Source organism: Pinus tabuliformis, chromosome 8, assembly GCF_031772625.1.
Source record: "Pinus tabuliformis cultivar Carrire ecotype Pingquan chromosome 8, CPIR1, whole genome shotgun sequence".
NCBI classification, from domain to species: Eukaryota; Viridiplantae; Streptophyta; class Pinopsida; order Pinales; family Pinaceae; genus Pinus; species Pinus tabuliformis.
This window is the reverse complement of record NC_142294.1, coordinates 1,669,045,487-1,669,117,575: the sequence shown is the minus strand read 5'-3', so window position 1 is coordinate 1,669,117,575 and position 72,089 is coordinate 1,669,045,487.

The following is a 72,089-nucleotide window of genomic DNA, read 5'->3' as shown; positions in this document are numbered from 1 at the left end:
GGATATTTTGCAGCAGAATCAAGATCAGCAGGTTGAAGATGGTCATATGGTTGTAATTGATGAAAGAGAAGAGCTTGTTTCACATCTGCCCACAGAAGAATACAGCGTGCAAGATAGCCAAGATTCAATTTTAGAATGTAATGCAGTCAACTCAGCTATTTCAGATAAAAATTTAGATCATGGTGACCAAGAATACCTTGTGTTGAATCCTATAAAGAAGAACTCGACTGTTGAGATCAGCTGGCATGAAGAAAACGAAGTTACAAATCTAAGTGCTCCCACCTCACCGGAACTAGATCTTCATGAGGAGGTCATTCAGTCAGCTCATGAACATCAAGATGAGATCTTTGTTCAAGTAAGTGAAAACTCTTCTTTCAATCATAATTTGGATAGTTTGATTGCCATGTCATATGAAGATGATCAACAATGTTTCCAAGTTTCAGAAGATCAGGACTGTCATTCAGATTTTTCATGTTTTGAAATGTTATTTCAAGAAGACAAGACTTGTTTGAGCAAAGGGAAACAGAAAGTCTTATCTCCTTTGTCTGAAGAGGAGATAGATCAGCTTTTGAAAGGTCTTGTTACAGCCCAAGCTACAGCAGATTTGCAATGCACACATAGTCAGGAAAGTGTTGGGGAAACTTCTTCCTCTGTTGAAGAAGATGATTGTCTTGTAGATCAGCAAACAGATAATGATAATCCGGCTGTCATATCATATGAAGATCACCCACCATATTGTCTGACTATCGAAGATCATAGCATACAGGATTACCTTTCAGATGCTTCATATGTTTGTTGAAAGTGTGCAACAAGAAATGCTTGTTGAGAGTGCAACAAGATGATGGAGCTTAGTGAAAAGAGTCGCCTTCACTAAGTGGGCCCGCAGGCTATTTTTGGCGCAAGTCTATTTTTAGACTATGTCTATTTTTAGACATATGGATCATGTCTATGGATGATTGATCAAGTTGGGAAAAATAGATGGACTTCTATTTTTTATGAAAGTGTGAGTGATCACAGTGTGAGTGATTACAGTGTGAGTGATCACAGTGTGAGTGATCAAAGTCAAAAATAGAAAAGTCAAATATTATTATCTCACAATAATATTTGGACTATAAACTTAATCTTATTCTCTTGGAGCACTTCAGTTTGAGCTACGGAAGTGGCACATGCAGCTGTCAGAAGGAAATTCGTTTTTCTTATGAGTCAGTTGAGTTGTTGCATGCATGACTTCAGTTAGAACTCAAGTGAGTTGAGTTTAGTGGACTGGAGGTACAGTTGATGGAGTTGTGTTCAGTTTAGCTTTGTTAAACTGGTTGTATTTAGTCTAACTGATCAATAGACTAAAGATGAGTTGGGTGAATTAGTTATTAATTAATTCACAAGTTATTAACTCATAATGCAACTATAGAATACATCAGTTAACTCAGTTGCATGTCAGTGCATGTTCAGTTCAGCAGGGATAGGTGTTAGAGGATCAGATTGCTATCAGTTGTGACTATAGCTGTGCATGATGATTTGCACAATCAAAGGATTGAGTATGCCAATGAGTTTGCTCACGTATCTTCATGATATTATAGCTGTTGCTCACGTCCAACATAGTGTGGGTGACTATTTTGCAGTGTAAAATCGAGTTTGGGAAGTAATTCTCATCAGTTCTTGAGCAGGTATTGAGCAGTGGAGGCAGGCAAGCAGCGGGGGAGATTTGGAGATCAAATCTGAGCTGTATTGTGTGTAACAGGTGGAGATACTTGTGAGAAGTATTATGCTTTGTATTGTTACATGATTCAATCAATATAATATACAGATAGTGTGGGGTTTTTAGCGAGATGCTTTCCCCGGGATACATACTGTGTTTATGAGTTTGATTGATGCTTCTATGTGTGCCTGTGGATGTTTCTGCTTCTGTAATTTGATGATCAACGTAGAGGAGATTATGTATTATACATGTTCCGCTTAAATTGTATGATCAGGATAATCTCTGTTGAATATGTGTCATATTATTCAAAATTTCTACATGGTATCAGAGCTAGATAATTGTAGAAAAAGTTTCTACATGGTATCAGAGCAGCTTGATTTGTAGAAGAGATTTTTACAGGATATCAAGCGAGGATTGATCATCAGATCTACTATTCAGTCACGAATTCTAGATCGGAAGCAGTTGAGTTGGTTGCTGGTGGAATTCGAATTTGCAGCAGTGTTTTCTTGGTGACAACGCAGCAATGTCTTTCAACGGATTGCGATTGGAGTATGCTCTTGAGGGCAGCTCAAACTATATTGCATGGAAGGACAGGATGGAGGCAGTATTGGATGATAACGGGCTGAAGGAGTTCATAGATACGGATATCCCAAAGCCTACTGATGCTACTCAAGCTGATGCTTGGCAAAAGAATATCGTAAAATGTCGAAGAATTCTGTTGGAGGGCATGAAGGATCACATTGTGTCCAGCCTCCATGGAAAGGCTACTCCATATTTGATGTGGAAATCACTAACAGAATTATTCCAAAGCAAGAGCGATCAGAGGAAGCTGGCGCTCAAAGATAAACTCAGAAACATCAAATGCGAGAAGGGAGACAGTATTCCCCAGTATCTCACGAAGTTCACCCAATTCTGGGATGAGCTGGGAAGTGTGGGGGTGACTGTCGGATGAGGATGGTGAGTCTAGCACTCCTTGACCTTCCTAAGAGTTGGCATAGCTACCAGGACTCGGTGAATGGAAGGGAGAAACTGCCAAATTGGGAACGACCATGGTCGGATTTGATGGAGGAGGAGATTAGACGGAGCACCAGAGATGGTTCTTCATCCATGCAGGATGAGGAGAACTGTGCCTTAGCGAGTAAGGCGAGGAAGGGGAAGGGGAAGGTTTCTCTTTCCGAATCCAGTTCTTCCAGTGATGGGAAGAAGGTTGACAAATCGAAGGTGATATGCTTTCGTTGTCATGAGATTGGTTCATGGGTCAGGAACCTATATGCTCTTGAGGTTCAAGATGCATGCAAAGCCTTGAGCAGCAAGGCAACTGATGGAGACTTGGTGGTTGAGAGGGAGCGTATATTACCTCTCAACATGCAGAGCCAGAAGAAGTCTCAGACGATTGTGGAGGAGCCACGATTGGTGCAGCAGCTTCAGGAGGTTGTGGAGCAGCCACAACAAGGGAAGCTGAGAGGAGATCGAGTAGAGACATCTACTCATCCAGAGACCTCCAGTAGGGGGAAACTTCAAGCCAGGTGGGCTGAGGGATCGCATGCATCCATACCTCCAGGTAGGAGGTGGGGTGATGTGGATTGATTGTCCCAAGGAGGAGGGGCAAGATCCTTGAGGTACCCAACCTCTTGGATGAGACCTTGCTACGGGAGCCCCGATGTGTAGTAGCAGGAACTGACTGATTGGGTAGAGACAGATGCGGATGGAGCGGCAGAGAGAGTGACAGTGCAGGGAATCCCAGGACAGCGCATAGCTAGCAGGCTGTAGCAATGCGAGAGGCACAAGTGTTTTGCACAGTGCTAGGTGGCACAGAGAGGTGTGCAATGGTGCGAGATGCATGGAGATGTTGCAGTAGCGCAGATGTCAGAGAGGGAGCACTTGTCAACAGCAGGTAGAGCTTCAGCATCAGAGGATGTTTCTATCCCAACAGGGAGGTCAGTTGGGAGGTGCAGTGCGGATGCAATGCTGGGAGATAGAATCAGTAGCAGCACGGATGCAGTCAGAGATCAAAGTGACAGAGGCTAGAGCAGTCAGATACTGAAGAGCACAGAGATGCAGAGTTTCAGTTGACAGAGGCAATAGCAGTCAGAGACTTTGATGACAGAGCAAGTGGACCGGCCAAATGTGTTGCATGGAGAACATTCCAGAGTTACAGGATCGGGTTTGAGAGGAAGCCTTTCTTGTTGAGAGGGAGTGTTGAAAAGTGTGCAACAAGAAATGCTTGTTGAGAGTGCAACAAGATGATGGAGCTTAGTGAAAAGAGACGCCTTCACTAAGTGGGCCCGCAGGCTATTTTTGGCGCAAGTCTATTTTTAGACTATGTCTATTTTTAGACATATGGATCATGTCTATGGATGATTGATCAAGTTGGGAAAAATAGATGGACTTCTATTTTTTATGAAAGTGTGAGTGATCACAGTGTGAGTGATTACAGTGTGAGTGATCACAGTGTGAGTGATCAAAGTCAAAAATAGAAAAGTCAAATATTATTATCTCACAATAATATTTGGACTATAAACTTAATCTTATTCTCTTGGAGCACTTCAGTTTGAGCTACGGAAGTGGCACATGCAGCTGTCAGAAGGAAATTCGTTTTTCTTATGAGTCAGTTGAGTTGTTGCATGCATGACTTCAGTTAGAACTCAAGTGAGTTGAGTTTAGTGGACTGGAGGTATAGTTGATGGAGTTGTGTTCAGTTTAGCTTTGTTAAACTGGTTGTATTTAGTCTAACTGATCAATAGACTAAAGATGAGTTGGGTGAATTAGTTATTAATTAATTCACAAGTTATTAACTCATAATGCAACTATAGAATACATCAGTTAACTCAGTTGCATGTCAGTGCATGTTCAGTTCAGCAGGGACAGGTGTTAGAGGATCAGATTGCTATCAGTTGTGACTATAGCTGTGCATGATGATTTGCACAATCAAAGGATTGAGTATGCCAATGAGTTTGCTCACGTATCTTCATGATATTATAGCTGTTGCTCACGTCCAACATAGTGTGGGTGACTATTTTGCAGTGTAAAATCGAGTTTGGGAAGCTATTCTCATCAGTTCTTGAGCAGGTATTGAGCAGTGGAGGCAGGCAAGCAGCGGGGGAGATTTGGAGATCAAATCTGAGCTGTATTGTGTGTAACAGGTGGAGATACTTGTGAGAAGTATTATGCTTTGTATTGTTACATGATTCAATCAATATAATATACAGATAGTGTGGGGTTTTTAGCGAGATGCTTTCCCCGGGATACATACTGTGTTTATGAGTTTGATTGATGCTTCTATGTGTGCCTGTGGATGTTTCTGCTTCTGTAATTTGATGATCAACGTAGAGGAGATTATGTATTATACATGTTCCGCTTAAATTGTATGATCAGGATAATCTCTGTTGAATATGTGTCATATTATTCAAAATTCATATGTTTCATGTGCTGAAATGTTTTTCCAAGAAGAGATCTGCTCATCCATTTGTTCAGATATTTTTGAAGCCCATGAGCATACTTTTACTGAAGCACATGATGAAGGTAGATCAGAATTTGAAGCAAAGGAAACCTTGTTCTTTCAGCAAGAGGTGGCAATGGCAAATCTTCATGTTTTTCACGATCCTCTAGCAAGTTTGTTGCAACCAACAGTGATAGTGTTTATTGCAGTGTTCAGTGATGAAGGAGATCATGGTCAGCTATGTTTTTGGATGCCCAGTGATAGGTTTTTACTGTTGACCAGAAGATCTAATCAGGAGAATCAATCAAGAAGGCATCTGCTTGATTGGTTGCATTGGCATTTTGATATAGTTTGATGTATATAGTCTTGTAAGAAACACCGGTGGTTGTCATCATGATTTCACATCTTGATGGACTGCTGCCCTTCTCTTGTTTTAGTTAAGTCAGTCATGAGTCATTTGTGTTTGGTCTATTGAGTGAATTTTTTTCAAGTTATTTCAGTTTCCATCGAGTCGGTTTGAGTCAAGCTTCAGTTAAGTTTCAGTCAAGTTTTCATTCAATAAATGTGTCAAAGTTTTGTGTCAAAGGTGTAAATAATGACTCCATTGCCCAATAAATAAGGCACTGGTCTGCTCTCCCAGAGGTCTAAGGTTCTTGGCACCTCCAAGGAGCTACCATCCCCATTGGAGCCAATGTTAGTGTCGGTCATGATGCCCTCCATCAGTGATCAAAAAACTCTTTGCATATGCATAAGTAGGTGTCTCATCGATGTCAGTTTTGCATTCCATTAGGCATGCCATAAAACTGATGGAGGAGCTGGTCCTTGTTCCCTTCTTGGCTTTTCTGGATCAGGTCATATCAGATAATGAACTTGTGTCACGCTTGTTTTGTTTTGTCTTGAAGTCCAAAGTCTTAGGTCTAGGGTTTCGGTCAAATGTCATTGCAAGATCATGAGTCAGAGGTCCATGGGTCCCCAGCAAGCCGGAAGGAGGTATGTAAATATGTTTCATGGATATTTTCATCAGGTACAGCTCATTTATACCTTGGATTTAAAAACCATGTTTTTAAAGGCAAGGTCATGTCAATTTTGCAAAAAATAAGGAAATTTTCAAAATTCTTCAAAATGCCGGCAATAACCCTGGTCTCCTCATTAGAGTCCATCAGATGTTCAACCTGCAAAAAGAACGGAGTTAAAGTACCCAAAAAGTCAAATTCAGGACAAAGCAAACTCAAAACAGTGTTAAAGAGAATGTCAAAACAAAACATTAGAAATTGGGTTTGGTAAGTAAATTTTTTCAAATTGGGCTTATAAAGAGTCAAATTCCCTCTAAAACACCCTCATTGTGCATCTAAGAGCTTGCAAAGAAGAGTGAGAGGGCAAAGAAGGCGAAAGGAGGCGAATTGCAGAGAATTTGGGTCATTTTCAGGTGCGCGACCACTCAGGATCTGTGCGCGACCAGTTGGGAAGTACGCGACCAGTCAGCAGCTCCTCCGCAGTGTTAATTCCTAACGGGCGCGACCAGTCAGGCTGTGCGCGACCAGTCAAAGCCCGTGCGTGACTAGTCAAACTGTCTTCCACAAAACCACTTCACAAAAATAATGTTGTTGTGTCTCCCAAAACTAAACCCTGTTTTCCCTTTTCCCTTCTATCCCCTAATATCCTTGTTTCAATACAACTCTTTTCCCTTTTGAAGTTGTCAATGAAATCCCTTTTCCCCTTTTGACAAAAATGTAAATAAAGCCCTCCTTCCCCTATGACAAATGTAAAAGAATCCCTTGTTTCCCTTAGCAACAAATGTACATGAATCCCTTGAAAAACAGAGTATGCCTTATAATGTACAGTCAAAAGACAAAATCAAAGAGCAAGTTGTTGATGCTAGTGATCTATGCTGCCCCATAACCCTGTTATACATGCTGTCCCTTACCCCCTGTTGAGCATGTATATCCTTTCCCTTGGTTATTATCATCCATGTTTCCCTAATAAAAACATTTCTTTGCAAATGATTTCCCGGTGATTAAGATGAGATTGTATGTTTGACAGTTTGTGAATTGTCCCTTAGAAATTCCCTATTTTTATATGTTTCTCTTTCCTTATGAAAAATCCCATCCCCTAACATTTCCTTCATGATTTTGTTCCCCTTGAAAACAGCATACAACTCAGTATTTTTGCAGGCAAGGGCAGCAGTTTACTTTATCTATTCTCTCCACTTTGCGCAAAAGCACCATGTCAACCACTGAAACCTATGAGCAAGGTGATGACCGGTCTTCTTCCACAGAGGTTGAGGTACAGCAGAGGCCTCGTAGGGGTGGCAAAGGTGGTCATCATAAGAGAGAAGAGCCCACATCTTTAGCAGAATTACAGGCCTGCCCTTTGGCAGTGAATTGTTTCCGTTATATGTCATGTTTTCAGTTCTGTGAGAGGCTTGCCCAGATTCAACATCACAGGGAGTTGGCCCGCTTATTTGTTTTGCACCTTCATGATGGGCAGGTCACTCTTGCAGGGGTGAATTTTGTGCTATCTCCGGAGGTGATTTCAGAGGCTACCGGGATACCAAATGTGGGTGAGGTGTGGCCCAAGCGCAAAATGCTGGATTATGTTTATTTTGAGCCATATGTCAGGCCAGCATTCATGAGCCACTTGTCGGGGTTCTTTCTTTTCAGATTCCTCCAGGGGGAGTATGCTCCGATCATGCGGCTTATCATGCATTACTTCACATGTGAGGGGAGATTTTCACAGGTCTTCTCTTATCACATTCGCCTGTTGATGCACTTTACCCGAGTGAGGATGATGAACATCCCGGTTTTCTTCTTCCAGGACATTCAGAGGATGGTGTCCGTGTTTCAGAGGCGGTCCCCAGCTCAGCAGTATAGGAGTTTGTGCCATCATGGTCTCATCCAGCTCATTGTTTCCCATCAGTTGAGTCAGCAGGGCATTCCATGGGCAGACTTCATTTCTCATGAGTTCTTTACAGTGCCATCACAGCCACACCCAGAGCCAGAGGTCATTTATGAGGAGGGAGGTCCATCTCACCAGCCCGAGATCATTGTTTCGAGACAGGTTGCTTCCTCACCTCAGGTCACCTACCAGAGAGGTCACAGGACCTTGTTTGCAGCAGCCCGACGAGTACTTTCTCCACAACAGGTGGAAGGGGTCTCGCCATCATCATCTACAGGTCAGCGAGTGTTATCTCCACACCAGGTGGAAGGGGCCTCGCGTTCTCCATCAGCAGTACGGGAGGGCAAACAGCCCATGACAGAGGAGGAGAGAGCCGGTGACACACAGGTTGACATCATTAATCTTGATGCTCGCTCCCCCACTTCAGATTTGCATGAGATCATCCGACAAAGAGAGGCGGAAAACCGCTTGTTACAGCAGAAGCTCGACATGGCCCAATGGACAATAAACTATCTTGAGCAGCGCAACAAGCAACTTGAGGATGAGAAAGAGTTGGATGAGCTGTGGAGGATTCGAAGTGACCGAGTCATCAACCGTAGGAGGCCCGGTGACTTGCTGCCCAAGGAGAGGGAATCCATGCTTATCCGTGTAAATGCACACTTGCAGAGGCTGTTAGAGAAGGCAAACGAGGACAAGAGGTTTCTACGGAACATGAAGAATCACTATTGGGCGAGGATTCATGTTTTCAAGGCGAAAATGAAGATGTTCCAAGGAGTTTGGCCAAGGCACAAAAGAGGAAGAAGAAGACCAACCCGCTCCGTATCTTGGCTGAGGCCTCTCTCACTCACCATGATACTAATTAGCATCCTCCTAGCAGCAAACCCAAGAAATTTTGAGAGTTTTGAAGCATTTTTGGGAATTTTACAGGTTTTGGCCATTTGACTGGTCTCACCCTGCGCGCGACCATACATGGGGGCAACTCAGAACGGGGAAAACTTTGCATTTTTTGAATTTTCATGCAAAAATACACTTGCCTATGGATGGGTTTCAGATTTTATGGAGATTTGGGCTTCCAAAAGCTCAAAATACATGCAATTTTTGACTTTCTGCCCCTATTTTGAGTTGCAGAAAGCTGTCTTGGGAGAAATGACTTTTGAGGGGTCAAATCAACTCCAAATTCAGAAATGCCGGTGGGGTTGGAAAGTAGACTCGTAGTCCTTTCCAACGAGCTATCTTGCACCTGATTTGGACACCGGGAATGCCCTCAAACAGAGCTCCAAAGGGGCGCGACTAGTCAGGCAGGGGGGCGCGACCAGTCAGACAGTTTTTTGCCAGATTGCACTGTACAGCCCAGAAAACGCAGATTTGACTTAGTTTGACTTTTTGGGGTGGAAGATGATTATCTTTGATGTAATTATTGTAACTCTAAGACACTTTTACTCTTGTTTAACACTTCTAGAAGATTCATTCATGTAAAGGGTAAATATTTAATGAATGGATTGGTTTCCTAGCTTATAGAGGCAAGTTGTTTTGTCTGCCTAGATTTTAGTGCTCAGTTTAGAATTGGTTGAAACAGCTCCTAGAAGGATGAGTTCGACCCCTAGAGGCAAGGGAAGAGGTTGGATTGCCTATATTATGTATTTTCTCAATCATTTTCAGGAGTTGGAAGGTTGGACTTTTGAGGGAGAAGCTCCTATTGTATATTTTACTTATATCTCTGCAATTTGAGGAAAAGGAAGACCAGGGTTTTGCGGACATCATTGGGATTCTTGTGGACTCTTGTGTTGATGGTGTGTTCTCTTATTGTAATTGTAAGTGTGTTTATTTGTTCCATCTCTTTCTTTACTGCAGCTTATTAAACAAATGAAGTGATAAAGTTTGAATTCATGCTTGCCATGCTCAGCTTTCAAATTTGTTTAATGTTTATGTTTTCCACTGTCTAGAGAGGATTCAAAGTCATTGTTTGCCCTCTTTAGCCTTCTTATCATTCTTCCTTGATCATCCATCTCAGCTAAAGGCATCACCACAAACTCCTACCTTTCCCCAAAGACCCACCTGCAGAAACTGTGTCAAATCCCCGCACCCTAAAATTGCAGATCCTCAATTTGCCACCAAAAAAACCCCAAAAACCCCCAAATCAACCTTTTAATCGGTTTACTAGCCTAATATCAGTGTCACTGTATTGGTCATCTCTGTCCATTGAATATTTTACTGAGATTGACCGGAGAGAGCCTTCTCATACCCCGTAGGGCTAGCTACGAGGTGAAATGGTTTGATGTTGCCTTGAAGGTTTACCTTCCTCAGCCTAGGGTGAAATCTCAAGCATCAACATAGTGGCGACCATACAGGGGTGAACAAACTTGTTTATGGATTGATGTGTTTGTTTCATAAGTCTTAGACGGAGCCTGAAGTTACGCCAGGTAGCCTTCGAAAACACTCTTGTTTTACATCAGCGCAAGTAGATAAACGCTGCTTCAGTCAATCTCCGTGAGCTTGTGAATACGACCACTTCATTTGCATTTTACCCCAGTACATGTATCAAGTTCATATCTGATTGTTGATGGTGAACAACGATCAGACACTTGAAAGGCTGAATCATTCACTTGGCGACTCCTTTCACTGAAGAATCCAGCAACCTATGCTTCATGGTGACTTCACTGCAGGAAGATCAGTAGCTGTGAGATTTTCATGATGGACCTAATCGCAAGAAGATATGCTCCCTTGAGCCGAGATCACATCCCAGGTTTTCCAAATAAAATTCCGAAGGTAGATTGGTCAAGGAATTTTCCTACATTTAATGATGATGGTAAGAAGGACGCTGCTCTACATCTAGTTAGATTTCATATGCATATTCGCAAGTTGAAGGTGGATTTTCCTGAAGATTGCTTGATGAAGATATTCCTGGCCACTCTGGAGGGTAAAGCTCAATCATGGTATGAAAGTTTGCCACCTGCTTGTATTTACTGCTTAAAAGATTTTCATGCCTTGTTTATTGAAAGATATAAGGACTCTTATCCATCATTGAATTTAGTTCAAGACTGTTGCAAGCATGCCTATAGTTTTATTGAAATCCTTGAGAAGTTTTGTGAAGATGATAATTTCATGGATGAAGAGATCATGGAAGCCCTGTATGAAAAGTCGTTTCAGCAGCATAAATAAAACTTAGAGGATACTTGTCCAGATGATCAGGATATTTTGCAGCAGAATCAAGATCAGCAGGTTGAAGATGGTCTTATGGTTGTAATTGATGAAAGAGAAGAGCTTGTTTCACATCTGCCCACAGAAGAATACAACGTGCAAGATAGCCAAGATTCAATTTTAGAATGTAATGCAGTCAACTCAGCTATTTCAGATAAAAATTCAGATCATGGTGACCAAGAATACCTTGTGTTGAATCCTATAAAGAAGAACTCGACTGTTGAGATCAGCTGGCATGAAGAAAACGAAGTTACAAATCTAAGTGCTCCCACCTCACCGAACTAGATCTTCATGAGGAGGTCATTCAGTCAGCTCATGAACATCAAGATGAGATCTTTGTTCAAGTAAGTGAAAACTCTTCTTTCAATCATAATTTGGATAGTTTGATTGCCATGTCATATGAAGATGATCAACAATGTTTCCAAGTTTCAGAAGATCAGGACTGTCATTCAGATTTTTCATGTTTTGAAATGTTATTTCAAGAAGACAAGACTTGTTTGAGCAAAGGGAAACAGAAAGTCTTATCTCCTTTGTCTGAAGAGGAGATAGATCAGCTTTTGAAAGGTCTTGTTACAGCCCAAGATACAGCAGATTTGCAATGCACACATAGTCAGGAAAGTGTTGGGGAAACTTCTTCCTCTGTTAAAGAAGATGATTGTCTTGTAGATCAACAAACAGATAATGATAATCCGGCTGTCATATCATATGAAGATCACCCACCATATTGTCTGACTATCGAAGATCATAGCATATAGGATTACCTTTCAGATGCTTCATATGTTTCATGTGCTGAAATGTTTTTCCAAGAAGAGATCTGCTCATCCATTTGTTCAGATATTTTTGAAGCCCATGAGCATACTTTTACTGAAGCACATGATGAAGGTAGATCAGAATTTGAAGCAAAGGAAACCTTGTTCTTTTAGCAGGAGGTGGCAATGGCAAATCTTCATGTTTTTCACGATCCTCTAGTAAGTTTGTTGCAACCAACAGTGATAGTGTTTATTGCAGTGTTCAGTGATGAAGGAGATCATGGTCAGCTATGTTTTTGGATGCCCAGTGATAGGTTTTTACTGTTGACCAGAAGATCTAATCAGGAGAATCAATCAAGAAGGCATCTGCTTGATTGGTTGCATTGGCATTTTGATATAGTTTGATGTATATAGTCTTGTAAGAAACACCGTGGTTGTCATCATGATTTCACATCTTGATGGACTGCTGCCCTTCTCTTGTTTTAGTTAAGTCAGTCATGAGTCATTTGTGTTTGGTCTATTGAGTGAATTTTTTTCAAGTTATTTCAGTTTTCCATCGAGTCGGTTTGAGTCAAGCTTCAGTTAAGTTTCAGTCAAGTTTTCATTCAATAAATGTGTCAAAGTTTTGTGTCAAAGGTGTAAATAATGACTCCATTTCCCAATAAATAAGGCACTGGTCTGCTCTCCCAGAGGTCTAAGGTTCTTGGCACCTCCAAGGAGCTACCATCCCCATTGGAGCCAATGTTAGTGTCGGTCATGATGCCCTCCATCAGTGATCAAAAAACTCTTTGCATATGCATAAGTAGGTGTCTCATCGATGTCAGTTTTGCATTCCATTAGGCATGCCATAAAACTGATGGAGGAGCTGGTCCTTGTTCCCTTCTTGGCTTTGCTGGATCAGGTCATATCAGTTAATGAACTTGTGTCACGCTTGTTTTGTTTTGTCTTGAAGTCCAAAGTCTTAGGTCTAGGGTTTCGGTCAAATGTCATTGCAAGATCATGAGTCAGAGGTCCATGGGTCCCCAGCAAGCCGGAAGGAGGTATGTAAATATGTTTCATGGATATTTTCATCAGGTACAGCTCATTTATACCTTGGATTTAAAAACCATGTTTTTAAAGGCAAGGTCATGTCAATTTTGCAAAAAATAAGGAAATTTTCAAAATTCTTCAAAATGCCGGCAATAACCCTGGTCTCCTCATTATAGTCCATCAGATGTTCAACCTGCAAAAAGAACGGAGTTAAAGTACCCAAAAAGTCAAATTCAGGACAAAGCAAACTCAAAACAGTGCTAAAGAGAATGTCAAAACAAAACATTAGAAAGTGGGTTTGGTAAGTAAATTTTTTCAAATTGGGCTTATAAAGAGTCAAATTCCCTCTAAAACACCCTCATTGTGCATCTAAGAGCTTGCAAAGAAGAGTGAGAGGGCGAAGAAGGCGAAAGGAGGCGAATTGCAGAGAATTTGGGTCATTTTCAGGTGCGCGACCACTCAGGAGCTGTGCGCGACCAGTTGGGCAGTGCGCGACCAGTCAGCAGCTCCTCCGCAGTGTTAATTCCTAACGGGCGCGACCAGTCAGGCTGTGCGCGACCAGTCAAAGCCCGTGCGCGACTAGTCAAACTGTCTTCCACAAAACCACTTCACAAAAATAATGTTGCTGTGTCTCCCAAAACTAAACCCTGTTTTCCCTTTTCCCTTCTATCCCCTTCTATCCTTGTTTCAATACAACTCTTTTCCCTTTTGAAGTTGTTAATGAAATCCCTTTTCCCTTTTGACAAAAATGTAAATAAAGCCCTCCTTCCCCTATGACAAATGTAAAAGAATCCCTTGTTTCCCTTAGCAACAAATGTACATGAACCCCTTGAAAAACAGAGTATGCCTTATAATGTACAGTCAAAAGACAAAATCAAAGAGCAAGTTGTTGATGCTAGTGATCTATGCTGCCCCATACCCCTGTTATACATGCTGTCCCTTACCCCCTGTTGAGCATGTATATCCTTTCCCTTGGTTATTATCATCCATGTTTCCCTAATAAAAACATTTCTTTGCAAATGATTTCCCGGTGATTAAGATGAGATTGTATGTTTGACAGTTTGTGAATTGTCCCTTAGAAATTCCCTATTTTTATATGTTTCTCTTTCCTTATGAAAAATCCCCTCCCCTAACATTTCCTTCATGATTTTGTTCCCCTTGAAAACAGCATACAACTCAGTATTTTTGCAGGCAAGGGCATCAGTTTACTTTATCTATTCTCTCCACTTTGCTCAAAAGCACCATGTCAACCACTGAAACCTACGAGCAAGGTGATGACCGGTCTTCTTCCACAGAGGTTGAGGTACAGCAGAGGCCTCGTAGGGGTGGCAAAGGTGGTCATCATAAGAGAGAAGAGCCCACATCTTTAGCAGAATTACAGGCCTGCCCTTTGGCAGTGAATTGTTTCCGTTATATGTCATGTTTTCAGTTCTGTGAGAGGCTTGCCCAGATTCAACATCATAGGGAGTTGGCCCGCTTATTTGTTTTGCACCTTGATGATGGGCAGGTCACTCTTGCAGGGGTGAATTTTGTGCTATCTCCAGAGGTGATTTCAGAGGCTACCGGGATACCAAATGTGGGTGAGGTGTGGCCCAAGCGCAAAATGCTGGATTATGTTTATTTTGAGCCATATGTCAGGCCAGCATTCATGAGCCACTTGTCGGCGTTCTTTCCTTTCAGATTCTTCCGGGGGGAGTATGCTCCAATCATGCGGCTTATCATGCATTACTTCACATGTGAGGGGAGATTTTCACAGGTCTTCTCTTAACACATTCGCCTGTTGATGCACTTTACCCGAGTGATGATGATGAACATCCCGGTTTTCTTCTTCCAGGACATTCAGAGGATGGTGCCCGTGTTTCAGAGGCCGTCCCCAGCTCAACAGTATAGGAGTTTGTGCCATCATGGTCTCATCCAGCTCATTGTTTCCCATCAGTTGAGTCAGCAGGGCATTCCATGGGCAGACTTCATTTCTCATGAGTTCTTTACAGTGCCATCACAGCCACACCCAGAGCCAGAGGTCATTTATGAGGAGGGAGGTCCATCTCACCAGCCCGAGATCATTGTTCCGAGACAGGTTGCTTCCTCACCTCAGGTCACCTACCAGAGAGGTCACAGGACCTTGTTTGCAACAGCCCGACGAGTACTTTCTCCGTAGCAGATGGAAGGGGTCTCGCCATCATCATCTACAGGTCAGCGAGTGTTATCTCCACACCAGGTGGGAGGGGCCTCGCATTCTCCATCAATAGTACGGGAGGGAAAACAACCCATGACAGAGGAGGAGAGAGCCGGTGACACACAGGTTGACATCATTAATCTTGATGCTCGCTCCCCCACTTCAGATTTGCATGAGATCATCCGACAAAGAGAGGCGGAAAACTGCTTGTTACAGCAGAAGCTCGACATGGCCCAATGGACAATAAACTATCTTGAGCAGCGCAACAAGCAACTTGAGGATGAGAAAGAGTTGGATGAGCTGTGGAGGATTCGAAGTGACCGAGTCATCAACCGTAGGAGGCCCGGTGACTTGCTGCCCAAGGAGAGGGAATCCATGCTTATCCGTGTAAATGCACACTTGCAGAGGCTGTTAGAGAAGGCAAACGAGGACAAGAGGTTGCTACGGAACATGAAGAATCACTATTGGGCGAGGATGCATGTTTGCAAGGCGAAAATGAAGATGTTCCAAGGAGTTTGGCCAAGGCACAAAAGAGGAAGAAGAAGACCAACCCGCTCCGTATCTTGGCTGAGGCCTCTCTCACTCACCATGATACTCATTAGCATCCTCCTAGCAGCAAACCCAAGAAATTTTGAGAGTTTTGAAGCATTTTTGGCATTTTTGGGAATTTTACAGGTTTTGGCCATTTGACTGGTCTCACCCCGCGCGCGACCATACATGGGGGCAACTCAGAACGGGGAAAACTTTGCATTTTTGGAATTTTCATGCAAAAATACACTTGCCTATGGATGGGTTTCATATTTTATGGAGATTTGGGCTTCCAAAAGCTCAAAATACATGCAATTTTTGACTTTCTGCCCCTATTTTGAGTTGCAGAAATCTGTCTTGGGAGAAATGACTTTTGAGGGGTCAAATCAACTCCAAATTCAGAAATTCTAGTGGGGTTGGAAAGTAGACTCGTAGTCCTTTCCAACGAGCTATCTTGCACCTGATTTGGACACCGGGAAGGCCCTCAAACAGAGCTCCAAAGGGGCGCGACCAGTCAGGCAGTTTTTTGCCAGATTGCACTGTACAGCCCAGAAAACGCAGATTTGACTCAGTTTGACTTTTTGGGGTGGAAGATGATTATCTTTGATGTAATTATTGTAACTCTAAGACACTTTTACTCTTGTTTAAAACTTCTAGAAGATTCATTCATGTAAAGGGTAAATATTTAATGAATGGATTGGTTTCCTAGCTTATAGAGGCAAGTTGTTTTGACTGCCTAGATTTTAGTGCTCAGTTTAGAATTGGTTGAAACAGCTCCTAGAAGGATGAGTTTGACCCCTAGAGGCAAGGGAAGAGGTTGGATTGCCTATATTATGTATTTTCTCAATCATTTTCAGGGGTTGGAAGGTTGGACTTTTGAGGGAGAAGCTCCTATTGTATATTTTACTTGTATCTCTGCAATTTGAGGAAAAGGAAGACCAGGGTTTTGCAGACATCATTGGGATTCTTGTGGACTCTTGTGTTGATGGTGTGTTCTCTTATTGTAATTGTAAGTGTGTTTATGTGTTCCATCTCTTTCTTTACTGCAGCTTATTAAACAAATGAAGTGATAAAGTTTGAATTCATGCTTGCCATGCTCAGCTTTCAAATTTGTTTAATGTTTATGTTTTCCACTGTCTAGAGAGGATTCAAAGTCATTGTTTGCCCTCTTTAGCCTTCTTATCATTCTTCCTTGATCATCCATCTCAGCTAAAGGCATCAGCACAAACTCCTACCTTGCCCCAAAGACCCACCTGCAGAAACTGTGTCAAATCCCCGCACCCTAAAATTGCAGATCCTCAATTTGCCACCAAAAAAACCCCAAAAACCCCCATATCAACCTTTTAATCGGTTTACTAGCCTAATATTAGTGTCACTGTATTGGTCATCTCTGTCCATTGAATATTTTACTGAGATTGACCGGAGAGAGCCTTCTCATACCCCGTAGGGCTAGCTACGAGGTGAAATGGTTTGATGTTGCCTTGAAGGTTTACCTTCCTCACCCTAGGGTGAAATCTCAAGCGCTAACAGATGCTAGGCCTACTTCCACTGCCACTGTTGCATTTGTATGGCAAGTCCCTCTGCATTCGTGCTGCTGCCCCTGGCCCTGCCACTACCACTGCTACATCTGCACTGCAACGCCTCTCATCATGTTGCGTCGTGTTGTCCATATCACTGCCACTGCTAACTGTTTCACTACAACTCAATTACTGAGACGTAAGTAACTGATCTCCCAACTCTGACATTTCCGTCAAGCTAGAAACACTCCCGATGCTGAAGCTCCCTCTATCACTGACAAGTTCTCCCTTCTGGCCTTTGCACTATTGCAACAACTCTGTTCATCTCGCACTGCTGCCTCACGCCCTGGGACTCCTATACTATAGCTCCCTCTGTCACTCCATCCACATCCATCTCTACCTACATCCGCTAGTCCTTCTACTCCTCTTCAGGGCTCCCGTAGCAAGGTATAATCCAAGAGGTTGGGTACCTCGAGGATCCTGCCCCTCATCGCCTGTAGTTCGTCTGACTACAGCTCGATGTCTCCCCACTTCCTCTCAAGTGGCATATGAGCACTCATGGCACAGTCATTATCTATCTCCACTTCTTTCTCTGCCCTTGCTGGTGCAACCTTGGTCTCAGAATCCTCTCCCTTGCTCTTCTTCCTCGGACACTGGCTTGCATTGTAACTTAGTTCCCCACAGTGGAAGCATTTGACCTTGGAGAGGTCCTTCTTATTCTGTTTCTCCTGATTTCCCTCACATGCTAGGGTAACATCATCCTCTTCCTCCTTCTTGATTCTGACCCCCTTGCACTGCTTCCCGCCTTGGTTAGCCTTATGATCTCTTCTTGATGAAGAGCCGCCCACAGTTCCTCCCAATCTAGAAGGGTCAACCTGCCTAGTATGCTCTGGAAAAATACCTCCTAATCTTCTGAGACTACATTGAATGCGGTCCTTGCCATCATCTCCTCATCCGGCGTGGCCCTATGGAAATCAACTGATCTCAGATCTCCTTCAATCGACCGAGGAAGATGTCTATCTGTTCTCCCTTCTACATCTGGTATGATCGCAACTGATTTTCTAGTAGCAACTTCCTCTACATGGAAGTATGCTAATACAATTTCTTCAGGGCCTCCCACATCTCATTTATCGTCTCCTTCTCGACAATGTGTGATACCACATGGTCCTTGACACTATCAAGGATGATGCACTTTGCCCTGGCCATTGCCTCCTCATACTCGCCATTTTCAGTTGGGTCAACTGGGATCGCTATCATCTTCAATGCAAAGTGTTTGATGCAATAACTGTCTAGAATGGACAAGATCTTAGCTTTCCAGACTACGAATTTTGAAGCTCCGTCCAGTCTATCCTGATCTCTTAGCCCGTTCACTGCCATTTCGTTGCTCCTCTTTCGACTCTTTCAAGTCTCTCTACTTCCCGTCTGAAAGTTCTCTGTGTGACCCCCTCTTAGCCTTGATTTCACTCCTGGAAACCCCTCTACCAAAGTTGAGATGCCCCACTCCGATCGTTAGTGCAGCTGGACCACTGATCCAGATTTCTTGGCTAGAAATCCTCGGTAGCAACTCCCTCCTCCTTGGTTTTGTCCTGTTAGGTATTGTTCTGACCACAATACCCCACCAGCTTCACTCCGCAACTTACCCACAACCTCCTATGCCCCAAAAAACTGAAGGTTAGAGCCTCTAGGCTCTGCGCAATCCTGGCACCAGCAAAATCCGCACCTCTTGGCCACGGGCATCAATCCTTGCTCACTTAGAAAGATGACCGGGCACTGCATAGGTCATCTCTGATCCTCTCTTCCACTGTGTTGATCCTCTTCCTGGCTCGAACTAATGACATAGGCACTGCGTCACCCCTTCCTTGTTGTTTTTTCACTAGGAGCATCTTCTGTCACTCGGGACATTTGTTTCTACTACTACTGCTCTGCTCGGTTGATGCCCTCAGTTATCTTGCAATCTGAAACCATGCTCTGATACCATGTTGGAATTTCTAAGTCTATCTGTCAAAAATTCTTCCTGTACTATTTGATTTATTTCTTCCTACTTGCTCATTTACTTAATAAGTTATTTACCATGTAAATACTGAAAATAAATACAAGTACAATATCAACACATACAGATCATCAACTGAAAGAAACAAGAACACAAGTGACACAGTTATTTTTGGGTTAATGTCCTCGGTGTTAGCACAGTGCTAGGCTAAGCCATGAGTAGGTTTTGAAATTTTTATTTTTAGGATTAATTTTTTAAAATTCAAAAAAAATTAAAATGCTACCGGAATTTCTGGTAGCATTCGATTTTCTCATTCAGACAGTCTCCCCTGTTTTTCAGATAGTCTTTCCGTTATTGTTTTATTTCATGTTTTCTTTAAAAAAATTCTGATGCTACTGGGATTTCCAGTAGCATTTACCAATTTTAAAAATAAAGCTGAAAACGCAACCGTTTTTTATTGCCCACATGTCATAACAGTGGAATATCTAATCCAAATCATGAGATTTCGTGATTGGATAGGTCACAAACTCCAAGTCAAGTCAAGTGGTAGCCATTAATCATTTTGGTTGATCATGTTCGCTAGGTGTCAGCCACATCCATAGCCAACCGTTTTCTACCCCACCCATCTTAAATAAATCGTGTTTCCCAAAATCTTAAGCGTGTCTGCAGCGTCAATCTCAGCCAGTTGTTTAAATTCTGATGGTCATTCTTTCGGTTTCGCGTAATGCGTTACAGGAATTTCCGGCTAGTCCGAATTAATGCAGGAAAATTGCCAGATTTGCAAAAATTCGCGTACAGCCACCTGCAGCAGATCAGCTAGACTCTCCAAAGCAACTTGACTTCATCATGAGGTTGTTGAAGGTTGTATTTAATGAATCCATATGGTCATTCAATAGTTAAGACCATAAAGAGAAAAATCAGCAGCAAAAGGGGTAGCCAGTCAGTTTTTCCAACAGAAAAGTGTCATTTTTCCTCTTCTTCTAATGTACACCTATACTTTCTATTGGAATTCGATGGGAGATGATCCTAATGTCTAAGAGACACTCAAGTAAAAAGAATATAGTGGAACCACCAATTTAGGAGAGTTGGAGTTGGTGCCTCTCTCCCTATATATACCTTTTGTAAATATCATTTCAGGGTTGGATTTTGGTTCACCTGAAGACTCAGCTTAATAAAATAGTTTTTTCTACACTTCATGCTGGAGGATTTTGTGATTCAAGTCATATCTAATGTGTGGTTTTTCTATCTCTTGTTTTCAACTTTCTGAATTATAAATTTGCAGTAGCTAGTATAGTATGAGTGAGAATCATTAAGAGAATCTAATGATGACTTATCTATTGTCCAGTTTTCTGTGAATTATAATATGTGTTCAAGTAGAACTTGCTAGTGAAGGTTTCACAAAGGATTTGTGAGATACTTTATAATTGTTTTTACTTCCTAATTGTTGTTTTCCCTGTCAAGCCTGTTTTAATCTTTTAAATGATAAATTACATCAACTAGCATAGTATGAGTGAGAATCATTAAGAAGATATAATGATGACTTATCTACTATCCAATTTGCTGTAAATCATAATATCAGTTTAAGTATAAATTGTTAGTGAATGTTTCACAAAGGATTTGTGAAATACTTTATACTTTTTCCTACTTTCTATCTGTTATTCTCCTTATCAAAAAATAGAGTTTGCTATAAGGCTTTATGTAGTTGAGGTGATTGTCTTAAGATACTCAGTTTTCTTAGGATAAGTATCAGCTACCTATTCTCCTTCCTCTGCTCCCCTATACTACTCACTTAACCATACAATTTATGCTTGCCACAACTTGCCAAATGCATGAAAGTTAAAGAGGAACTCAATCACTTCAAAACCCCTTCAGAAGGCCATCCTACCACTCAAAAAATCCTTTTAAATTTTGAAATGAAATCATGATGTGTAAGGCTTACTCTTTTGCAGTCTAGGAGTAACTCCTTGCGCTAACATCTTTGGTGCCATTGCCGGGGAGGCAAATTGAAGTTTATCCCTCAGTAAATGACAAACTTATAAGTCTGGTTCTGAGGTGTACAATTCCAGTTGTCTTTTTAGACTGCTTTACACCTAGAAACTCCACTATAGAAGTTATGACTCCAATTAAGGCTAGAACTAGAGAAAACCCACATTCTCCTTCGAAAAACCAAGTCCCTAATCCTGAGAAGCTAATCAAGAAAAAGTGTAAGCAAAATCTTGTTTCTTCTGTTTCTATTTTTTCAAAAGTTATTCCTAAAAAGTACAACAAATTTTGTCTCCTGAATTTACAAAAATTTCTATACCTCTCGTTTTCCAGTCAACAAACAACCTCTACATCAAGTGTTGGTGCTTCCTCATCCACTGTTCAAAATCCTCAAGTTGTTATTCCACAAATCCCAGTAACTCCAACCATGGAAGGTCCTAATGCACCCCCTAACCGAATGGATGCAATTGTTGTTGCTAGGTATGCTCCTTTAGTTTTACCTCAGCCTATGAATGCATTACCTGCAGGATATTATCTCAAGTATATGCCTAAATTTAATGGTGAAGGGGAGGTAACAGTTGAAGAACATATTGCTAATTTTTATGCTTATGCTGATAATCTAAGCATTGAGCATGAAGATGTTTGGATGAGAGTTTTTGTTCAGAGTCTTGAGGGTGATGTAAGGAAATGGTTCAGATATTTGACAGTTGGTAGCATCACTGGAATTGAAGTCCTAGATGATACATTTTTAAGAAAATGGGGTGACAAGAAAGATTTTTTGTATTATATCATAGAATTTGGTGCAATCAAAAGAAATGAAGGAGAATCAGTTTCTAATTTTTCTAAGAGATTCAATAAAATGTATAGCAAGATACCTACTGAAATCAAGCCTACTGAGGCCTCTGCTAAAATCACTTATGCTGGTGCTTTTGATCCTAACTTTTGTTTATTGTTGAGAGAAAGAAGATCTGCTACGCTATCACAAATGCAAGACAATGCACTGGAGGTAGAATCAAATATATTAGTAGCTAATAGACTCAGAGGAGGGATTAACAGAGAAAAAAGAAAGCAAAAAGTTGAAGTTTCTACTTCATGAACATCTGACATAGATCATAAGCTAGATGAGCTTACCAAGATGGTCAAATCATTGACTACTGATATGTCTAAGTTGAAGATGGAATCAAGACAATCTACTACAGAAATGTTTCATTTTATTTGCCAAATAGGCAACAGTTTAGAAGACCTAATTCTCCTCAAATTCTGCAGAGAGAAAGAAGAGATGATGATGATCAAAAGGTGCAGCCTCCTTTGCAGAATGTTATATTTGAAAATGAAGAAGAAGCTGAAGGGTTGGAAAGAGGTGCTGATATAAATTGTCTTAGAGACAAAGAAGGGATGATTTATCTTACACAAGCACAATATGAAGACTTCATGTTATATACTCAGAATAATGAAGTGAGTCCTAATCATTCCATGATTGCAAATGATCATCAAAGCAGATGCAATCTCAGATCAAAGAAAAATGATGATACTTTTAAGCATGTTGCACAACCAAAGAAGAATAAAGATGCAGTTAAAGTTTTAGCGGAAAAATCTCACATACCGGAAATTCCGGTAGCATCTGATATTCCAGCAGAGAAATAAGCGACTGAACTTGACAAACCAGAAATTCTGGTAGCATCTGATTTGCCTTCACTTGAGGTAAAAATTTCTCACAAACCACACTCTTCTTTCAATTTTGAAAATGAGATTCAAAAGATCAAGATTCATGTTCCCCTTGTTGAACTCATGAAAAATCAATATTTCAAAAATACGTTTATGAAAGCTTTGCAGCCTTCACCTACTGAAGTAGTCTCTAGTTTTGTTAATGTTCAAGATGATGAGCCCACTATTATTTTAGGTCCATTGGTAGAAGAAAAAGATGACTCTACCCCTCCCTTCTATCTATCTCTGAATATGAAAAAACCATGCATAATTGTCTTATGGACTCTGGAGCTTCACATAATCTAATGCCCAAGGTAGTTATGGATGAACTAGGTCTTGAGATAACTAGAGAGTACCAAGATCTCTATTCTTTTGATTCTTGGAAAGTCCAATGCCTTGGTGTCATCAAAGACCTTGCAGTAAGTCTTTTTCAATTACCTATGAGAGGGATGGTAATGGATATTGTTGTCGCTGATATCCCTCCCAGATTTAGTATGTTACTTTCTAGGTCATCGATTAAAAGGTTGGGAGGAACCTTGCAAATGGATTTAACTTATTCTATTGTTCCTATTTTTGGAGGAGAACAAAGAAGCTCAGCTAGCATACATCATTAGTGACAACAAAGACCCTACTAATCATTCGATATATGCTAGAACAACTAGAGTTGGTTCAAGCATTCCATATATGGTTGAATTCGCCTTGCCTACAAAAAAATTTCAGATTTTAAAGCCAGCTAAAAATCAAATCAGTCATGAAGGATCGAAGGTATGGCAAATGTTTTTTGATGTCTCATGTTCCAAAGAAGGTGTTGGTGCAAGGATTGTTCTTATTTCTCCTTTGAAGGAAAGTTTCACTTTTTCTTTCAAACTTGAATTTGAGACAACTAATAATGTGGTTGAATATGAAGTTTTGTTAATTGGCTTAAAAAAGGCAAAATATATGAATATATCATAAATTTCTGTTTTTGGAGATGTTAAACTTATTATTCAGCAAATCAAAAATGTTTATCAAACTAAGCATTCTAGACTTAGAGATTACCGGAATGCAGTATGGGACATTGTAGAAGACTCATTGCTGGCCTTTAACATTTCTTTTGTTCCAAGAGAAAGTAATATTCTAGCAGATTCACTCTCTACTTCAGCCAACTCATTCAAAATTCCAATTCCTATAAAGTTTAAATATGAATTGGAAGTTAGGTTCAGACCTAGCATTCCTGATAATGTTAAGCATTGGAAAGTTTTTGAAGATGACCAGGAGATCATAAAATTCATTGAAGTTGCTAAAGAGTTTGCTATTCTAAATATTGATAAAGAAGAGGACCTACCACAAGTTGATGATGATCATCAAGATTCCAAAAATTAAAAAAAACAGATTGCTGATCAGCCTATCATACAACTTCCTAACAATCATATCCCCAAGGGGTTAATTCCACTTGAGAAACTTTTTGATCAAAATGATGCTACAGTCAAGCTACAATTAGCAGAAGTAGATGTTGACTTAGAAGATTTCAACTTGGGTACAACACAAGAACCAAGGTATGTGAAGTTGTCAAAAGATTTACTAGATGAAAGAAAGATGGAATATCACAAGTTGTTTTGTGAATTTTTTAATGTTTTTGCCTAGAAATACGAAGATCTTAAGACATATGACACATCTACCATTGAGCATAGAATACCATTGAAATATGGTACTAAAACTTTCCGACAGAAGTTAAGGCAAATCAATCCACAATTGATACCAGTGATGGAAATGGAAGTGAAGAAATTGTTGGATGCTAAAATCATTATTCCATTGAGATACTCAGATTGGGTTTCCAATCTAGTGCCAGTAAGAAAGAAAAGTGGTGAAATCAGATTGTGTGTGGATTCTATAAATCTTAACAAAAGCTCCAAGAAAGATAACTATCCATTGCCGAAGATGGAGCATATTCTTCAAAAGGTGATTGGGTCAGACATAATTTCCATGTTAGATGGTTTTTCTGGGTACAATCAAATATCTGTTTGGCCAAAAGATAAACAAAAGACAACATTCACTACTCCTTGGGGTACATTCATGTATGCAAAGATTCCATTTGGGCTCATGAATGCTGGAGCTACTTTCCAACGTGCTATGGACTTTGCAGTCATTGGAGAAAATGACAAGTTCTTGGTCATATATTTGGATGAAATTACTGCTTTTTCAGCTTCAGATCAAGAACACCTTCAGCATTTGAGACATGTATTTGTTAAATGCAAAAAATATGGTATATGCTTGAACTCGAAGAAGTCTCATTTTGCTCTCAAAGAAGGTAAGATGTTGGGTCACATAGTTTCTAAAAATGGATTGAGGATTGATCCAAAAAGAGTGATTGCAATTCAAGATTTAACACTTCCAAGATCCAAGAAAGAGATTCAATCTTTCCTTGGTAAGATCAATTTTCTCAGAAGATTCATCCCAAATTTTGCTGAAGTGGTGAAACATATTACTTGTATGCTAAGGAAGGACAAAGAAGTCAAGTGGATAGTTGAATCCAGAAATTCATTTAAGCTGATAAAAAAGGCTATCATTGAAGCACCTCAATTGATAAGTCTTGAATATTCAAAACCTTTCTTAATATTCTCATTTGCTTCTCAAGACACCATTGCTGTTATTTTGTTACAAAAAGATTCAGAAAATAAAGAAGCGCCCATAACATTTTTCAACAGAGCTCTTAGAGATGGAGAATTAAAGTATGAAATGTTGGAAAAGCATGCTTATGCATTAGTTAAAGCTTTGAAAGCTTTTAGAGTTTATATTCTACATTCTCAAGTGATAGCTTATGTCCCTTCATCTGTTGTTAGAGAGATACTGGTTCAGCCTAATATTGATGGAAAGAGAAGTAAATGGGTGACTAAAGTTCTTGAATTTGATTTAGAGATAAAGCCTACTAAACTAATCAAAGGTCAAGGATTAGCTAAATTACTTGCTGAAGAAAATTGTAAAGTGTTGGGTTTGAATTTCATGGATGATAATCTAGAAGGGAAAATTTCAGAACCTGTTGATGATATGACAGTAGATTCAAAGCTTGTTAAGTGTAGTTGGTACAAAGATGTTGTTTATTTTCTGAAATATTTTAAACCCCCTCCAAAGTATGATAAAAGCAGAGTGAGATCTTTGAAGTTGAAAACCATTAAGTATTGCATCAAAGATAGTTGTTTGTATTGGAAAGATCCTACAGGAGTTTTGTTAAGGTGCATTGATCCAGAGGAATCTAAAAAGATCATATTTGAAATGCATAGTAGTGTTTGTGGAGGTCATCATTATCGGGGAACTACTGCATACAAAATATTGAGAGCTGGATATTTTTGGCCTAGATTATTTTCTGATGTATATGCTGAGGTGAGAACATGTGAAAAATGTCAAAGGTTCACTGGTAAAAAGCATCTGAAGTCATTACCTCTCAAGCCCATAATTGTTTCTGCACCTTTCCAGCAGTGGGGATTAGATTTCATTGGTGAAATTCATCCACCTTCAAGTGGGCAGCATCATTGGATTCTTGTTGCTATTGATTACTTCACCAAATGGATCGAAGCAATACCTACCAGGAATGCCACTCATAAAGTTATTATTAACTTTCTGGAAGGAATCATAACTAGATTTGGATGTCCATCAAGACTAGTAGCAGATAATGCAACTGCTTTTAAAGCCACACCATTGGTAAATTTCTGTGAAGAATATGGTATCCAACTTACTCATTCTACAACTTACTATCCACAAGGAAATGGTTTAGTTGAATCATCTAATAAAAGTTTGGTAAGAATCATCACTAAGTTGCTGGAGAAAAACAAGAAAGCTTGGGACTCAAAACTCAAGTTTGCTTTGTGGGCTGATAGGGTGACAATCAAAAAGTCTATTAATACATCACCTTTTTAGATGGTTTATGGGATTGATGTCGTTTTTCCAGTCCAAATAGTTATTACTATAGCCAAACTACTGCAAGATCATGAAGATGAACTAAATGACATGACCAGAAGAATGTATCAGATCATAAAAGTGTAGCAAAAGAGAGAACATCAATATGATTTGGTAAGAAAATATCAGCAAGTTGTGGAGGAAGTCTTTGATAAAGGGACTAAAAAAGAAGATTTTAGATTGGAAAGCTGGTGTTGAGGCGGGATGCACAGCACCAAGATCCAGGTAAGCATTCAAAATTTGATGCTTTATGGCTTGGTCCTTTCAAAATATCAAATGTCTTGTAGAACAATACTTTTGAGTTGTAGAATCCTGATGGGACAAAACTATATGGAGGCCCATTTAATGGGCGTTTTCTCAAAAAATTCTTTTGCTAAGGTTGTTGGTAGCCTGAATTCACTATAAATATAGGTGTGATTTCATATTAAGACTCCATAGCCCAATGACAAGGCATTGACACTGCAAAAAGTTCTTAGAGCCTCGCAGGGAAAGCTCTATCCCCTGTGGAGCCAATGTTAGCACAGTTCTAGGCTAAGTCATGAGTAGGTTTTGAAATTTTTATTTTTAGGATTATTTTTTTAAAAATCAAATAGATTTAAAATGCTACTGGAATTTCTGGTAGCGCCCGATTTTCTCATTCAGACAATCTCCCTTGTTTTTCAAACAGTCTTTTCGTTATTGTTTTATTTCCTGTTTTCTTTAAAAAAATTCCAATGCTACTGGAATTTCCAGTAGTGTTTCCTGTTTTTAAAAATAAAGCTGAAAACGCAACCATTTTTTATTGTCCATGTGTCATAACAATGGAATATCTAATCCAAATCATGAGATTTCGTGATTAGATAGGTGACAAACTCCAAGTCAAGTCAAGTGGTAGATCATTTTGGTTGATCATGTTTGCTAGGTGTCAGCCACAACCATAGCCAACTATTTTCTACCCCACCCATCTTAAATAACTCGTGTTTCCCAAAATCTTAAGCGTGTCTACAGTGTCAATCTCATCCAGTTGTTTAAATTCCAACGGTCGTTCTTTCTGTTCCGCGTAATGCGCTAAAGGAATTTCCGGCCAGTCCGAATTAATGCAGGAAAATTGCCAGATTTGAAAAAATTCTCGTACAACCACCTGTAGCAGATCAACTGGACTCTCCAAAGCAACTTGACTTCATCATGAGGTTTTTGAAGGTTGTATTTAATGAATCCATATGGGCATTCAATTGTCAAGACCATAAAGAGAAAAATCAACAACAAAAGGGGCAACCAATCAGTTTTTCCAGCAGAAAAGTGTCATTTTTCATCTTCTTCTTATCTACACTTGTAATTTCTATTGCAATTCGATGGGAGATGATCTTAATGTCTAAGAGACACTCATGTAACAAGAATATAGTGGAACCACCAATCTAGGAAAGTTGGAGTTGGTGCCTCTCTCCCAATATATACCTTTTGTAAATATCATTTCAGGGTTGGATTTTGGTTCACCTAAAGACTCAACTTAATAAAATAGCTTTTTCTACACTTCATGTTGGGGTATTTTATGATTCAAGTCATATCTAATGTGTGGTTTGTCTATCTTTTATTTTCAACTTTCTGAATTATAAATTTATAGTAGCTAGTATAGTATGCGTGAGAATCATTAAGAGAATCTAATGATGACTTATCTACTGTCCAGTTTTCTGTGAATTATAATATGTGTTCAAGTAGAACTTTCTAGTGAAGGTTTCACAAAGGATTTGTGAGATACTTTATACCTGTTTTTACTTCCTAATTGTTGTTTTCCTTGTCAAGCTTGTTTTAATCTTTTAAATGATAAATTACAACAGCTAGTATAGTACGGGTGAGAATCATTAAGAGGATCTAATATCATTTTAAGTAGAAATTGTTAGTGAAGGTTTCACAAGGGATCTGTGAAATACTTTATACTTTTTCCTACTTTCTATCTGTTATTCTCCTTATCAAAAAACAAAGTTTTCTATAAGGATTTATGTAGTTGAGGTGACTGTCTTAAGATACTCAGTTTTCTTAGGATAAGTATCAGCTACCTGTTCTCCTTCCTTTGTTCCCCTATACTAATCACTTAACTATAAAATTTATGCTTGCCACAACTTGCCAAATGCATGAAAGTTAAAGAGGAACTCAATCATTTCAAAACCCCTTCAGAAAGCCATCCCACCACTCAAAAAACCCTTTTAAATTTTGAAATGAAATCATGATGTGTAAGGCTTACTCCTTTTGCAGTATAGGAGTAACTCCTTGCACTAACACCTGGAAAAACCCAATGCGGGAAAACCAGTGTAGCTATCAGAGGGTTATATTATTAAGCGGTTTCATAATACAATATGGGTGCTAGAAATGGCTCACCATATAGAGAATGCCCTCGGCAGTAGTACCTCTCAGACAAAGATATATATCAGCTCCAATCTGCCCCACGAAATCTCCTAGTGTTAGCATCTAGGGTCTGCATCAGCCTCTCTAGCCCAACGTCAGCCTATTTGGCCCAACGTCAGCCTCTCGGGGCTCTACGTTAGCCTCTTTGGGCTCTGTGTCAGCCTCTGGAGCCTTTGCGTCTCCCACTCTGGCCCTCCTTAGGCTCTGCGCAGGTCTTGGCTTCCTCTACGTGGCCTCTGGCTACTTCTGCTTGGCCTCTAGTTGGCTCTGCATCAACCCTCTCTCGGCTTCTGCGCTGATGCTCCCAGTACTATCTATGCTTCTCTGCTACTGCATTCATTGCCTCTCAGTTGAAACCCTGATCACTCCTTTGATTTCCTCAGTAAGCCCTGCCCCAGAAAATTGAATTCTTGATCAACTCAGTGTGTTCTCCAAGTGACCCTCAAGCCTCCTCTTATATTTTTCTTGTTGACATTTCAACGGCCGAGATTAAGTCCCTAATCAACGACTAAGATTAGATCTGGCTTGATCCATGACGTTTGGACCATTCTAACTCAGTTTTATATTAATTCACATTAATATTTTATTTTCCCTAAGTTTAGACTTTGGGACTCCATTAAAAATATTAACTATTTTAATATCTCCCAAACTGGTTAGATTCTTCCCAAATCATTTCTGGGTATTGGAGATCTCATGTTCTTTAGCCTCTCCACAAATTTTCGTGGCTAGAGCACATCTGATGCTACCCCAAATCAACATTTAAGGCACTTTTCTAGCCCATAATTTCGACCACTGCCTAGAACTTTTTGTAACTTCTAGAATCCATCAAACACATTATGGAAAGACTAATAAACCAAAAAAAACTTTAGGACTAAGTTTTACCATCCCCAACTGGGATTGACATTATTTCAAACACTTGGCAACAATGAAATCTATAGGTCTCGGATACAAGCTAGAGCATGAATGACTCAAAACTCTTATGAAACATGACAAGAAGGATCACTACCTACTCCCTTGAACTATTATAACATCAATTAGGTCTTTCATCCATCATTTAACCATTACAAGTAAATACATGAAATAACCATGACATGAACCAATCAATTAACCTTGCTTATAACCAGCATAAAACCATGGAAATTACAGCGAGATAATAACCATTAAATTCACATATAAACAAGTACAAAAGAAAGAGAACTCAACTTTTATTAAACATAGGCAAATCCGACCAGGTTTCGGGACTTCCTCCTACCACCCGATCGTAGACATGGTTGTACCAAATCTTTTTGTCATCTAGTCACCCCTGTGCCATATTCCAAGCATGAATGTTGCATCTCATGGATAAACGAATCCAAAAAAACCAATGGAATCCATAGGTTAAACCACCTCCACTCTCACCAAACCGTGATCACACCAAAACCGATGCTCCGATCACAAAACCGAACCGAAATTGGAATGCCATCTAGAATCCATAACTATCCTTAAGAAATTTTGTCTCCTTGTCTCCTAGGCTTTACCACAATCCAATCCCATATCACTAGGCCCTAAACCAAGACTCCTCCCTCAAGATTTATCGTGTATCCTGCCAAAATCTGTCAAGGGATTCCTAGGCCTTTGGGAATGAACCTTGAGACCACCTCTGCCCCGGATTCTGAAATCCGTCCAGCAAATCCAAAGCTCAAAACTGAGATAAACATCCCAACACACCATGGTGTTAATTTTTCTTAGGCGACATTGTTCTTTACTTTGATAGTTTCATTTCACCATTAATACTTTAAGTTCATCCCATATCATCATTGCATTATTCATATCTACACCATAATACATCAATATATGCATTTACATAGAAAGAAAAAACATCACCATCATCATCAATGCAGTGGAACATAAAAGGAATAGTAGAAGAAAGCTTGCACACATAGAGACACTAGGATTGGTCTGAGACTAGGGAAAAACCCTTGAAAAACTTCTTCTTCTTAGATCATCATCAAATGATGCAGCAAAAGAGAGTACAATGATCCATAAATTTATCTATGCTGCGAATATAATAATGATATCTATGAAATAGATCTAATCATGTTGGGAATGGGAACCCTCATGCCGATGGCTGTAATGTGCTGTCACAAACTGATATCAATTTTTCATACTATTGTTGTTGTGACGAACACTGTTGAGCACTATTGTCACTATCAATGAGCCCAATACATATGTTTGTAGTGGAAACTAAAAAATCAGATCTATAGATCTACAGATCTGTATAACAGTACAGAGAAACCTAGATCTACCAAATCACTGAAGTCAACTAAATCCAAGATGTCAAATCTTAGATCTGAACTTTGGTTGCCCTCATCACGACTTATTGTGTGTGATTGAAACTCCTTGGTCGCTCTCTCAGTCACTGTATGAGAGCGACTATGATTGCAGGGCCGCTCTCATGAAGTCTTTATGTGTGCGACTGTGGTACAATATAGCTAAAACCTAGAGTCACTCTCTTACTGATGTTGTGCAAGCGATTGAGATGTCTTGGTCGCTCTCAGGACCATTTTGTGTGAGCATCCGGGGACTGATACCTCTAGATCTGTCTCTGAAGCCATAGTCGCTCCCATAAGACTCTGTGTTAGTGACCAAGGGTCTATAGTCTCTCTCATAGGCTTATATGCCAACATCTAAGGACAATAATGCCTTGTTTTGTGCTAGTGACCGAGATCCAGAAGATCCTAACCCAGAGCGAACCTTTAGCCTGTGATTTCAGACCCTTGAGCAAACTCCTTTCGTCGAACCTATGCGAACCAAGACAAAAGAGAAGAGAAGATGTGTCCAAATGATCTTGAGGTCTATTCTCTTTATAGGTTTTTCTAAGGGTTCACTTGGGGTTAAGGCTGACCCAAGTAGTTACTCATGTGGTTAGGTCTGACCCATTCCATAATACATGTATGAATAAAATATTTCATAACTCAACTTTCGCTTAACCAAATTGGGTGATGTTTAGGTCAATTTTGGTCCTCTCAAAGAGAGAAATCTAATGAATTCATTATCTCGGTAATTTGAGCTGTCCAAAGTGGAATTTTACTGTAGTTGCAAAAATTAACACATTTCATCTAGAAAAGGAAAGGCTAGCTGAAAAACCCTATCATAACCCGAAAAAACCATTCCACCGACAACAAGAGAACCTTACACCAACATGAAAATCCATGAATGTCAAAACTAGCTAGAAAATCACACATGAAATATGTTACCTGCAAGTATTCTTGCTGAAGTTGCCTGATCCGTCTCTTCCTTCCTTGATCCTTTGCTTTCCTTCCTTTCCCTTTACATGCTTTTCCTTCCTTACTCCAAAGCTAGAGTGCTCAAAGAAAACTCTAAGTGACCAAGAGTGAGAGAGAGAGCTCCAAAACTAAACTAACAAAGGGCTACTAGCTGATCCTCAAAAGCCTTTTTATCAACGAGGCCTCTATTTTCTTCATTTCCATTATTTTCCTTCAATTTCCTCCTCACATGAAACCTGTGACCTTTCACCTTACTTTTCTCCTAATTTCCTTTATTTTCATAAATAAATGTGCCAAAAATTCCCTTTTGTATTTTAATGCCTTTGCCTTTGCCTTTTCCACTTTCCTTTAGTCATAAACACATATACTGATGCCCACTAGGATATCTTTGCCCAACATTTAGCTTGGAATAAATGTCCCTTAGCCGTAGTCTTATTTTTCCTTTATTAACTTTTATTACATGAGATTTTCACTAGGGTTGTTAAAGAACCCTCCCCCTTAGGGAACATCGTCCTTGGTTTTAAACCACACCGAGACCTCAACAAAACTGTTGAAAAGCAAACATACTTCCCATGGAGCTTTATAACTTATCTTGTTGCAGTGTTTACAATGAAATACCTGCTCAAAAGAAAAACATCATGACAACATGAAAAGATAACAACCATATCACTTATTGGAGCTTTATAACTTAGCTCATGGCGGTATTTACATCCATATATAGACATATACCAAAACATTAGCAAAACATATGCCAAACATATACCAATCATCAAAACAAAACTACTTGCCTCAACCTACAAACAATGAAGTATACATGGCCCGCATCTAATACGCCATCTCTCATGTAGCTTCTTCGGGCCCAAAATGCTTCCACTACACTTTATCTTACTCTATGTCTTTATTCCTAAGCATGAGATGCTTTCACTGCAATATGCACTAAGGCTCCGATGGAACTCTCCTTCTTGCTCCACCTCTAAGACAGACCAATCAATAACATGATCAACATCCTTTTTATACCGCTTGAGCAATGAAATATGGAAAACATCATGGAATTTCACTGTTGGAGGCAATGCAATTTAATAGGCAATTGATTCAATCCTCTTAAGGATCTCAAAAGGCCCGTAATACCATGGTTCCAACTTGGCACATGATCCAATCCTCAAAAGTATCTTCTTGGTCCTGATGCGCAAATACACATGCTCCCCAACCTGAAACTCCTTGAATACCCTATGCTGGTCCGCATAACTCTTATGTCTCTCCTGTGTTGCCTTTAGATTCTTCTTTATAACCTGCATTTCTTGTTCCATGTCTACCAACATATCCGGCCCAATAAGTACCATGTTCACTGGATCACTCCCACTGATGGGAGTATTACAACTCTATCCATACAATGCCTCGAAAGGACTTATCCTCAATGAATCCTGATAACCATTGTTGTATGCTAACTTAACCAATGTAAGATACTCCTCCCATTTGTTATCGGGAAAAGTGTCTATCTAGATCTGCTCTATCCCACTAAGGTGTGACAGCAACCTTAGAAACAAACAGAGAAAACTACTTTTGTATTCTTCTTTATGAACTATAAACGAAGAGGAATAGGATGAACCAACCTGTGTCTTGCACTAGTCCTTTGATCCAATCTCTCTCCTCTTTGACAGCTTCCAGCTACCTGCTCCCTTGCTTGCCCAGCTTCACCAAGTACCTGCAAGATCACAGAAGGAAGAAACTATACAAAGGCATGGGCTTATATTCATAAATAAATTAGGATCAGATTTAAGTTAACCATACAAATGTAACAAACATCAATGAAACACAAGCATGGAGAAGAAACTCAAATAGTTTTATTGATATACAAAAATATCCAAGAGGAGTTACAACCGATGATTCCTGACCCAGCATCAACCTCCCAGCAAAGAAGTCCCTTCTTCAACCCCAACAAAGCATAGATCACCCAATTCTCTGATATGTATCTCAAAACCAACGACAATTCCTTACAATGTGCAAAATTCCAGCCTCTTGATCTCTGGGATGAGGGATCCATATATAGATGTATGCAAGGAGGATGAGTCAGCTCATGAATTGATTAGTGGCTTCTCTCTGTCAGTTCTTGCTTCCACTTGGAGACTGAGAGCCTCTTACTCATCCTTGGTCGAATTCAGTGAGGCAAGTGTCATTGGAGAAGATTTTGGAAGCTTCCATTGTCTCTCCACCTTGTGGAATGACTCTGCCACTTGTCATTTCTCGCTCAACGCACCCTGATAGTGCATTTAGGTGCGTTGCAACACACCTAGCTAGTGGACTTAGGTGCTATTCAACGCACTTGGCTAGTGGAGCAGCTGAAATGATCCTGATTTGACTAGTTCTGAGCAGTTTCTGGTGGAGAACTTCTGGGAGAAGCTGTATTTTGTTGACCTTGTTCCTTTAGGAGTTAGAACAACACTTTTAGGGACTTAGGAGCCCTTGGTTTATGGACATTTCATGCTTAGAGCTGTAAGGCACAAAAATGTCTATAACACTTGCCCCCTAAAGTATGAAGCCGTTTATCGGGTGAAATGCTTTATTAGGAGGATCCGAAGTTCTTTCAATGCTGGGAGGAGACCTGTAATAAGATACAATACAATAAATTATCTTCATACTGATTTCATGATCTAGCTGAGGCAGGCATTCCCATGCTCAGCTTTATAAATTCATTTTCATGTACATAGGACAGACAACCGTCTGATGATTCTGATAGAGCCATCATCCTTTTGGTAGGATGATTATCTGTGCTGCAATGTTGTACATTTCAATGTCTTTATTTTCCTGAATATATATCGCAGCCCGGATGGATGAAACTAGATCCGGGGTCTTCAATCTCATCCGATCTTCACTTGAAGTACAAGTCGATCCATGTGAGAAATGTTTTGAAGTCGAACATGGAAAGACATCGCTTGATTACCAGTCAATGATGTAAATTGTTAACAAGCGCGAGAGGAATCACCGATAATGATAATGATCCTCAAGGTACGACAGTACAATCCACGTGGTGTGAATAAAGGACTTGGCGTCGAACACCACGCAAAATATTTCGGTCGAAGGTCATTGATGTATACCTGTCGTCGGAAGTGAGAAACTTGCCATTGAGGCATGCAAGCTTCAAAGTACTGAATGGGGTGTTCCTAGATCAACTTCTTGGATAATGAGCTGATGTCGACAAGAAGTGATCCATCATAGGAGGGCCTTAATGAATCCCACATCAATGACACGGAACGGAGCAAATGATTTTGATGGAGGTGAAAACGATCTGGTGATATATGGTTCAGGGTGGCAGTCATGAAAGAATGGAGTATAATGTATGGTAGTGGGTGGGACATAGGTGGCCTTTCTGGATGACTTCTCTTGAACATGTCGGCGACACTTATGCGATGGATTGGTAGCATTAACCCCAAATGTGGATGGTATGGCGAGACCATGGCGATGTGACCGGTGAATGAAACAACCCAACCCGACTTAGGCACGGAGTGGAAGTGTCATGTTCAAGAGCGACTTGCTACCAATAAAGTTTCTTTGAGTTTTCTTCCCAATTTTTCCCCAGTCATTGCTGACCAGTACCTCTTTATTTTTTTCAAGCTTGAGGAGGATAACATATGCTTGTTCTATAATTTTCCCTTCGGGCAAACCCATCGCTATGTTTTAACGAGCCTAGCGATAGTGAAACTCGTTCTCGTCTAAAGACAAGTTTGTCGCTATTAATCTTTTTAACGAGTCTAACGACAAAGACAACTCGGTCCTTTTCATTTTTAGAGAGTCTGAAAAGGTACGTAAAGATAACTCCAAAATTCCTTTTTCGTCATCTAATCCCTTAAGTCCGAAAAAGTATAAAACAATACAGAAGGGATGAATTTTCGATTAGCTTTAACGAGCCGAACAAAACAAGCGCTTGATCTTTTTGTGCAATAATCCCTCAGGTCCAAAAAGATTAAAATCTAGAGGAGGGATAGCACTTCCGGTGGCTTTAACGAGCTGGAAGGCCAAAACTTGGCAATCTTTTCATATTTTACGAGTCAGTTGAAAAGAGCTTAAAGAAGACTCGTCTTTTGAGGAACGAGTGATAAAATGGGTAGTAGCTGATTCTAGGTAAGGTTTGGAATTTTCCAATCACGGCAGTGTCACAAGGATGGCTAGTGAAATCACTCTTCGCAGCTGTTCCTCAAAATGGGTAAACAATCAAATGGAGGTGAATGATCGGCCAAATGAAAAGTGGAGGTGACGGTGCAAACACGACCAAGGCTTTAATGGCTGAAATGCTTCATTCACAGTGGTTATTTACCGGGGAATAGTTCATTTTTTTATGAGCTTAAACGCGGGGGGAAACAATTGCTCATGGCTTATGTTTATTTTTTAACGAGCTTGAACCCTGCAGTAACACTGCTCGTGATAAGTTTGCATGCCCCCAGCATAATAAGGCAAATCGAGGTACATGCCCCCCAAGCTTCATTGCATTTAACTCGGTGGTTGGAATGAAGGTTTACCTTTGAGATCTGGATAGGGGAGTTGTTTCATTTTTTAATGAGGTTGACACAGTAAAAGAACTATCCTCATGACTCCTTGTTTCATTTTTTTAATGAGGTTGACACGAGATAAGAACCATCCTCGAAATCCAAATCCATTAGATATAGAAGATTTCATATTCTACTGTGGCCACTTCTGCCAGATTACTTGGAGGCGGTAGGGAAAAAGTACCCATTAAGGTAGGGTCTTTTAGGAGACCTACTCCGATATTTTGGAGTGAATGATTGCTTCCATGGATCATTGGAATGCTTCCCGTAATTTGTGAACTGTTGGGGAGAAATGTTTGTTGGTCGACGATTGTAATTCCTCCTCGGAAGGGAAATGCAATCTTCCTGAAGTAGGTCGACACAACTGCGGCCATGGCATATATCCAGGGCCTTCCCAGTAGGATGTTGTAATCGAGGTTTCTGTCAATTACTTCAACATCAATTTCTACTGTTTTACCCCCCAGTTCAACTTGCAAGTTACTTAAAATCCTGTATGGAGTGTATGATCGTCCATCAAATGCTTTTAACATTTTTGACGATCGCGACAAGGGTGGTGAACCTAAATTTTTCCAGCAACTCATCGACATAATACATGTGGATGCCCCCTCATCAATAATTGTTCGATGAACAGTTTTGTTGAGGGCTTTCACTTGAATAAGGAAAGATAGTTGAGCTGGTAACTGAGGGTCATATCCTTTATGATCAAAGGCCACAAGATTGGAATCCATTGGGTCAATCCCACCTATTGCTGATAATAAAGCTTGCTCTTGGGAGAGGCAATTTTGCGATACCTCGAGTGTCGACATAGCGGACGGTGATTGGGCGAGGTCCTCTATTATATTATAATTCTGTGCTATTTTTTCACGAGGATTAAATGTCGATTTGTGTACTACTCCCTTTGGCGACTTTATCATTTGTTCAGGAATGATGGGTGGCACAACTTCAGTCAAAGTTGTCGTCGAACTACTAGGTTGTTCATTAGCCTTGTTATTCGACAGCTGTGGATTCCCGTAATCTTTATTCCTTGTCAAAGAATCATTTTGCTGCTTTGAGATAGACAACATAAGCACTTGGGATCGGGAAGCATTTTGATTAGAAACCAGTTTGGTTCCCGGGTTTGGAAACGGATCAGTCAATACTGCTGAGGTTTTTGAACTCTTAAAGAGTTTCTTAACTTCAGCTTTATGTGGACAATCTCTCGTCCAATGATCCTTATCGCATATATGACACCCTGTGGGGGTTTCCTTTGCCCAGAAGGGTTTGTAGAAGGTTTTTCAGGAGATGACTCATCCTGCTTCTTTTTTCTCCCTTTCTTTCTCTTCTTGCCCCCTGGTTGTTTCAGTTGTTTGCCCTTGTCGGTCGACACGACATTTACTTCCAAGGCAAGAAGTTCTTCATTTTCATTTTGACTAGAAATCTTACGGGCCTTTTTAGATGTAGCCTTTGTCGATTTCGTGTCTGTTGTGCCAATCACACCATTGCCGGCATGAGAGTCATTGTTTGATTTAGGAGGAGGAGTGACTGAGAATTCCGGTCTAGGAGCGTTAGGTATTCTATCGTAGAGCGTGCCGGACTGAGTGTAAATCAAGTCCAAATATTGCGCACGAGCGATAACTTGCTCTTCTGTGACGACTCCCCCTTTTGCCACATCTTCCGTGATGGAAGGTGTTAGCGCTTGAAATTTCACCTCAGGCTGAAAAAGGTAAACCTCAAGGCAACATCAAACCATTCAGCCCCGTAGCTAGCCCTACGGGGCAGGAGAAGGCTCTCTCCGGTCAGTCTCGGTAGATCTTCAATTGATGAGATGACCAAACGGGTAACACTGATATTAGGCTAGTAAACTGATTAGAACGATTGATTTGGGGTTTTTTAATTAAATAACGGGGTTTTTCTGGGCTGTATGGGCAAAATCACAGCTTGAAACAGAGAAATATAATGAACAACACAGGTTATCGACTGAGGCAAGGTAGGCAAGAAATTTAGCATCAAATCTAGATTTTAAATGGGATGGCAAGACTAGTGAGGAGCTGACAAGGGCATAGGAGATGAATCCTTGTCAAACAGAGGAAAACATTAAACATGAACAAACTTATAGGCAGAGCATGGCATGCATGAATTCTTACCTAAACACTTCATTTGCTCAGTTAGAAATGATCATGTAGTGAAATGAAACATAACAGATTACATATGAAACACAAGAAACACTTATGCTAAATTAACATACCACAGGGATCTCAGAAGTCAGAGCTGTGTAATTTCATTAAATTTTCTGCCAAAAACTGTACATGGTAAGCTCTGTTCTCCACTAGCTCTCAGCACTCAGAACTCTCCCCTCTCTCTCTCTCTACAAATGAATTTTTTTTAATACAATTAAAAAATGCTGCTAAGGGAAAAACAAATCGACCCCAACAGCAAAGGTGTTGTTTCAACTGCAATTACAAAAATAGGAAAAAGCGTATTCTAAAACAGAACCGCGTCCCTAAATCTTTTGATATTTGGCCAATTAAGAGATAAAACTGGAGCGCAGATCTCCATAAGATCAGGATTGAAATCTTAAACCAAATCGCACTCTTTGGCTGTGATAGATAGTCTTGACTTAGGTTTGGTTTGTTGCATTTGCCAGTTTAATAAAACAACCTTTAAGCTAACATTCCGTCGATTCAGCTTATGGTGACAACTATACTGAAAGCGGTTTACATGGTTGCATCCCAACAATCGCCCGCAATCCCACAAAATCTCCAAAAGATCCCACAGTGATCTGGATCTTGGCATTGTGAAGGCCATATGTCAATATGCTCAACCATTTGTTGCCTTGTCATATGGTTAAGCCATCCTACGCAAAAACTCACGGGCTATGTGTAAAGCCATGTCAGTGCTTAAATTGAGATGTGCATCACCTAAATGCGACAATATCCATCCTGGCAACTTTGAGCGCTTGTCATGACGGCTGTATCTTTTGTCAGCAAATATCATCATTCCATAATCTGCCTTTGATCGGATAACACGGCCAACACATTTTGCAGCTTGGCTCACAGCATCAAATGTGAGAAAATCTCCTTCTTTTATCTGAAATGTTTCTCTAAGGTAGTCCAATCTGGCACGCAGAATCCTGCTCAAAGTATATTGGAAAGGAACACCAAACATAATGACAAGGCACCCATAATGCCGATCAAAAAAAATTCCCTCTGCAACTTTTCCCCTTGCAACCGAAAAGAAGACAACACCACGTCCACAATCACATGCCCTGCGATAGTTATCCAGAGCTAAGGTTGTCTCTACAACATATTGTGTTTCAATAAAAACTAATTTATGTTGCACGCGACCCGTCAATTGTTGACCTGAGCAATTGACTGTGGATTAATCAAACTTTTGGACTGTGTATAACTCAGCGCCAATCCAAATTGACTGCAGTGACAACAAAGATCATAATTGTATGTTTCGAATCCTTTATGACAGAGACAAATATTGGGACAAAGATCTGTGGTGAGTCATCATACATAAAGTCAAAATCTAGAAGAAAGAATATGTATGATGTAAGTTTTTGTGACACAGTGATCCAAGTTCGTGTAGCATATCTCTCCCTGCTCTTAGGAGCCCTGAGCACAGAAATGAATTGTGCCAAAGGCTTTTGACGAAAACGAAATGATCTAGGTAGACGAATAATATCCGGGTCTGCAAATAAGTTAAACAAGAAAGGTTGCACATCCCGGAGTGTCTCTGATCCCCCAAGATTTAATAACAATTCTCCCACCTTAACCTGATCATCAAGTGATTCATCAGACACCTTCAGATTTTCTTCTGTTATGAATGTCCTCAAGGAGCAAGAAATTTGGCTCAAGGAACCTGTCCTCTCGATTACTGAAGGCAAATTTAGCTGTGTCCACTGAGAATGAATACCATGAGAATCATATTTTGCACAGTTCCATACAAAGCAAGTTTTATTTGTAATCCTTCTGCCGCAGGATGAATATTTTAGAGTTAGTCCTTTCTTTTTTGCTGTAGCTTGTAGCCACAAATATGCTCTGTTTATAGGGGATACTTGGCAAGTAGAGTCGGAAGATTTAAACTCCACAATCCCATATTCAATTCCTCCCCTTGTGCTAGCTTGAAAAGATGACGATACGCTTTTCCCATTTTGCAAACAACACAGTGATAGACAATGTTTTTTGTGCCTTGCACATTTTTCTCTCTTCAATCGGATGAATCAACCTCTGACGATTCCTTTCCAGTTGCAAAACAAGGAGCACAGTACCAGCTTCCACTTGGAATTTCTTCATTTGGAGGTGAAAGGCAATATGTATGATATGCTCCATCACAGGCATCACATATTAGAAGACAATCAGCGCACTCATCAATACCACAGGTTTTGCAAAGACTATCATCTGTATCTGATAAAAGAAGGTCACACTGCTTATTTTGTAGACATGATCTTACAGTATTATCCCCTTCCGATGATAATTAATATCTCCAAAACATTGCCAAGTTATAGGTACCATTTATTATTGAGGAAAAACCCACTGCGCAACCAACTCCTCCAATCAGTGCCATAAGTAGTATATGACTTTGCCAGTCTTCTTCTCTAGTCTACTTCTTTTTGAAGGAACATTCAAGGCATTCTTCATGACCTTTGTTTCGTGTCCTGCAAAAATGACAATTCCAACAATCCAGCTGGTGTTCTTTAAGCTGCAACCTCTCAGCAAAACATTTTCAACGGATATCGGATAAGTCTCTTTTTCTATTATAAGATTTCCTGTGAAAGAATACAATAAATCATTGGGATGCTTTTCTGAGGCGATCCGAAGATGCGCATGTTGCTGCTTTGCCATCACATTAACAGTTTTAGAAACTAGCTCCTCATCAATTTCAACAAAACCAAAAAGAAACATATTCTTGGCAACCATCTTCTTCACCACAGCTATAGCAACTCCCACACCATTATGCTTCGCATCAACCACAAGAACATTAAGCTTTTCCAAGTCCTTCAGAGATAAATAGATTTTAAATGGTCTATCAAACAATTGTGTTTCATAAAGACAATATAGTGCATATAATCCTGCAAGTCTCCGCGAAAATAAATCTCCACCAACCATGTGACTTATGGCACGGTCATACAATGTCTGCATAAAAAAAACTGAATCTTTATCTGTAGGCCTAGCCTCATGGATGAAAGAAAACTTTCAGCCACGCCAGATAACAACGTTATCTTTAAAGAATGATTCAAATCTTGCTCTAATAGAGGGGCCGAGCCTTCAGATCAAGAACTGCTTCAAGAATTCCCTACATAATGTAAATCCATGTGCCAAAAAGTCTGCAGCAGAGGCTAAGCAACAAGGCCGCAGGCATATGCTTGTCAAGAGTTTAAAGTATGCCTTTCATTCCAGCGATTCCTTGACTAAGTAACCAGATCTGAGCAACCAAATGTATGGAGAGCTGTATAACCAAATGACAACTGAAAACAACTTCTAGACCAGATCAAACAAATGGACATGATTGCTGATGATGTTTTGCTTTCTTTTGTTTGTGCAGGGATAGGAGCTTGAAGTCACTGCTGCCTTTTGAAGAGCTGGAGAATAAATTACATAATCTAAAACAACACATTTAATGATTTCTTCTTCAAAACAGGGTTTTGAAGAAGAATCAATCTCTGACATGAGACAGAGTCTAACAGAAGGTAGTAATGAATTTATAAGCCATTCAGCTAAGAGCTGATCGGGAACATATTTTTTTACCATTCTACGATGACGTCGCCACTCATGTATATGATCAGATATGTGAGTGGCCGTCGTTTTTTTGAAGTTGGTAAGGAGTTCCGTTCCCGTTTCGTACCTTATCGGTAATTGAAAATGGGTTAAAAAGGTTGTGGCTAGGGTACTGAAGTTGTCGAATGAAGCTCTAGGCAATTCGATATACCATTTTGTTGCTGGACCAGTTAACGTCCTCTGAAAAAGGCGAAGCCTAATCGAATCATCGTTTAGGGTGTTTGATGAACACCACAGATGAAATGTCATCACATGATTCGACGGATCTTCACCCGGATTTCCATTAAATTTAGGAATATCTGACGGAAGTTTATGCGGAATCGTTGGCCACCAAGGGGCATAAGCAATTGGATCATTCGTCAGCCGGTTTAGATCTGGTAATTCTAGAGTTGCTACAAAGGGCAACTGTTGATTCAGGTTAGGCGAAGCATACCCAGGATAAGATGGAATCGCCTGAGCAATGGGTCTTTGCATACCAGCATAATGTATTTGATGTTGGCAACTTTGACAAGGTTGATGGGCATAACCATTATAATATGGTTGTTGATAACCGCTTTGGAAATGCGGTTGCCCATTACTTACAAAGACTTGTTGCTCAGGTCCTTGATATGATTGCTGGAATTGCGGTTGTTGAGATTGAACCAGCCCTGGTTTTTGGACCATTTGCTGTTGTCCAATACTGGATGATTGACCAAGATGAGGAGTTGTAGTACTTGTTTGAGCCTGAGTCACTCCAGATAAGGAGTCACTAACCTGAGGTTGTGATTGAGTCGTTGAGACAAGAGGTTGTTGTATTGCAACCTGAGAAACTTGGGGTTGACATACAACAGGTATCGTTTGTACTTGCGATGTAGTCACCATAGCAGGTATAGTGGGAATATCCGACACAGGGTGGACTGGTTGCATTGAATATACAACCCTTGGTTGTTGAGGCAGTATTGGTACCCAACCACTGGATGTAATTCCAGTTTGACCTAAACTTTGTTGTAAACTCCCATATGGTTGTTCTCTGGGAGGGAACAATGAAAAGGCATACTGCCCTCCATATGGTGGCAATCCAGTACTTAAAGAGTAGATTGGCCTTTTAAGACACATTGGATCAATTTGTTGAGTTTCAACATAAGAAATACCAGATGATAATCCGGATGAAGAAATAGGAACTAACCATGTCGTCGAAGCAGTCCCTGATTGGACTCCGACTTGTTGTTGATAACTTGCCGGGACAGATGGTATACTGGCGAACATCGTTGGAGTAGCAGCAGGAGACTCAGCTGCTGTTGTGTCAGACGACACAGTCTTGGATGTCGATGGCTGTTCAGACATATCTAGTCTATCCAAAAGATTTCCTAGCGATTCTACAAGAACTTGCGATGAAGGGAAACTAACTTATAAGACCAACGAGGGAACAGTGATGTTATTCCGATTAAAATAAATTTTAGACGCTTTGACACAACTTGTTTTTTCAGTTTTTAAGAGTCGAGAAAAAACAAAAGATGACTCTAGTCTCCTTCGATTTTTAATGAGCCTGAAGTGACAAGTGCTCAGATGGACCTTTTCCGTTAAGGAGTCTGAAAAGGAACGAAAGGGACTGCTCTGGAGGTCTAGGTAGAGGGAGTACCAAACCAATCACAAAACTGCAGAATACTTTTTACGGTACGACAGTCAATCTTCCCAAATGCTGTGTTCGGTGCATTGCGATCAGTAGGGCGGCCGACACGGCTTCCTATGGATAAAGGTTTTAAGCCTATAGGGGTCTCCCAATATATACTCGACGGTACGTGGGAGCACAAGTCTGTACTGGCACTTATCATCTCAAAGTGGAGGAATCACCCAACCATCAGTGAGGACAACAGTTACCAGTCTTTATGACGCCGGAATACGTCTCTAGCCTAGACCTCTAAATGTTGTGCGTTAAGTTACAAAGCGTTGTTAAGTTCATTGAATTTATTTTAGGTTGATCTTTCTTATGAAGTTTGCCTTTTGGGATCACCACGAGATGTAGATGTAATTCCTAAAATGCAATCTAAAGATGATAAACAAACTTTTATCTCTTTTTAGCAATGAAAATCCTAGCTACTACGGGAAAAGAAAGACACAATCTTTTCGCAAAGAGCAAAGAGCACACTGTAAATGCACTTTTCCTAAATCAAGCCAAACAGACTGCCAATATGCAAATGCACATGCATGTGTTTTGTTTTTCACTTTCTTAATATTGATGCCTAAAAAGAAAGTTGTTGTACAAATCTGAATTTGCTTTCAAGTGACAAACACAAACAAGCTTCTTTTCGAAATCAAAAGGTAGAGACGATTACGACACTTTATGATTTTGAAATAAATACTCATTTCGACACTAGAAAGTGACAAATTCAAGCCAAAGGCAAAAGTAAAAGCATAATCGACTATCAACAACAAATAAACTTTCTCCTATGATCAAAATCGACACTTGCGACAGATCTAAATCAAAGGACGATAGTACGACTATTATACTTTTGCAATGGAAAACTGTAAATGACGTAACAAACACACAAAAAACATCTACAATTTCTTTTGTACAACTGAGGCGGAATATCAGTAAGGAAAAGGGGTTTGAAACAGTGAAATACTGATCACAGGCTGCAAAAAACAGAGACAAAACTGGAAAAATGAAGCAAAGAACCTCAGCTGCACAAGGATAGGCTAATCAGCGCACATGTTGCACAGAGAAACTGCATTTCAGTGCAGGTAGCCCTCTCGGGAAGTGCGTTGAAATGCAGAACATCTTCACAGAGCTTGCGCTGGGGCAGAAACGAGAGTTCTATCCAGGTTCTGGGTCATGGTTTGCAGTTTAATCTATGGTTTTTGGCCAAGTAAAAGCAATCAGTAATACACAATCAGAGGTAGATCTAAGAGGGGTTCTAAGAGCTATCACAAGGGTGATTAGTTAGTTTATGAATCAGCTGTTCAAATCATAAACAGATCTAGTGAGTGGATTGAAGTAGCAGATGTCTACTTTGCATTTGTCAATGGCAAATGCAGTTCGATGGCTACTTCTAAGTTTATGAAACAAACAACAAGAGAAACACAAACAAATTAACTAGACACGATCCCCAGCGGAGTCGCCATTTTGTTATCGGGAAAAGTGTCTATCTAGATCTGCTCTATCCCACTAAGGTGTGACAACAACCTTAGAAACAAACAGAGAAAACTACTTTTGTATTCTTCTTTATGAACTATAAACGAAGAGGAATAGGATGAACCAACCTGTGTCTTGCGCTAGTCCTTTGATCCAATCTCTCTCCTCTTTGACAACTTCCAGCTACCTGCTCCCTTGCTTGCCCAACTTCACCAAGTACCTGCAAGATCACAGAAGGAAGAAACTATACAAAGACATGGGCTTATATTCATAAATAACTTAGGATCAGATTTAAGTTAACCATACAAATGTAACAAACATCAATGAAACACAAGCATGGAGAAGAAAATCAAATAGTTTTATTGATATACAAGAAGATCCAGGAGGAGTTACAACCGATGATTCCTGACCCAGCATCAACCTCCTAGCAAAGAAGTCCCTTCTTCAACCCCAACAAAGCATAGATCACCCAATTCTCTGATATGTATCTCAAAACCAACAACAATTCCTTACAATGTGCAAAATTCCAGCCTCTGGATCTCTGGGATGAGGGATCCATATATAGATGTATGCAAGGAGGATGAGTTATCTCATGAATTGATTAGTGGCTTCTCTTTGTCAGTTCTTGCTTCCACTTGGAGACTGAGAGCCTCTTACTCATCCTTGGTCGAATTCAGTGAGGCAGTGTCATTGGAGAAGATTCTGGAAGCGTCCATTGTCTCTCCACCTCGTGGAATGACTCTGCCACTTGTCATTTCCCGCTCAACGCACCCTGGTAGTGCATTTAGGTGCGTTGCAACACACCTAGCTAGTGGACTTAGGTGCTATGCAATGCACTTGGCTAGTGGAGCAGCTAAAATGATCCTCATTTGACTAGTTCTGAGCAGTTTCTGGTGGAGAACTTCTGGGAGAAGCTGTATTTTGTTGACCTTGTTCCTTTAGGAGTTAGAACAACACTTTTAGGGACTTAGGAGCCCTTGGTTTATGGACATTTCATGCTTAGAGCTGTAAGGCACAAAAAATTCTATAACACCATTTCCTCTGATGGTGCATCACATACATCCTCAACATATCCTCCCAAATCCTGTTGACCCTCTCTATTTTTCCATCTGTCTACAGATGATAATTTGTACTGAAGGCCAACTCTGTACCCAAACCTGCAAATAGCTCCTTCCAAAACTTGGAAGCAAAATTTTCATCCATGTCGGACACAATCTTCTTCGGAACACCATGTAATCTCACTATCTCTCTAATGAACACTTGTGCCACCTCACTGGTTGAATATATATTCTTCACTAGAATGAAGTGAGCTACCTTGCTCAACATGTTGACCACGACCATAATAGAATCATGTTGCCTCACTATCCTTGGAAGACCTGTAATGAAATCCATGGAAATGACCTCCCATTCCATTCCAAAATTCCAATAGGTTATAGTAGACCACCTGGATGCTTACATTTTCCCTTCACCTATTAACAATCTAAACATCTAGCCATGAACTCTACCACTTCCTTCTTCAAATTCAGTTAATAGTAGAGCTTCTTCACCATCGTCAATGTCTTTTGATATCTTGGGTGACCGGAGTATGGCTTCATGTGAAAATCCCTCAAGATAAGCTTGTTGAGCTCACTACAATTAAGCACATAAATCTTGTCCCTTAATCTCACCAAACCATCTGTCATGAGACGATAATCTGCATCTTGATCACCTGTGCATGTACCTGTACATGCACCTGCACCTATACATGTACATGTACCTTCACATATACCTATACCCTGATATAACATGTGCATGATCTCCATGTACTTGTCATCCTGTTGTTCTACCTACAAGATCCTATCCCATAACTCTATCCCATAAGAGCTCATAAATGTTATATGATTTACCTGTACTTTCTTGCTAAGAGCATCCGCAACCCATTTCTCCTTTCCTTTGATGTATCTGATCTCGAAGACGAACTCACTAAGGGTGGCCAACCATCTAGCTTACTTGACATTTAGATTCGGTTGGTTAAACAAATACCTCAACCCATTGTGATCGCTCATCAATAAGAACCTCCCTCCAAGAAGATAGTTCCTCCACATCTTCAATGCATGTATGATCGTTGCTTGATCAAGATCATTCATCGGATAGTTCTACTCTTTCTCATTCAATTTTTTTTGTTCATAGCACACTGCCTATCCTTCTTGCATAATAAATACACCAAGTCCTCTCTTGCAATCATTTTTACACACTACAAACTCCGTGTCCAGATGTGAAATCTTTAGTACTAGTGCATGTGTACAACTACTTGAGTTGCTTCAAACTAGTTGCACATTCTTCTGTCCATTCGAACTTATTACCTTTCCTCTACAGTGATGTGATAGTATATGCAATGTGTAAGAAGTTCCTTATGAACCTCCTGTAGTAACTTGCCAATCCCATAAATAATCTCACCTCATCCACATTCTTAGGAGTTTCCCACTCCATTATGGCCCTTATCTTTTCTGGATCTACTACTATCCCTTCCTTGGAAACGATGTGTCCTAAGCAATGAACCTTTGTTTGAAAGAAACTGCACTTTCCAAGCTTAGCATACAACTGATGCTCTCTTAGCAATATCAATATTGTTGCTAAATGCTCAACATGTTCTTCCTCATTTTTAGAATATACCAATATGTCATCAATGAATACAATAACAAACTTGTCAAGATAAGGATGCAACAGACTATTCATCAAACACATAAATGTAGCTGGAGCATTATACATGTTCCTAGACGTATTATTGAAGATATCCTCGTCCTTGATGCGTACTTGATGGTATCTCGATCTCAAGTCGATCTTAGAGAACATTGTTGTTCCCTTCAACTGATCAAACAAATCATCAAGCCTCAGCAATGGGTACATGTTCTTGATCGTTACCTTGTTTAGTTGCCTGTAATAAATGCACAATTGGAGAGTATCATCTTTCTTCTTTACGAAGAACACTGGTGCATCTTAAGGTGATACACTTTGCCTAATGTGTCCCTTGTCAAGCATCTCGTTTAACGACAATTTCAACTCTATTAGCTCTGAAGTGCTCATCCTGTAAGGTGCCTTCGATGTTGGTGCTACCCCTGGCACCAACTCAATAGAGAAATCCACTTCCCTATGAGGAGGTAACTCTGGAATCTTTCATGGAAACACATCTTGATATTGCTGCAATACAAGGTACCTCTTGAAGATTTCTGCATCCTCAACATCTTTGCCCTTGTCACTAGATATATGCACTGCAAACATCACACAACCTTTTTTGCAACTACACTTAGCCTGCATAGCGTTAACCATCCTCACTAATGTGGGCTTCTTCTTTCCCTGCAAAATTCTATTCTCCCCACTATCAGCCACACACTCAATGGCCTTGTCATAATCCACTTTGGTCCTGTGAAGATACAACCAATCCATACCCACAATCACATTATACTATCCCAATGTTAGTACATTCAAATGTGTTGTTGTAGGCATACTCAAGTTCACAAGCTCTTACCCAATGGTGGACTCTCTTCTTTGTACCTATAGCCAACTGTACCAACCAAGATTACGCATGCACTTCTTTTCTCAAACCACACTTATTCACCAGGTCAGGATTAATATAACTATAGTTAGATCCAGGATCAATCAAAATAGAAACAACTTGATCACAAAGCTTATCGTCCATCTCAATGATAGATGTTTGATGATCTGCCTGCCTGTTGTCCATAGCTACATATATCTGAGGAATGCTATGACCAACATCACCAACTATACACGTCTCTTTTGCACTATAGATCTAGGGTCTATGACCCTAACAATGTGGAAAATCCCTCTTATGATTATCCTTGCCACATATCCAACACTGCAATGGTTCTCTACCACCACCTCTAGTCTGATTCTCTCCATGTCCCCATTTGTATTAAACTTCTTGTAAGCGACTACATTTTCTTTTTCACTTGCATCTTGAGGTCTTCCTCGCTTTGGTGGTCATTTTCCTTTAGCTTTCTCATTTCCTTTCATGTCACGCTTAGCCTCAACTTTACACTTCCACTTCTCATAACAATGTCTCAAATTTCGGATGGCCTCCTCCAATGACCTAGGCTTATTGAACTCAATATGGTCTCTGTATGCTACTGGTAGTCCACTGATGAATCTCATAACCTTGGCATTCTCCTCCTTGAGGTAAGGTACATATATCAACAACTCCAAGAACCTACAAGTATACTCATCATCTGTCATGGAACCCATCCGCAACTCATAAAAATCCTTAGCTATGTAATCAAAGTATCTCTCTGACAAATACTTCTTCTTGAAGAGCCTCTCAAACTCATGCCAAGTCAAATCATCCTCATGTATACCTTTAACATTCTTCACATATTCCCACCAAATATCTGCTTTACCTTTGAGACTGAAAGTGGTTATCTTTGCTTTCATGTTTTCTAAATAATCAAGCAAAATAAAGAACTTCCTCATACCAAGCAATCATGCCTCTTCATCCTATTATTTATTCATCTCTCCATCAAAGGTAGGTGGCTTTTCTTTCTTAAACTCGTCCGGAAAGTATCCCTATCACTCCTACTGTAAGGATGATAACGATGACAATCATGATGCTTGTCCGAACCAGAACTAGAATAACACCTGTGTCTATCACCTCTCCTATCCGGAGTGTCCAACAACTTTCCATCTTTGATCATGTTGTCTTTGTCTGACCTGTGACCACCATAAGACCTGATGCCATATGCCCCATTAGTATTTTGCTCCTACTCATGGCTAATACAAAGTGGTCCTTGTCACTGCAATTCTGATAAACTCTTAAGTAGTATTGCATTAACCTCTCCTTGTTTCTTTTGTTCCTGCATGATTTTGTCATTGTTTGCCTTAAAACTCCTTATTTCTTCCTTTAAGATTCTCAATATATCTTTCAAATCAGAAGAGTTCCCAACACCACATTGGTCATCTGATTCATAGGGAGAGTCTTTGTAGTCTACCATATTGCTAGTCATTTTGATCTCTTTCCTGCAAGGCATACTATGTCAGCTAAACCAAATCACAATAAATCAACATACCTTAGTATATTTTGGGGAGGATACCTTATCTGCAAGATTAACAAATGGCATCATATAAAATATAACACATAGGCATGTAACCACATGTCCAACATTCTAGCTAGGGTCTACTTATCAATGCATGACCATATCAACTACACATGAAATGACCTCATGTGTGACCCGATCATACACCCATGACAACACACTTTACATAACAACATCCTTTGATGTTTTTGAGATCTTGGATCATCCACAGTATACATTTTTTAATTTCGACGTTTCGAGTCAATACCATGACTCATAATCAAATTTTTCCTGATGATGAATCATGGTATTGACTTGAAACATTGAAATTAAAAAATGTATACTGTGGATGATCCAAGATCTCAAAAACATCAAAATCCTCACCATGGAAATCTCCAAACTCTAACAACATCCTTATTCCCATGGCAACATCACTACGACCATGACCAACACCATGCATATGCAACAAGCATTCAAGGATGACTGACACACATGCAACTGACATGAATGCATGATCAACACACAACCCATCTAGACCCAAGTGTGAACCATGCTTTGATACCAATCGATGGTATCAGATATGACTCAAAGAGAGTGAAACCTTCTCTAAAACCAATTTGTAACCACCCTCATCCCATATCTACCCAAGTAACCAACCAACCAAGGTGAACATGTGACAAGAGGTCATGATCATGGGATTCAATGTCCTTAGTGACCTTAAGGAAATGGAATCGATGGAAACACATCAACCATACCTTCCACATCAACAATGACACTCCCAGGAGGCATCCCAACCACTCAAGATTCCTGCCCCTAGGTCCCACTAGGTTTTTAGCCCTCTTGACCTATGGGCGCTCTCATGCTATGGGCATGCCAGTGTCTAGGGACCTCTAGATGCTCCCACAATCCTACATGCCTGCGTCTAGGGACTTTTCCCAATAGACCTGTGTCAGCATCCGCTAAATTTAAGGCACTTTTCTATCTGGAAGTCCGACCATTGCCCAAATCTTGTTGTAACTTCCATAATCCATCAAACACATGATGACAAGACTAAGAAACCAAAATTCAACTTCAGGACTAAGCTTGACCATCCCCAACGAGGATTGAAATTCTGTTAAACACTTGACATCAATGCAATACATAGGTCTAGGATACAAGACAAAGCATGAATGACTGAAAACTCCTATGAGATATGACAAGAAGGATGACTACCTTATCCCTTGAACTATTATAACATGAATTAGGTCTTGCATCCATCATTTAACCATTACAAGTAAATAGATGAAATAGCAATGACATGAAACAATCAATTAAACCAAGGGAATCCAAATATTAAACCACCTCCACCCTCACCAAACCATGATCACACCAAAACCAATGCTCCAATCACAAAATTGAACCGAACTTGGAATGCCATCTGGAATCCATCACTATCCTTGAGTAATTTTCCATCTCCTTGTCTCTCAGGCTTTTCCGTAATCCAATCTTGGATCACTAGACCCTAAACCAAGACACCATTCTCTCGGGCTTTATCGCAATCCACACCAGATCACTAGGCCTTAAACCAATACTCCTCCCTCGAGCTTTACCGTGTATCCCGCCAAAACTGGTCAAGGGATTCCTAGGCCTTTGGTAATTAACCTTGAGACCACCTCCACCCCGGATTCTGAAATCCAACTGGCAAATCCAAAGCTCAAAAACAAGATAAACATCCCAACACACGATGACATTTGGAAAAGGAAAGGCTACGCTAAAAACCATTTTCATAACCAAACAAAACCATGTCATCGACAACAAGATAACCATACACCAACATGCAAATCCATTCATGTCAAATTCAACTAGGAAATCACACATGCAATATATTACCTGCAAGTATTCCTACTAAAGCTGCCTAATCCTGTTCTTCCTTCCTTGATCCTTTGCTTTGCTTCCTTTCCCTTTTCTTTCTTTTCCTTCCTTTCTCCAAAGCTAGAGTGCTCCAAGAAAACTCTAAGTGACCAAGAGTGAGAGAGAGAGAGAGAATAATGAGAGTGCTCCAAAACTAAAATGAAAAAAGGTTATCAACTGATCCTCAGAAGCCTTTTTATCAATGAGGCCTCTATTTTCTTCATTTTCCATTATTTTCCTTCAAATTCCTCCTCACATGCAACATGTGACCTTTAACCTTACTTTTCTCCTAATTTCCTTTATTTTCATAAATAAATGTGCCAAAAATGCCTTTTTTTCCTTTCAATTCCTTTGCTAATTTCCTTTAGCCATAAACACATCTAGTGATGCCTACTAGGATATATTTGACAACATTCAACTTGGAATAAGTGTCCCTTAACTGTGGTCTTATTTTGCCTTTATTAACTTTTATTACATGAGATTTTCACCAGGGTTGTTACAACCCCAACTCTGACACAACTGCAATAGTCACCTGGCATAATTGATTGTATTTGTTTAGTGTTGCTTGCCAAGGTCTTGTGATTGCAGCGACTCGCTTGAGGAACTCGGTCGTGGTGCTGGACGTTGGTTGAGTTGGTCATGCCATTATTAAGGAATCCCATTGTTCTTCTATATCCTCACTGAGTTCTTGAAGTGTGTCCACATGAATTTAGATAAGGGGCTGAAGATCGCGGAGTATCTGATTTGTCTTGGCCAACTTGTCTTCGGTCTGTTGGACGCGACTTTCTAGAGTGGCGACTTCTGCATGAAACTACTTCCTTTTCTCCTTCTCCTTAGTTATCTTAATAACAGTGATGAGTTGATTTATTCATTGTTGGAGTGGATAGATTGGCTGATTTTTATTTTCCAGGCTACCAGACCAGTCATGAACCTGCTACAGTAGGGTGTACCCATCATTTAAGGCCTCGAAGATGGAGTCCTTTAGAGTGGCTGTAGCGGTAACCTTTTGATCAATCTCATTGGCATACATCATGGAAGGGTATGGCAGTGCACTTCTCACAACCTCAAGGTTCTAGCTGAGCTCTCAGTTGGTCGAGATTAGACCATTGCACGCAGTCTAGATATGGTCATATCACTCAAGTAGGGTGCAGGTAGAGAAATATTATGTTGCATCAGTTACTACATTAGAAATGGAAGGCCACATCTCCTGGAATCACAAGATGATATGGTAGACCTGCTGCTGGAGTTGTTACTTGTCTTGATGAAGCTGGTCTCGTTTAGCTTTGAGTGCACCAATCTGTTGTTGTTGTTGTTGCTCATGATAAATAACGAGGTCATTGCACCGTTGCATAGCCCTCTGTGTAGCTTGCTAAAGAAACTGAGCAACTGGGCTGAGGACTAGCTTTGAAGATCATTTTGTTGTATGTTGCATGGATCAGGGAATCGGCTCTTCAGGGGCTACCCACTAGTGACAGACTTGTCTGAGTGCTTGTGAGGTGAGGCAACTTTCTATGATGGCTCTGCAAATTGGGGAATTAATAGAATGGAAATAGGATTTGATGCAATAGGTGAATTTAAATGAAATGGGGGTGTGAAGGGCTCGACATTGATAATAAGTGACTGTGGGATGATAGGTCATATGTTCAACAGTGGGTTCAACTCTAGTAACAATGACATCATGGAGGCGGTTATGACTCCTCCGCTGAGGAATTTCATGGTGGACTGAATGATTGAATCAACCTCCATGTCCTCTGTGCTAAGAAGTGTCCCTGAGGGTATTATGTCTAAGAGTGTGACAGAGGTCGATGTGGTGTGAGGGGATGGGTTGCGCAAGTTTGATAGCACAAAAAATGTGGAGGGCAGAGATTCTTCTATGATGGGCTAGGTTATGGTGGACTGGGGTTCTTCAATGGTGAGGTCGAAAATTTGTGTTGCAATGTTTGATTTTTTCTTCTTGGCTCTATATGGAGGCTTCGTGCTTTTTGTCTTACGGGGTTTGGGGATGTTAGGCTTAGATTGTGAATGGGGTCCTACAACTGGTACTGCAACAATAAGAGGGGTGTTGACCAGAGGTTTTGTTTTTTTTAACTTTCAGACTCATCCAAGTTGGGAACCAAACATGATTAGATGTTGATATTTGCGATGGTATCCTTTAGGGAGATCATCTACTTCTTTAGTTTTGTGAGGACTGACTGCAGCTCGTAGTCAGTGATTCACTTCCTGGTCTCCACAACTAGTTCCCTTGGTAGTGCTGGTGACAACATCCTATCAAATAAATATAGGCGCTTTCCTTCTCTAATTTCCCTTATGACCCCTGGCCACGACCCTACCTCTGCATGAAAAGCTTTGGATGAGAGCACAAATTTCTGAGCCCACATCTAGAATGTGTGCGAGTGAACACAACGTGGCCTTACAAAGGTGTTCCCATGAGTAGCTCCAAACCAAATTGTTGTCCAATATTCGTTAAGGAGTGACTTGGGGATCCTTTCTATAGCTCTAATCACCTCGAGCATCTTCACATACCAACCGCCAAATGAAGCCTCATTTATCTCTTTGCTACTCGAGTCTCCTAGAGTTCTCCAAGGCATGTATCATAGGGCTGAGGGATGGTCTTATGTGATTGGTGCTAAGTCTCTGCCCTCTAGTGGACACCACTTCCACATTTCCAAAACAACAACAAGGTATTTGTAAACGAAATTGGTGGTCCACTTGTAGATGTATTTATAGGCTTCAAACAATTCATTGAGGAGAAAATCACACCAGTTCAGTTGGGTTCCCTCAGTGCAATGCTCCATAATTGAGATCATGTCTAAGGCGCACTCATTCTTGGAGAAATGCCACATCAACTACCCTACAATGATGTAGCGGGAAAACTTGATTTTCTCTTTGTTGATCAGGTCTATGTGCACTCCCTTTCCTCCTCTCTTGGTGTTATACTTGGTATAGTAGTCTGCATCACCCTCCTTCTTCGCTCTCTTTGAATTTATTTTAAACATGGTTGAAAATGCATCCCATGTCGTCAATAGACCTTTAAGTATTTGAATGTCATCTGTATGAATTGGTTACTTCTTGTTGATCTAGTGCGACTTGTCGTGCATTCACTAATCAACAACTTGGTGCATTGCATCACTGCGAGATTTGTGCCAAATACAGGAAAAATCCTCAAATTTAATAGGCTAGACCGCTAGATTCCTCTAAAATCACTCTTGACCTTGATCTTTAGTGTCCCATCTTCTTTTGTTGCTTATTCTGTGTATACTTCGCGCTTCAGGGTTGGGAATCAGAAAGAGTCCGACATATCATTATTGACAAGCATGGCTTTGTCCTATTTTACATAGAGTAGCTCCACCATGGCTTTGTCCGACAGATCATTATTGACAAGCATGGCTTTGTCCTCTGTCTAACCCAACCCCAAGAACAGAGAGAATTTCCTTCATCATGCTGCAGTGCTGATGATACACTAAAATGATCAGGGGTCGATAGAAAATCCTTAACTGATAGAACTTAGAACCAAATTGCAACTGGATCGACTCTACCACCTTAAATTCAAACTCTAGGAAATTCGACATGGTCATGCAAAATAAGTAGACGAACTCGAAATGACATTTTTGACTTGACCCCCTAACTAATTACTATGGAAAATTTCCCTATGCAGACTCAAACATGCTAATCTTGTCGTCGGCCAAGCTGGAGCTGACTTGGCTGACGCAATTCTAAAAAAGGAAAGGTGGGGTTGATGGGTAATGGTGCTATTGTAATGGAAGGTGTTTATGAATTAATTATTGCTATAATGGGAAATATTTTAGGGGAATCCGGGTTGACACCATAATTATTGTCTAACTACTATGGAAATGACTCTTAACATGTGTGACTTACCCCCCCCCCCCCCCCACTTACCACAAACAGTTGCGGTGTGGTGAAATTAAAGCTACAACTGGGACTGATGTCACAGATCCTTATTGGGAAAACTTTAAAGATAGGCTTATCAGTGCAAAGCTAAAGACGAAGAAAGAAAGAAAAAGAAAAGTGAATGACGACGCAACTAATTGAATCCTATTGAATTTTCCTAACCTTACCTATGATCCATCTTGAAGATCCAATTAATTTTGAGTAGCAATATTTGATGTGTGGAAGGGTTTCAGGCATGCGCCATTCACCCAACTTGGTAATAATACTTCGTTCAGTTGCACAAGCTTGACAACTCTAGACTCCCTTATTTTCATAACAATTAACGGGCCTAACCAATTCGTATGTAGCTTTGTAGGAAAATTCAGGAACTTACTATAATATAATAGAACATGCCCACCGATTGTAAATGACTTCTTCTTGATATGTTGGTCATACCATGATTTCTACCTTCACTCCTCAATTGTTTGGTGTAAAATTGCTAGGAACTGTTCTTCATCGAGCTCCAAGAGGTCATCTAAGAACTTATAGAGTGATTCCTCTTATGTCATCTTAGTGGCCGGGCGATAAAAATTCTTGGAATAGCGAATTCAGTCAAAACCACTACTTCTCTCCATACACAAGTTGGAAAGGTGTCTGTCTGTGTAGTTGCTTGATCTTATGCAGTATACTCATAATGTTGATGGCACTCTCTCATCCCAATAATCTCTATTGGATGAACATACCTTGGTTAAACCCTTTTCCAATATCTTGTTGAATGCTTCTATGGTACCATTGGCTCACGGGTGGTATGGGCTGCTCTTGTGATGCTATATCATGAAGTTTTGAAACAGGGAAGCAATTGTCTCATTGACAAAATGAGTTCCTTGGTCACTGGTGACACTCTTGGGGAACTCGAAGCGTGATATGATATTCTCAAATATAAATCTTGCGGCGGTATCTGTTGTATAGTCCTTCACAGGTGATGCTTCAGCCCATCTGGTGAGGTATTTTGTTGTTGTGGTTATGTACCTAGGATGACAATGATGCACCGACGGATTGATCGACCCTATGAAATTGACTGCCCATTTCTCAAATATATGCAAGGCATTTACCGAATTTAGTCGGAATTCATCTTGATGTGGCGACCTTCCAACCATTTGGCACACATCACATCCCTTGGCATACTCTTTCGCATCTTTGAAAATCGTTGGCCACCATAATCCTACCTATAACACCTTCCACGTGGTAGCTTTTCCCCCAACATGGCCACTCACAACCCCCGAATGGCATTCCCATAGCACATCGTGTCTCTCATGGTGAAGGACACATCGGCACAACACTTGATCCAAGCCTAACTTGTACAGGTGTCCTGCGATTAACTGATAGTCGATGCTCAAATGGCCATATGTCTCCTTTGTTTCGATGTGTATTAATCCGAATATTTTCCTATAGCTAGGAAGGATGCAATATTTTCTAGGTAGTATGGTATTGCTTCTATTCGAAATAAATCGGCATCGGGTCGCTAATCATCCAAGGATCGCCCCCTTTCTCCTGATTCCATCCATGAGAGGTGATTAGGGCCCACATTCAATCAAATCAAATTTACAATTGCTTTGAAAGTAAATTCCGGAAATAACAACAACCATCTACAAATTCTTCCCTCCAACACAGACTTCTTTACGAAGTATTTCAAGGTGTAGTGGTCAATAAAAAACCTAAACAGCTCCCCAGGCAAGTAGTGTCTAAATTTTTGGAGAGAGCATACCATAGATAGTGCCTCCTCCTCCGTCATGGTGTAATTATTTTATGTGGTGGATAACTTCCTACTGGAAAAGTAGATTGGGTGGTCAAGGCTCCCTTCTTCTGACTAAGCCAGCACAACCCTTAGCGCAATACATAATGCATCAATGTGGAAATGGAATTGCTTATTCCAGTCGGGATAGACCATAATAGGTTCACTTACCAGCTTTTTCTTTAGTATGTTGAGTGCATCCTGACACTCCTCCATCCTCATAAATGCTTCAGCCTTCCTTATCAGTTTCTCCATTGGTGCAGTGATGGAGGCATAGTTGTGTATAAATCTTCAGTAGTACCCAGTGTGCCCTAACATAGATCTGAGATGATTTACATTTGTAGGTGGGTCCATGTTTACTATCGCCGCAACCTTGGTAGGATCTATGCATACCCCTTCTTTACACTCTATGTCGCCCAAGAGAGTTCCAAAGAGGATCGCAAATATACATTTCTTCAAGTTCAAGGATATGTGTATTTTTCTGTAGTGATCAAACATTATCCTGAGTAGACTGGAATGCTTTTTCAACATGTTATATACTATCCAGTCATCCATGTAGACCTCTAAGAAGCTGTGAATGTAATTCCTGAAGGTTACAATTTCAATCCTCGATAACACTACAGGTGCATTCTTGAGACCGAATGGAATAACATGATAGGCATACAATCCCCATTCTGTAGTGAAGTCTGTTTTCTTCTTATCCTCTTCGACGATTTTCGCCTAGTGGTAGCCTGAAAACCGATCTGTGAAGGAATATGCTTCATTCCCTACTGCATTGTTTAGGACCTCGTCACTGAATGGTGTCGAGAAGGGTTCATGCACACAAGCATTAAGGTTGTGGTAGTCCACACAAACCCTTATCTCCATAGCATCCTTCTTGTTTCATATCATGATAAGACTGACGCATTCTGCCTCGTCCACCAGAAAAATAAGTCCTACCTCTAACATCTTATCTATCTCTTTCTTCACTTTCTCTTTGATTCTTGGGTTCAATCTGTATGACCTATGCTTCATTAGCTTTGCATCAGGCTTTAATAAAATTTTCCATTCCCATAAGTCTCCCTTGATTCCTTTTAACTCCGCCACAGACACGAGAAACAAATGTCATAGCTCTCCCAGATCATCCTCATCTGACTCCTTATCAACCTTTCCACAGACCATTGCCTCTGGATACCCTGATTCATAGAAGTAATATAAAGTCCTATGGTTTATGCATCTATCCCATAACTGACCTGATGTGAGTAGGATCCTCTTGATAGCATGCAACACCTCAGTCAACCTCTTGTCATTGTCTCTAAACAAGAAACTATTGACAAATTGTTTAGCTAAATTATCCCAATCTCCCATTTGCCTCCATATTTATTCTTGTACATAGAAAGATTTTGGGAAGGTTCCCAAGGTATGTATGAATGCGTGTACCCATAACTCCTTTGGCACTCCCTCCTGGTTCCATCTATCCTTACACTTTTCCAAGTGTTGTTGAGGGTTAGAGTCCCCTGGGTATTTTGAAAAGTCTTGAGGGTACTCCCCTGCCTATCTAAATCTTACCTCCATCGTGATCTTGATCTTTTCCTAGTCCCACAGGTAGTTTCAATGAACTCCCCACCATCGTTTCTTGTAATGCAACATTTAGTAATGGTATTTTATTCTCTTGAATAATGGTTGCATCAATTCTATTGAGAAATGAATTTACCGAGTCTATACCATTAAGAAAGTTCTTTACCTTTGTGCAAATCCAGTTGACCCGACATATTGCAGCACAACGCCTAGTGTTGATCTCATATCCGTCCTGCTGCTAATAATCCCATGCGGCTTGTGAGCCAAACTATGAACTTTGAATGCTTCTCCAACTAAGAGATCCTTCAACTGTTGGGTTTATGTAGTCCTCCCTCTTACCTTTTGTCAGTTTGTAAAGTTGATCCAACATCCCTGGCTCATCTCTGTCATCTATTGGTTTTGTGAATCTGAGTCCCTGATATTGGTCTAGCAGTTGAATTTCTCTTACTCCTACCTCAAAGTTCATTAATTCCTTGTTTAGATTTATGATGGCGTAATTTTCAAAGGCTCAGTCTATCCCTAGTTGTGCTGGATAAGGATCCTTGTCTCCCATAATATCTATTACTTCAAAATTTTCATGTCTCTTTACCCCTGATACATCCACTTCTATGTCCTCCATTCTCTCAATTGGAAGCATACAATATTGATTCGCCATCCACAACTGGATTGGTGAGAATGTCAAGTGAGGTTTCCCCAACGCTTCCCATGTCTTCCTTGGTAGGATGTTGACAGAAGAACCAAGATCTAACATAGTGTCCTTGATCTGAAATCATGCAATATGAGCATCGATTTTGAATTCTCTGTGCGTTCTCTTCTGGAGTGCCTTTAAGGAAAGTTAGTAGATATTGTTCCTCCCTCAGCCCCCTCCTCCAGGATGGTTGCCTTCAGACTTCTCTGCAACTACCCCAACATTTGGTCATCATTGACAATCTACAGGAATAACCTGAACCATTCCTTAATAGGTCAAACAATTATGGAGGTTAGAAGGTTTGGGATCTTATTGTTATGAGACTCTATCTGCCCCTTTGTATTCCTGCATTCTCAGCCAGATTGTTAAACATTTTTTTTCCTCCTTGTAATACTATTTATGTTGCTCGAGGTCATATGGCCACTTTGGGGAGGCCAATCGAATGACTGTGGGTTGGTCTTGAGTTCCCTGATCAACTCTCATCTTTTTGCCTCCACGTGTAACTATGTTAATATTGGATACCAGGGCTACCTCTATGACCCTTAGCTATGCATTGATCAAATTCACTCCTCTCTATCTATTTCAATCCTCCCATCTTGCAATAAGCTTCGGATAATCCTCCATTGCATGTGCATTGACCCTGGACTGAGAGAACTAGGGCATCCTTGGTAGAGGGAAATCTCGTGCAACATGCCCCTCTTAGAACAAGAAGGGTACATTGTTTAGTGGTGTGGAAATAATGTGATTTCTATTTTTGTTTTCTCCTTTCTTTCTATTTCTTCTGATATTTCAAGGCCTTCTTATTTTGAGGTCCTTCTTATAACTATTTTTGTTCCTTTTATTTTTAACTAATTTTGGGTCCTTTTTTACCTTTTTGTAGTAATTAGCATACATTCTTTAAGGATTCTTCTAAATAATATTATTTTATTTATTCTTTTTATTTTATTGAGGCAATTACCTTTTCATAAGGTCTTTTTCCTATTAACTTATGGTAATTAACTTTGATTTCTAACCTAATTTCCTTTTATTTATTAATGAAATTTAATTAAAATTATTATTTTTATATTAATAAAATGTAAATAAAATTATTATTTTAGGTCATTTATTTAACTAGCTGCCATTTAAATTATTAATCAACTTATAATTTTTAATGATTCTTTTAATTAATATTATTCTATTGAAGCATTTACCTTTTTCATAAGGTCATGTATTTAACTAATTTCCCTTAACTTATGATAGTTAGCCTTGATTTTTGAACTTAATTACCTTTTATCTATTAATAAAAATTTAAATAAAATTATTATTATTATTTTTATATTAATAAAATTTAAATAAAATTATTATTTTCTATATTAATTTTTAGGTATTCTATAAGGCCATTTATTCAACTAACTTTCCGTTAAATTATTAATAATTTTTAATAATTATGTCTTTAAACAAAATTAAACGAATATAATAATTTTGACCTCTGTCCTTGAGTCAAACTAGCTGTTAGAAAAGATAGCTGTTGGAGGCTCCGATTAGACTATTTAACATGATGAGCTTGATCTGTTTCTTCAACTTGTCCTGACGATGAACCACACTGGTTGGTTCGAAACGCGTCGACAAATGATATTCCATGTGATTTTCGCCGAAGAATCTTTCTTAACTTGATATGGATCACAGAAGCCTGAACTCTATTATTGAATCCTTGTGGCTGCTGCATATATATCTCTTCCTCCAAATCCCCATGGAGAAAGGTTGTCTTTACATCTAACTGCTCAAGATGCAAACCTTCAACTACTGCTAGACTTAAAATAGTTCTGATTGTAGTCATTTTAACAACAGGAGAAGATATTTCATCAAAATCAATACCTTTCTTTTGTGAAAACCCCTTCACCACAAGTCTAGCTTTATACCTTTGTTTTCCTCCATCTTCTTCCTTAAGCCTGTAAAGCCATTTATTCTGCAATGTTGTTTTACCTGCAGGCAACTTGACTAAGTCCCAAGTCTGGTTATGTGCTAAGGAGTCCATCTCTTCTTCATGGCTTGCTCCCACTTCTTCCTGGTTTCTACCTGCACTGCTTCTTCATAACATTCTAGTTCACCAGAATCAGTCAACAATACATAATATAATGAAGGAGAGTATCGTTCATGGGGTCTACTTATCCTGGTAGATCTTCTAACGCCACTTTCAGGTGTTTGAAGTGCTTGTTGCTGTTGTGGTTGTTTTTCTGGTTGTTGATCATTATGATTTTCAGGCACCATCATCTTTCTTGTGATATCGTCAAGCACTGTGTATTCTCTATTTTCTTTTTCTTGTTTCTGTTCCTGCAACTGATTCTTATACAAGACCTTTTCATTGAATATTACATCTCTGCTCCTAATGATTTTGTGATTTTCATAATCATATAAGCGATAACCAAAATCATTAACATCATATCCAATAAAGGTACATTTCTTTGATTTTGCCTCAAGATTTGTTCTATTTTCTTTATTAATGTGGACAAAGGCTTCACAACCAAAAGTCTTTAAAAATGAGTAGTTTACCTTTTTACCTATCCATGCCTCCTCTGGAATACCACCATCCAAGGAACTTGAAGGCCCTCTGTTTATTAGATAAATAGCAGTATCTACATCATTTGCCCAAAATTGTAAAGGCAATCCTGCATGCAATCTCATGCACCTTGCACGCTCCATGATTGTCCTGTTCATCCTTTCTGAGACACCATTTTCTTGTGGTGTTCCTGGAACTATCTTCTCTCTGCAAATTCCATTCTCTGAACAGTACCTATCAAACTCTTTGCTGCAATATTCACCTCCATTACCTTATCTAAGACACTTCCACCTTTTCCCTGTCTCATTTTCAACTAGAGCTTTCCATTTTTTGAAAGTATCAAATATATCAGATTCATTTCGAATATAATAAATCCAGGTTTTTATGGTTTCATCATCAATAAAAGTAACATAATAATGAGAGCCACCAAGAGATGATACCTGAGCAGGTCCCCATACATCTGTATGCACAAGCTCTAACTTTTCGTTCTTCTTTTCTTTCCCAACTCTAAGGAATCTAACTCTCTTCTGTTTTCCATAAACACAATTCTAACAGAATTTTAAATCAACATGCTTCAAACCTGGCAACAAATTTCTTGAGTGAAGAATCTGCATCCCTTCTCACTCATGTGCTCGAGCCTATGATGCCACAATTCCCTATCTTCTCCTGTAGAGGTTAAAGCATTAACAAAATTAGAAAGACCATTACATAAATACAATGTACCAACCTTTTCTCCTTTCGCTATTACCAAGGATCCTTTAGTGACCTTCCAGGTTTTATCTGTGAAAGTAATTACACAACCTTCACCTCCCAACTGCCCTGTTGAAATCAGATTTTTCTTTAGATCTAGAACATGCCTTACATTCTTCAATAGCCACTGATTTCCATTTGTTGTTTTATGAAAATTGTACCTATTCCAACGATTTTACAGGATTTATCATCACCCAATCGAACCTGTCCAAAATCTCCTTGAACATAATCATGAAAATGTTTCTTATCAGTTGTGGCATGGAATGAGGCCCCTGAATCTACCACCCAGGCATCAATAATATTTTCTAATGAAAGAATCAAAGCATCTTGCAACACATCACCTGTTACATTCGCTTCATGATTAGCTTCTTGCTACGCGTCTCCTTATTTTCCCTTCCGAGACTTGCAGTCTTTCTTCAGGTGTCCTTTCTTCCCGCATTTCCAGCACACTATCCCTGATCTGGACTTGGATCTACCTTTTCTTGACTTACTACGATATCCTGAGCTCTTTCCTCTTTCTGTTTTTCTTCCCCTAGTCTCTGCAGTCAAAGCATTACCTGATGTCTCATCGGAGATTTTCTGTCGCATTTCCTCACTAAGGATTGCACTGACAACATCATCAAACTTTAAAGTACTAGATCTAGAGATAGAGTTACTAATGGCCATAACTAAACCATTCCAACTTTCTAGCAATGAGCACAGAAATAACAAAGCCCTAACTTCATCATCAAAATTTACCCCTACAAAACTTAACTAACTTGTAACTGTATTAAAATCATTTAAATGGTTTGCAACAAATCCACCTTCTGACATCTTCGTATTAAATAAACGCTTCATAAGAAATACCTTATTTGAGGCCGAGGGTTTTTCATATAGTTTGGCCAGTGCCAACATTAAACCCTGTGTTGTCGTTTCCTTTGAAATATTAAATTCTACTGACGCCACTAGGCACATGTGTATTGTTCCAAGTGCCTTTCTGTCGAGAATATCCTATTCTGTGTCTGTCATACTCATCGGATTATTTTTCTTTCCACTCAATGGTAGGTACATATCTCTCTAATATAGATAATCTTCCATTTGCATCTTCCACAGCTGGTAGTTTTGGCCGTTGAATTTTTCGACCCTAAACCTACCATCTTCTGCCATTGCTCCCACTCGAAACAAGAACCCTTCTCTCCTGTGAGTTTATCAGCCAAATAGACCTTCGGCTCTGATACCAGTTGTTATAAAATTATATACTACGAAGAAATGGAACACATAAAATATTGCATAAATATAAACACAGAAAACGCATAAAACAAGAGAGATAGATATACGTGGTTCACCCAGTTTGGGCTACATCCATAGAGAAACAGCCAGTCCTTCTTTTATTATATTATCCAACAAACTGAAGAGATACAACCTACATCAGATTTGTTGTAACACCCTCTTTGCTCTCAATCTCCTCTCTCTTCTTCACTCAGAATAAAGATCTACATAGACGCAATACAATTCCCTCATATATAGTGAGGGGTTGCCTTCTAGGGAAAAAACCCCTAAATTAAACATAACTTCTACCGTCAGATCATCTGCCTAATGAACTGCCCAGATTGACTAGAAATTAATAGACTTTTACAAGGAAATTTTACATCTATTTTTAGCTTCGGGGGATCGTTGGCCCCGGACCCCCCAGCCAGGGGGATTTACCCCCCCCCCCCGCGTGGAGGGGTGTACAGTCTTCCTAGGGTATACATCCGGTGAAACCTTTGAATACAAAAGATAATCGGGCTCCACACCCAACACAACACCGAGGGCAAGAAAGATAAGATGGAAAACGACCAATTTTTTTGTTAATTCTCTCCATGATTTATCCTAATGAGATTTTATGTTTAATTGTAGGATTTTGAACCATAAAAATGGAATGGAGAGAGAATTAGCACGAAGAACAAGATATAGTTTATATAAATGATCCAACAACCATACAGGCCCTAACAAACTGTGGCTTATACATGTTTTTCACCATTCTAGGCATGAAAGCCCAATTAGACTTGCTTGAATGGATGGTGGGCAAGTTGAATGTTTAGGAAGAATGTTTTACAGTCAAAGACCATAGACTTGTCATTGATGTTGATGAAATTTAATTACTGAGTGGACTTCCACGTTGTGGAGTGGAAACCAACCTATATGGCCATAGGCGCGGTAGCGATACCAATGTTACCTATTTGATACAATATTGTACATATGGGGCCACTATCAAAGATGGATGGATTGATATCAAGACCATGGCACAAATTCCTTTGAAATCCATCGGGTTTACTGTTGCACAGTTGTGTGGTAGTGTAGCTTTACATTTGCTCACGAAGGCTAAGATGCAAACTGTTGTGGATTGTTTTTAGGGTACCATATTTAACTGGAGTGAGGTTGTAGTTGCCAATATGAAAGGGAAACTGACTAGGGTCAGAACGAAGAAACTCAAAAAATTTGGGTATGGTGCCTTCGCTATTTAATTTTCTTTAGAGTGGATTCCTTTTTTGGCTCCACAGGTGGTTGTAGAGAGAAGAGGGCCTCATGACCCTCGCATGCTAAAATGGGGTACACTTATGGCAAGCCATGAAGGTGGCGAAGCACCAATAATCAAATTTACTCTTGACTTCTTCAAGTGGACGAAAAGCTAGATCATCATGATCAAAGACTTTACGTATGTAGGGATGGACTACACAGGAGATCCAGACATGCCACTGCCTCCTAGGATGCAATGGGTGCTATAGGTAAAACTTCACATTTTGGTCGATTTATTGATATTTTTCATTTTTTTCCTATTTTTAACATCCAAAAATAATTATCTAAAATGATCATGCAGATGTGGCCCCAGTGAGGTCAGCTGGATTATGTATATATGATCGACATGGTGAGCAGCCAATTTCTTCCATAGTACAAAACCTGATTACGACAGAGACATTGATAGAGATAGAGCACAACCTTGAGAGGTTGACTTTGGACATCCCAAATTTCGTTATAGATGATTTGCCTCTCCGCTACCATAGGCATACTATAGGGGTTCCTAGATCTATTAATCATTTTCTATGACAAGTAGCATGTGCTATTGTATGCTACCACGATCATCATCATGCGTAGTCACTAGTCTAAGCGCTAGATTTTTTTATTTTTGATGATGTATCAGGATGTTTGGAAAATAAAGGCCATAGGGCCTCATGTCTTTGGATGATATTTTTTTATAAAATCCACACTATTTACAAACTTTTGTATAATGAAAACTACTACTTATATTTATGTCTATCTTGTACAATATGTGAATGAATATTGTATTGATTTCTTTACAAATGTTTTACAAGTTCCAATTTAACGCATAATTAGCTAATGCATTTGTTAATGTGTTTAAATTTCTCGGAATATGTTATATATAATCAAATTCCATTTCCAAGAGACAAACCCGCAAAAACATCCTTAACATGGCAGCACTTCTAACTGAATAAACATCATTCAAATGTAATACCACGAGTTGTGAATCTAACCTAACGATCAATTGACGAATGCCAAATGTAATGGCATTAGATAATAGCTCAATCATTGTGCTATATTCTGCAATATTGTTTGTTGTTTGACTAAGGCATATCCCATGAATAGAAACTAACTCATTTGTGGGCGAATAGATGACCCAAGCTGCAGAAGACAAATTTCGAGTACTATGACTAGTGTCGTCAACGAATCCAATGTAAGTCTGAGGGAATGTCGACATCTGCAAATCAAGTGTAAGACAAGATGAGCAGGAGAATTAGAGAAAAATTGTAAAGAGATGCTAAAAATTTTCAAACATAAACTATGGTATGAAAATGAATGTTGTTTCATCTTCATCCTTGTATGTAGGCATCGCCTCAACCCATTTTGTAAAATAATCTACTGCAAGGATAATGTACCCATGCTCCCCGACCGAGTGAGGGTTACATGTAAGAAATTCAATGTTTCATTTAGTGAAAGGACTGATAGAAATGATTGGGTAAAGAGAAGTTGGATGGGCACGCGTTTTTCAATCATAGATTTGACATATGGCATTTTCGGACAGCAATTATACAGTCTTTGTGTATAGAAGGCCAGAAATACCCTGCACATAAGATATTTGAGCAGTGGAAAACCCTGACATATCACTGCCACAAGCTCCAAAATGGCAGTCATTTAATGCCTTTTTAGATTCTTCGTGATTTAAACAACGTCGAGAAATAGAATCAACACCATGACGATAAAGTGTATCGCTAACACTACTATATTGCTGGTATTGATACTTGACAATGATCAGTTCGACTCAGTTCTGGCTAAAATGTCTAGTTCGAAAGATAAATGATGATATCTCTGTACCAGGGATCTAAAGTATTGATTAGAAAGAGATATTCGTCTTGAAGAGAATCCTCTGCCAGATTTTTAGTTTGAGTATGGGGAAAGTCACACAATAGTTCAGCAAATACTAACAATTTCTTAGATTTGGATTTAATGAATTCCAAATCGAATTCTTGTAAGATGACTATCCACTTAGAATAGTTTCCCCCAAGTAATTGTCTGGTAAGAATGTCGAAGAATCATCATTGTGTCTGCACCACTGAGATCTTTACTATTTTCACCATACCTGCCCCTTTATTGAGATTATATCTTTGAGACAGAGTCACCATTAATATCATCATTTTGCTTAAGGTTGTGACTACATAGAGTAGCACTGAGATCCTTGTCTTTAGACTTATGTCCAGAAGGTAATGACTATAATATTTCTTATCTGAGATCACAGAGATATTGTCTGAAGACTTCTCCTTATGAAAAAATACATAGTTATGTACCCATCCAAGTTCCATAACTTTGAACTTAACTGAGATCTTCAGAGTAGAATGCAAAGGTATTACTATACCTTATCACCGAAATCGTGTTCCAAATTATCACATTCGATAATATACTTCTTCTTTGTATGCAGAGTTGAGACCTGGTTCTTATCTGAGTTTCTTCAGAAGAATGTGAGATCCTATTCCTCCTATATGCAGTGACCCTAGGTGGGTATATATAGTGGTCATGCTTCCACAATGAGCCGACGTAACCAAGTGATCCGTTGTGTCATTTTAGCTAACCGACATGACTTCATTTTAAGTTATTTTGTTGAGTTTTCCATTAACTTTCTTGCTTGTCTTCATGAGGATTATGTTGGTATTGGAGAGTTGTTCTTAGACACTAGGTATCTTCATATACATTACAAATATGCTAAAGAAGAGCTCATGATTTTGACTCTTTGACTAGACCTATGGAATGAGCAAAAAACTCATTCTTATAATTCATAAAAAATAAAATTTCTTTTTCTTGACAAGTAGAAAGATCAAAATTACATTTGTAAATTCTAAACCTAGTTACACTTTCTTCAACACTCCCTCTTAACTAGGGAGGTATTTACAATGGTACTTGGTTATTCTCAATCTGAATAATTTATCATAAGAATAATCATATTGGTAATCCCATCTGTATAGCATCATATCAATCAATATTTTCATAGTGCAAGGCCTTGACAAACAACTCCATCTCTCCATGAGACTATGAGCTACAATGCTGGCGAGACCAATGATTTATAGACACCTTCATCATTGTCTCTCAAGTTACATACCTACCAGGGTGTTCACTGATTATGACCTTCTAGGACTATTCTTATCTTAAGTTCCCAGCCCTCAAATAATATTGGTCTTATTGCCTACTCGTATCTTAGATTCCCTACACATCCTCAAAGAGTATCAGATGTTAGATGTTAGTGATGATGTTTGACACCATTCATGTGACTTGCAGTCCTGGAGTGCATGACACATGACATGGAAAAACAAAATTGTCACTCCTTTGTAATTAGGGGTGATCTTAATTCAAACTCCCTCTTGAACAGGGACCTGTCAGAGCTCCCACTTAGCTAGGGACTCCTCTATATATCAACAATTTTTTCTTCATGGGTCCTTTAGCTATTTGATCACCTTCTCTCATTGATGTCATAAAATTCAGTTGAGCTTCTTTCTTGTAGGGTATCAGCCATCGATCACTTTTCTTCTTGGTTCATCATGTCATTCCTTTCTTTATGGAAAGTGACCTTCTTGATACATATTTGGAACCTTCATCATATAGCTACTTCTTTCCCATCATGCTTCTTTCAAGAATTTCCATCCACCACATGAATTCCAGTTGTACTTGTATTTACAACTCTTGTTCAAGTAGCCCTGCATGCACTCATCCAGACATTATTCAAGAAATCAAAACATAACATTAAATCAAATTGTACCTTACTAGATGGATCTTCATCATGACATCTTCCTGCAAGTATCAACATCCTGCATTCATGTTGACACATCTCCCAAAGATATCCATTTTCAAGGGTCTCCATATTTTTCAGACTTTCATCATAGTCTTCATATCCTTCTAGGACATTTCCTGGTCAAATCTTCTTGGTCTATTGGATGTTGATTGCTTTTATCATGTTTTCATATCTCATGATCTCTTCCTTCATTACTCATTCCATTCCATGAGCTTTCAATCAGAGATTCTTAACTGTAGTCAACCACCTCATACTTCATATGAGGACATATTATGTTTATTTCATCTTAGTGTGACTTTATGCCTTCCTGCATCTTTTCAGAGGAGGAGATCCTTTTTCTCTTGATCATGCTTCTTAAGATAGAAGCAATTATCCATGTTACCTCCAACTATATGACATGCCATTATAATATTAAACACAATCATACATACCTTATTTTACCTTCTGGTCATCGAGGCTTCTTCCAGCAGCTTCCTTGATTGAAAAGATCTTCAATCTCTTGATTTGCTTCATGTCATATCATCATCTTATGGATTCCATACGTTTGATTTCTTATTGAAACAATTGCTTCCTCTCTAGATTAGTGAACCCTATGATGAGGATTCCAAAAGAGAATTTTGAGGATCTTGTATATCCCCAACTAGCATATGTTTCCTTTTTGACTTGATGTATGATGAGCCTTCGATGACTCATTTCTTTCCCGCAATTTCCATTGAGGTTCCCAAGAGATATATATCCTACATGTTGTCTGCCATGGATTTTTGTCCTCAATGATCCTTATGAAGATGTTACGAGCTCTTCTTTCTAATGATTTCATGATGCCATGATGCATCTTATTATCATTGTCATATCTTTTAACACAAGATTTAGGAGCTTATGATAGGACCCTTTTGTGAGGGATACTATCTTACTCATAGGATAGAATTGTTACTCCCTCTTTCCTTGGTCCTTTTCTTCATCTTCCTCCATATTTCAGTGATATGAGCTTCCAAAATATTTCTATAGCATTGAATCTTAACTATACTTATTTTGTCTTTCTTGCGGACCAACCTTGCCTTTTCTTTATGCACATGGTTGAGTTATTTTAACCTTAAATATTTATGCCTTCAACTTTTTTTCTCTATCTAGCATAGAGACCAAAAGTTTTTGAATGAGGTAACCTTCTTGTTCTTGGAAATTTGTTACCTTGCCTATCAGTTAGAATGAGGATGATTATCTTCCTTCCTAGATCTTGTAAATGGGATCTTATGAAGATATACTACACCCTTGATACCCCTTTACTTTCATGAATAATATGTGACCATCTTCATTGCATTTTTAGAGATTGAGTTTATCACCTACATCACTTTGATGTCCCCAATATTTCTATGTGAGGGGATATTTCATAAGCATCCCTTTCCATAAATTTAGAGGAGACCTATTGATATGTTTAATGACTTTAGCTACTTAGAGGATTATGTCCATAATGCTTCTTCATGCAAGGAATATTGATGACCCATTCAACCTATATATGTCCTTGCAATCATGAAATCATTTAACCAAATATATAAATTGAAAGGATACTTATGTGTTATGTGAAGATGAAATCTTCACCTTGATCGGTTTGATGAAGCTTGAAGCAAATGCATTGATGCTTCCTTCAGATGATATCCTTGATGTAATGGTATGAAGCTTGCCTTCTTGTCTTCAAGTTTCTTTGACTTATACATATGATTCTTATGCTT